The sequence below is a fragment of the Medicago sativa genome, chromosome 8 (assembly GCF_051527215.1).
Source record: "Medicago sativa cultivar Bolivia chromosome 8, Bolivia_mono, whole genome shotgun sequence".
NCBI classification, from domain to species: domain Eukaryota; kingdom Viridiplantae; phylum Streptophyta; class Magnoliopsida; order Fabales; family Fabaceae; genus Medicago; species Medicago sativa.
In genome coordinates this window covers 6,325,208-6,397,296 of record NC_140756.1, presented here as the reverse complement: position 1 = coordinate 6,397,296, position 72,089 = coordinate 6,325,208, and the positions used below count along the sequence as shown (strand labels likewise).

Genomic DNA, 72,089 nt, shown 5'->3' with positions numbered 1-72,089 from the left:
TATGTATCTCATGAACATTTATACACATTATTATTATAGCGATGCTCAAGTGATTACGGTAGAACAATCAACTAATTCCTCTAATCCAAATAACCAAACAAGGTACTCAATCCTTTTCCATTACCTTCTGAAAATTATTATTTTTCTTTATGGTTTTTAATTACTTTTTTGTAGTTCAAAACAAAACAAAAAAAAAACTCATAAATTAATGTATGTATGTATCTACTCTCATGAACACAATGATAAATATATAGGTATCTTACTGATGGAGAGAGGCTTTGGCGTGTATTCTGTTACTCATTAATATTATGCTTGATATTGATTATCTTCCCTGCCCTAAAGATGTCATCTTATGGTGCTAAATTCAATATGATTGTGGTGGTAGCCTTTATCATCCCACTTGTTATAGTTTATCAAATACATATAGTTTGTATTACGACAAATCACCCTCCTAACAACAGCATATTTGGGGTCTTATTCATACTTCTGCTATCAACTGCAATATCAATTACAGAAGTGATTCTTGTTTCGAAGATCGCTACTATCGTTATTTCGATCACTTGGTTCTTCGTGTTTTTTCTTATTTTCTCGGCGAACATGCAAGTGATCTTTACTGAAGATATAGTATTCCCGCATGGAATCCAGAAATTGATAGCAGTTATTTGCATCTTATTGCTAGTTTGCGCAGTTATAAGCATAGTGCATGATTTCAAGTCATGATTTTTCCTTCTCCTATGTGGGATAGTTTAGAATTTCATCTAGGTCACTAGAGTATCTAGCTGAATTTTGAAATTTAGGATCTAGTTAGTATGCTTATGATGCTAATTCATTGAACCATTGGTATTTGAGCATATTCTTGCACACCTTGTGCATGAATGTGTCTATTTCAATAAATTGTTTGTTTTATCCATGCAACAAAAAATTTAGTGTTTTGGAATTATGAGGTCACATTACTTTAGAGCTGCCTTTATAATTGCTTTCAAAAGCAAACAAAGGTAGAAATTTAATAATTGAGCTTATTTTGTACTCCCTCTGTCCCTATATGTAACCACCATTTCCCTCTAATAAAAGGGTGTTTATATATAGGGACGGAGGGAGTATATATCAATCTTTAAATTGTTTATGATTGTTCATAGAATGTTTGACTTTATGTAATTATGTTAGTAATTATGCTTGTTATTGTTTTGTAATTATTCTCCTAGGTTTGACGTACCTATTGCAATTATATATATAATATAAAAAAAAATTAGGGAAATGATGTCCCCCCGGAGTTACGAAAAAGGAAATTATATATTAGTTAATGCATTTAAATTGTGTAATTAATTTATAAAAAGTCAAAAGCAGCTTGTTTTTATGGTAATAATTTCCTTGTTTGTTATGCTTAACCAGTGCCCGGGACACCGGTTAACATGACCCAAAAAATTATAGATGAAATTTTTAAACGAAATCAATTCCGTGCCTTTTATTTTTGTTTTTATTTATTACAATCAATAGGTAGAGTCAAACCTAGGAGAATAATTACAAAATAATAACCAACATAATTACATAAAGTCAAACATTCTATCAATTGGGTTAACAATGAACATTTTGATCAAGAGTCCATTTCAATCGGGTTTCTCCATTTCAATCTGCCTTACAAATATTTCAATGGAGTCAACCTTGAAAATTGAATTAATATAAAGTTTTATAATATAATCGCATAGCGTTGTGACTATAAATCAGTTTCCTTAGATGATTATTGAAGATCAAACACTTCACTCAAATTGAAATATGAAGAGCAATGATTACTCATCTTCATTGAGAATATAAAACAAACGTCAAAATATATACCACAAAACACAATCCTATAGAGACAAAATATAAATATAACCTCACTCGATAGTTTGGTTTGGTTGATACTATGCATAAAAATGCAAGGAAGTAGGCTTTCCATAGCTGTGTTGATGAATGGATATGTTTCAGCTTAGATGTTTATATAGAAAAGAATTGCAGAAAAAACCAATATTCTGAAAACGATGCATGAGAACATGCATGCATGATACATAAGTCAATAAGGTTGTTAAAATCGGGATTTTGCTCTAGGTTAAAAGGAAAGTGTACAATAAAAAATCGCAATCAAAATCGAAAGATTTTACTCAACTACTTTTGTAGAATCGATATAAGAAATCGTAAAATTGCAATCAAAATTGATGGATTTTACCAAAACAAAAATAATGTTATCATAAATGACTTAGTTTAAAGTCCACAAAATATTTATACATAAATGACTAAAAAATGGACAAAATCCTTCAAAACCCTTTTAAAATCGTGCCATTTTGATTCGATTTAACTAGGATTTTGCCTATTTTGAGATTCGGCTATGGATTTGAGTCGTTGATCGTGAATAAGAAGCAAAATCTTGGATTTCAAGATTTAAGTTGGGATTTTGACAACAATACTTCAATATGTTTTGCAAAAGTCTCAGTCGAATCAACATTGAAGATTCAATAAATTTGAAGTTTTAAAATATAACCTCATATCAAGCTTCTATATACACAAGGTCCAGGAAAGGTCATACCATATGATGTATTGAATGCAGTATTACCTTGTTTCTTAAACAAGAGGTTGTTTCCAAGACTTGTACCCGGACGTTTCAGTCACATGACAACAAACTCGAACTTGCACTAAAGTTCTCCTTTTTGCGTGTTTACCTCAAAAAAAGAAGGGAACCACTCTACCATGCCATATTAATCTCTAAAATCCATTAAAGTTCAGCATGTAAGTGTAATTTTCCACTGTTCAAACTTGCATTTACATATGAAACAATAACACTAAAGACATCCTTCAAAAAATAACACTAAAGACATGCATGACCTTATCTTTTAGGATGATAATTTAAAAAAAAAAAAAAGAATAATATCAAGAAAATTGATGACATCGATGCACACATAATTCTCAAATATTCAACGAGACGGTAAATGTCTCTTCCGGCTTAATCAGAGATCATGTGTTCAAATCATACCCTAGGAATTCAACAATGTTAAATTTATGGAGGAATAGCTTTGTCACCTATTATAGTCCTACTTGAGGAATTTATCTTTGCTTTTACACATATAAATTACCCAAGTAATATATCAAGTTATATTAAGGATAAAAAATATCGACTAAATTATATTAAAGATAACTTGAAGAAACATCAAATAGCCAAATAATATACCTCATATTCATTTGACTCTTCTGATTTCCTTACTATTTTGCAGCCCGTCCTTCTTTCATTTGATTCTAATTAACAATGAATGATTAAAGAGGGGATGAAATTCCACAAAGAATAGGAACATGTTTTGTGTACACCCCATGATAGAAAAAGAGAGGAAAGATGGTGATGTGATTGTTTAATGATATGATAGAAAGAAAGAGATAGAGAGAAAATGAGGAGTTGAATATGTGTGTGAAATTTATAGGTGTCAATCACAGTTGCAAAGAATATACTCTCTTTATTGAACACTTTGTCTCATGCATTTACAACTGTCAAAGCTCAATCATTAGACAAGAATTATGGCTTAATTTCATCTATTTTGATTATATCCTTGTGCCTTGTATAATAGTTCAATGACAACTACAAAGCTTATTATTTTTCTAACCCATGCAACAAGTAGTTGGAACATAGTAAACTAACTATATAACCAACTATTAACTATGAGTATCAAGATGATCTCATCCATCAGAGAATGAGACAATCTCATCACTGATTCTGACTTTGAAAGCCATGTGATCGATCAATCACCACTGCACTATTTAGAAACAACAATGATGTTACTAATAATGGCCTCGTCAAAGAAGTTCTGCAAAAGGTGGTCAATGACAATGTAAACAACATGCTGACAATGACTCATACCAATGAAGAAATTCACAATGCCGTGTTTTCAATTAACCATAATATTTTGAGATATTATAGTTTCGAAGACGCAACTCTTTTTAAGGGGTAATAATATACCATTCATGAATTTCACAAATTATAGTTTCATTCCTTTAAAAAAAAAAAAAAATTATAGTTTCATGTACACACAAACCACTAGCTATTATTTTATGTAATATTAGGTGTATATCCATGCCAGTAAATATCAATTTATCATGACATTTTCGTATACATTAATGTAATGATAAATGTGTATATTTATATTTTTTTAAACTGGATATCGTTATATATTTTGATTTAGTATTTAATTAGTAATTATCTTTATATATTACTAATATTATCATAATTTTTCTTTACGTGTGCACCTGTTAAGGTGTAATTTTTTTATGCATATTTATTATCATTTAGTAGTTAATAAAAGTGTTTTTTTTATTGAGTAGTTAAATAAAAGTGTTAATATTATAATTGTTTCTTATTATTTAATTATTATCTAGCATGATAGTATTTTAATGTGAATATTTTAAAGAAAAATAGTTGGGGTGTGACATTTTTGAAGAAGATTCCTTTTTTACCCAAATTAAGAAGAAAGGGATGAGATAGTAAAAGTTACTATATATTATAAATAAATATATAGGTGGTAAAATAAAATAAAACTAAAATAAGATAGAACCCAACTCTTTGACTCAAGCTCAAGCAATGACTTGTACCCATTTCACCCTTTGAAAACCCTAACTTCCTTGTTCTTACATGGAAAATACTTAGGTGACACATATTCTAGAAATACACGTACAGTAAAGGGCCTCCGTCCAAGTCTTTCACTTTCTTATCATTCTCAAGGAGTCATCAAGCTTCATCCTAAAGTCATTATCTTTCTCCCAAACTTGTGTAAGTCTCCTACTATGTGCTCCTTGTTATTACTTTGATGTTTGTTTTATCAAGTTCTAATCTTACGACCACTTTTCTTGAAGTTGTCTTGTTGTGAACTCGCATTGTGTGGAACCAGAAACCTTATTATTTTTTGTGGCTCTATATGATAAATTTTGTGTTAATTAATTCAATTAGATCTTTCGTTTTTACGGTGGTTATCGTAAATTTGTTATCACAATATTAAGGCTGTGTTTGGTAACGCCGAGAAGCTAGCTTATAGCTTGTTGAATTAGCTTATAAGCTTGTTGGATCAAAATGTGACGTGTTTGGTAACAAGCTTTTCTCGTGAGCTTATAGCTTTTTTTGAGAAGCTATTTCAAGTAGCTTTTTAGCTTATAGCTTATAGCTTCGTATAATTTCTTCCAATTTTAACTTTGTTAATTTAATTTTATTATTTTTATATAAAACCACCCACGTTCTGTAATGGATCAAATTGTAACAGAGATAATTGTTGCTATTGTATTAAATATGAACAATCAATTCAACTCCCAGTGTATAAACTAAGGAGGAATAACAACCAATTTGCAAGTAAAATAACAATAGAAAGAAGAACTTGAAGAAAGAGTACAAGGAATAAGAGAGAACTAGAGAATCAGAGAGAGAAGAAGAGTTTCATCACATATTTTTCCATGCCTTATTTCCTTGGATTTCTCTTATTTATAAGGGTCCATATTCCTTTTTCCCATATTACCCCTTCCAGCTTTATGACTCATTACATTACCATCCCCTTTAAAATCAACCTTGTCCTCAAGGTTGCCAAAATAATAATGTTGAATAGTAGTTGTACTAGTGACTTTCAAGTAACTGCTAAAGTTACATAAACCTTACCCACAAACAAGAGAACATCCACCCGGATCCCATTGGTAGAATTGTAAAGACCACATACAAAGAAGTGACCGTAATAAGCAAAATCCAAACATTATGGTCCTGCCATCCCCCTTAATAGCAAGCATGATGGACGAGTTGGCACACTATAGCTGCCATATTGCAGCAAAAATAGTATCAAAAGTGAGCTCTCTATAAGTCGGAATCAATGAAGTTGTTGTGCACAATTCTTTTGCAGTAACAATCAGAGGTACAATCATCACTAACACAAGGACCGGTGGGAAAGTTAATCCAAATTCCATCATGAATCATAATTTCTAAGTCAAGAGAAGTACCAAGTGTTGCTCTAAAAAGTTGACATGCTATCAAGCCAGTGGATATATGAACATTGTTGTGGCATCCTATTACAATTATTTGAGTAAAAACTATCATGGACAAGCCTATATTGTCCATATCATAATGAAGTTTCAACTGAAGAGCTTCCCAATAGAGTTTATCTCCCATCCATTCAACTCTAGCCAATCGTGAGTCACTAGTGCTGAAATATTGGCTAACACTTTGACTTGTGTTCTCAATATGATGACCAAATTATCTAATAGCAATGACATACTTTGAACTCAATATTGCTGCCAATACAGTTACACCAAACTTATCATGAAAACTAATACATGATTTGAGACCAGAGCACATAACATGTAAAGTTTGACTCATCATCTTGACCTCCTTTGATGTTTCACATAATTTGAATGTCATTATTATAGCCAGCAAGTGATTCACAAAATCAAAACCTGTCAAAATATTTGAAGTACATGATGAGCTATAAAACAGGTTCAGCATCTGCCAAATCAATTCATCTGCAGAGTCTATATTCTGCAAGTACTTGGAGGAAAACACTTGAGATGTTTCTTCCTTTGGTTTCATAAGCATAATAAACATAGACATAAGACCGTCATTAACCATAAATTCCTGTATTGTCTTAACACCAGAAAGATTTCTCAACACCCCAAAATTAATCAGCAAGGTGAAGATACCATTATGACTTGGAATAGCCCAAACATTGGCCAAATGCTTCTGAAACTCCATCAAATTCCATGGGACAATTACAACATTACCTACTAAAAACTCTTTATAAGTGTCAAAATCTGCAACTCTAGAAATAACAAAACAATATAGAAATACCAGTCTTGCCATCTTTGTGGTCCAAACCACATCATTTTCACCTCCCGGATATGTGTACCCATTATTTTCACACTCTAGTTTATCATGATCATCACTGTGACCCCCTTGGATATTGAATTCAGATAACCAACTAGAAGGATGATCCTTCAATGGGAATTTCAAAATCACACCAGATAGAGTAAGAATAAATCTTGAAGGCTTGATGTCTCCTTGCTTAAACATCAAAGTGCCAGAAACAAAGCCACAACCACTAATCCATTTCATGAGATCAAAACCCTCATATATAATGTCCATGACCTTAACAACATAACATTTAGAAATAAATGCATATGATAGCAATTCCATGAAAACAATCTTAGCTATATGAGAACCTTCTTCCGCATCCTCAACCATTAAATCTTTGATGATTGGTACATGTACCTTGAACTGATTTTGATGACAACTTTCTGTCTTAAATTGCAAACACATGAAAGCCAGAATACACTCTTTTAACTTTAGAGGCAACAAATTTCGGCACAAAAAGTGTGTTGGTACGATCTTAGGGATGAAGATATGAGTTGAGTCTGTCATCCTTGTTTCATCCTCAGTGTGATAGTCATGATAAGGAGGTTTCTTTGGTGGTCGATTTAGGTTCAACTCAGAGATTGCACTGCGATTTTGTACCAAAGATGCAATATCTTTGGTACCCAATACCAAGCTTTCAAAAGTGTTACAAACAAATAGAACACTGCCCAAAGGAAGATTAATAACAGGTAAAGAAGAATTTTGAAGCCTTGCAACAACAGTTTTCATATCTTGAAACAGAACAATGTTACAAAACAAGGTGGCTCGCAGAGGCATTTCAACAAACATATGGTAGGTGTGTGTTGATGGTGTATGGTCATCAGATGCTTTTGTTCCAAGACCAGCAAATTGAGTAATTGGACAAGAGAATTGAGATGAGGTTCCAGTTAATACCTCGTTATCATGTATCCATGGTGGTGCTAGAGGCGGCGGCGGAACGAGAACTAAGTCCGGTGGATCCGATAGATGAATAGAAGGAATGAAAATCCCTTGGTTGATTACAACTGGAGAGTTGTTTTGCTTTCTATCCATATCGAGCAGTGTCACCTTTGGGCTATAACAATCTCGTTCCACAACAGAATCGACGACCAAATGCTCAGAAAGGAATGAGTCTGCAAGATCAGTTTTTACATCGGGTTTGCTACCAACACATGATTCCGGCATGTCGAATAGCTTCTGTGTTGTTTCCTCTGGTAGAACTATCATTCCACCATTGAAATCAGTTGTTGAATTTTTCATCGATGTTGTTAAATTCAGCTCATGCACTGGACTCGCCGCTTGCAACAGCTCGAGAATTCTCGCACACGACTCTCGGATTTCTCGTGTGTATTCAGCCATACGCGAATTGTGTTGTCGGTTCAATTCAGCTTTACCATGATCAAGTTCTCGCAATGATTCAACCCTTGGAGATGTGAAGTGTGACTCAACTGATTGTGTTAAGGTCTCTACCGGTGAGTTCACAACACCATGGGAAGAGCTCCGTGAGAAGTATCTTCGTTGCAGATCTGATTTAGCTTCCATTCGGTCCCATACTGTGTATCCTGGACCGTCTAGATACGCCAATTTCGCCCATTCAGCGTTATACTCAGCTTCTATTTTTTCCCAATGAACTCCAACTGATTCAGCCCATGCCATGGTGACAATGAAAGCACCAATGTAATGGACCAATGTATGAACAATCAATTCAACTCCCAGTGTATAAACTAAGGAGGAATAACAACCAATTTGCAAGTAAAATAACAATAGAAAGAAGAACTTGAAGAAAGAGTACAAGGAATAAGAGAGAACTAGAGAATCAGAGAGAGAAGAAGAGTTTCATCACATATTTTTCCATGCCTTATTTCCTTGGATTTCTCTTATTTATAAGGGTCCATATTCCTTTTTCCCATATTACCCCTTCCAGCTTTATGACTCATTACATTACCATCCCCTTTAAAATCAACCTTGTCCTCAAGGTTGCCAAAATAATAATGTTGAATAGTAGTTGTACTAGTGACTTTCAAGTAACTGCTAAAGTTACATAAACCTTACCCACAAACAAGAGAACATCCACCCGGATCCCATTGGTAGAATTGTAAAGACCACATACAAAGAAGTGACCGTAATAAGCAAAATCCAAACATTATGGTCCTGCCATCCCCCTTAATAGCAAGCATGATGGACGAGTTGGCACACTATAGCTGCCATATTGCAGCAAAAATAGTATCAAAAGTGAGCTCTCTATAAGTCGGAATCAATGAAGTTGTTGTGCACAATTCTTTTGCAGTAACAATCAGAGGTACAATCATCACTAACACAAGGACCGGTGGGAAAGTTAATCCAAATTCCATCATGAATCATAATTTCTAAGTCAAGAGAAGTACCAAGTGTTGCTCTAAAAAGTTGACATGCTATCAAGCCAGTGGATATATGAACATTGTTGTGGCATCCTATTACAATTATTTGAGTAAAAACTATCATGGACAAGCCTATATTGTCCATATCATAATGAAGTTTCAACTGAAGAGCTTCCCAATAGAGTTTATCTCCCATCCATTCAACTCTAGCCAATCGTGAGTCACTAGTGCTGAAATATTGGCTAACACTTTGACTTGTGTTCTCAATATGATGACCAAATTATCTAATAGCAATGACATACTTTGAACTCAATATTGCTGCCAATACAGTTACACCAAACTTATCATGAAAACTAATACATGATTTGAGACCAGAGCACATAACATGTAAAGTTTGACTCATCATTTTGACCTCCTTTGATGTTTCACATAATTTGAATGTCATTATTATAGCCAGCAAGTGATTCACAAAATCAAAACCTGTCAAAATATTTGAAGTACATGATGAGCTATAAAACAGGTTCAGCATCTGCCAAATCAATTCATCTGCAGAGTCTATATTCTGCAAGTACTTGGAGGAAAACACTTGAGATGTTTCTTCCTTTGGTTTCATAAGCATAATAAACATAGACATAAGACCGTCATTAACCATAAATTCCTGTATTGTCTTAACACCAGAAAGATTTCTCAACACCCCAAAATTAATCAGCAAGGTGAAGATACCATTATGACTTGGAATAGCCCAAACATTGGCCAAATGCTTCTGAAACTCCATCAAATTCCATGGGACAATTACAACATTACCTACTAAAAACTCTTTATAAGTGTCAAAATCTGCAACTCTAGAAATAACAAAACAATATAGAAATACCAGTCTTGCCATCTTTGTGGTCCAAACCACATCATTTTCACCTCCCGGATATGTGTACCCATTATTTTCACACTCTAGTTTATCATGATCATCACTGTGACCCCCTTGGATATTGAATTCAGATAACCAACTAGAAGGATGATCCTTCAATGGGAATTTCAAAATCACACCAGATAGAGTAAGAATAAATCTTGAAGGCTTGATGTCTCCTTGCTTAAACATCAAAGTGCCAGAAACAAAGCCACAACCACTAATCCATTTCATGAGATCAAAACCCTCATATATAATGTCCATGACCTTAACAACATAACATTTAGAAATAAATGCATATGATAGCAATTCCATGAAAACAATCTTAGCTATATGAGAACCTTCTTCCGCATCCTCAACCATTAAATCTTTGATGATTGGTACATGTACCTTGAACTGATTTTGATGACAACTTTCTGTCTTAAATTGCAAACACATGAAAGCCAGAATACACTCTTTTAACTTTAGAGGCAACAAATTTCGGCACAAAAAGTGTGTTGGTACGATCTTAGGGATGAAGATATGAGTTGAGTCTGTCATCCTTGTTTCATCCTCAGTGTGATAGTCATGATAAGGAGGTTTCTTTGGTGGTCGATTTAGGTTCAACTCAGAGATTGCACTGCGATTTTGTACCAAAGATGCAATATCTTTGGTACCCAATACCAAGCTTTCAAAAGTGTTACAAACAAATAGAACACTGCCCAAAGGAAGATTAATAACAGGTAAAGAAGAATTTTGAAGCCTTGCAACAACAGTTTTCATATCTTGAAACAGAACAATGTTACAAAACAAGGTGGCTCGCAGAGGCATTTCAACAAACATATGGTAGGTGTGTGTTGATGGTGTATGGTCATCAGATGCTTTTGTTCCAAGACCAGCAAATTGAGTAATTGGACAAGAGAATTGAGATGAGGTTCCAGTTAATACCTCGTTATCATGTATCCATGGTGGTGCTAGAGGCGGCGGCGGAACGAGAACTAAGTCCGGTGGATCCGATAGATGAATAGAAGGAATGAAAATCCCTTGGTTGATTACAACTGGAGAGTTGTTTTGCTTTCTATCCATATCGAGCAGTGTCACCTTTGGGCTATAACAATCTCGTTCCACAACAGAATCGACGACCAAATGCTCAGAAAGGAATGAGTCTGCAAGATCAGTTTTTACATCGGGTTTGCTACCAACACATGATTCCGGCATGTCGAATAGCTTCTGTGTTGTTTCCTCTGGTAGAACTATCATTCCACCATTGAAATCAGTTGTTGAATTTTTCATCGATGTTGTTAAATTCAGCTCATGCACTGGACTCGCCGCTTGCAACAGCTCGAGAATTCTCGCACACGACTCTCGGATTTCTCGTGTGTATTCAGCCATACGCGAATTGTGTTGTCGGTTCAATTCAGCTTTACCATGATCAAGTTCTCGCAATGATTCAACCCTTGGAGATGTGAAGTGTGACTCAACTGATTGTGTTAAGGTCTCTACCGGTGAGTTCACAACACCATGGGAAGAGCTCCGTGAGAAGTATCTTCGTTGCAGATCTGATTTAGCTTCCATTCGGTCCCATACTGTGTATCCTGGACCGTCTAGATACGCCAATTTCGCCCATTCAGCGTTATACTCAGCTTCTATTTTTTCCCAATGAACTCCAACTGATTCAGCCCATGCCATGGTGACAATGAAAGCACCAATGTAATGGACCAATGTATGAACAATCAATTCAACTCCCAGTGTATAAACTAAGGAGGAATAACAACCAATTTGCAAGTAAAATAACAATAGAAAGAAGAACTTGAAGAAAGAGTACAAGGAATAAGAGAGAACTAGAGAATCAGAGAGAGAAGAAGAGTTTCATCACATATTTTTCCATGCCTTATTTCCTTGGATTTCTCTTATTTATAAGGGTCCATATTCCTTTTTCCCATATTACCCCTTCCAGCTTTATGACTCATTACACGTTCCCCACGTATTGCTTACAACAACCAACCTCACTCACAGCTTATATACATATAGTTTTCTATATTATGATGTTGTCTTTTTTTTATGACCTTCCCTTTAATTCATATAATATTTAGTTTTATTTTAAATAAAATATATGATAAACAAAAATTGAAGCAAGTATAGTTAATTAAAACTCGTCAAAAAATGAAAATTTTTGTCGAATAAAAAATGTCAATTGAATTCATAAAGCACATTTATTATTATGAAGATGAAAATATTTTGAAATAAATTTAAACATTTAAAAAGAAATACATCAATAATTAAAATTGTATATAAGATTTATAAAAAAAATAAACAAACATGCCCTTTTACGTCAATTTATATTTATCAGCTCTTCAACAACTAATATTACCAAACACTTTTTAATTTAATAAGCTAGCTTTTCAGCTATAAACTACTAGCTATCACTCATCAGCTATAAGTTAGCTTTTCAGCTATCAGCTAACTTATAGCTTATTTTTACCAAACACACCCTAAGTCGGATGGTCAAAATCATGTTTGTTAAATTTTTTGAAACGGGAACTAAAATTATGGAGTTAAAATTAGGAGACAAAATTGTTATTTTACCAAAATAGAGGGGTAAAAAATGTATTTAACCAAAAAAAAATCGGAATCTCTAGAAGAATATATGTTGTTTATTGAAAAAAAAGTGTAACTTAATAAAAAACGTGGGCCAAAAAAAAAAAAAAGTGCAGATATTCCAAGTAAGATTTTCTAAATTTTCGTCAAAAAGATTTTCCAAATTAAAAGGAAATTTTTTCCGATCTTTTCGGCCGGTTCAGCGAAAGAAAAACCACATTAAAAAGATGGGAATAAAGATACTCATTCTAGAATAAAAACATAACAAAAAATATCTGAAAAAATGGGCGCATACAAACAATTAGAGATGAAAAGTAACAAACTTATGTATTTATTTTTTGGTCAAGGTAACAAACTTTTCTTTTTGAGCAAAAGGTAACAAAATTATGTATAAGTATGGTTCTATAATAATTATCAATATTAATCCTTAAATTGTGTAACTGATCCTATTCTCAAATTTGCTATATATTTGAGAATATACTTAAGTTTCTCTCTACTCTAGAATTGCAAGCAAAAGAATGGCACTGCAACAAGTGATTCCCTCTGCTCCAATTATGCCAAGGTATACTTTATCTCTTTAATTTACCCTCTCATGCTGTTATTTTCTCCCTTTTGATTTCTCATAATTCAAATATGACAAATATGTATATGTATCTCATGAATATTTATACACATCATTATAGCGACGCTCAAGTGATTGATGTAGAACAACCAACTAATTCCTCTAATCCAAATAACCAAACAAGGTACTCGGTCCTTTTAATTACCTTCCGAAAATGCCTCTTCAAAAAAAATTACCTTCTGAAAATTATTATTTTTCTTTATGGTTTTTAACTACTTTCTTGTAGTTTAAAACAAAAAAAAAACAAAAAACTCATAAATTAATATATGTATGTATGTATCTAATCTCATGAACACAATGATAAATATTTAGGAATCGTACTGATGGAGAGAGGGTTGCGCGTGTATTCTGGTACTCATTAATATTATGCTTGATATTGTTTATCTTCCCTGCCCTAAAGATGTCATCTTATGGTGCTAAATTCAATATGATTGTCGTGAATGCCTTGATCATCCCAGTTGTTATAGTTTATCAAATACTTATACTTTGTAGTATATACGATCACCATAGAAACAACAGCATCTTTGGAGTCTTATTCATACTTCTGCTATCAACTGCAATATCAATTACAGAAGTGATTCTTGTTTCAAAGACAGCTACCATCGTTATTTCAATCACTTGGTCCTACTTGAATCTTGTTATTTTCTGCAACCATATGCAAGTGATATTTACTGAAGATATAGTATTCACGCATGGAATCCAGAAATTGATGATAGGAGTTATTTACATCTTGTTGCTAGTTTACGCTGTTATAAACATAGTGCATGTTTTCAAGTCATGATTTTGCCTTCTCCTATGTGGGATAGTTTAGAATTTCATCTAGGTCAGTAGAGTATTAGCTGAATTTTGAAATTTAGGATCTAGTTAGTATGCTTATGATGCTAATTATAATTTTTTTTTCATTGAACCATTGGTATTTGAACATATTCTTGCACACCTTGTCCATGAATGTGTCTATTTCAATAATTTGTTTGTTTTATCCATGCAACAAAAAAATTTAGTGTTTTGGAATTATATTAGGTCACATTACGTTAGAGCTGCCTTTATAATTGCTTTCAACAGCAAATACAGCTAGAAATTTAATAATTGTGCATATTTTGTATATATCAATCTTTAAATAGTTTATGATTGTGTTAACAACGAACATTTTGATCGAGTTGGGTTTCTCCATTTCAATTTATACCATACAAATATTTCAATCGAGCCAAACTCGCAGATTGTACTAATATAATGTTTTAAAATATAATCGCATAGGGTCGTGACTATGAATCAGTTTCCTTAGATGATTATTGAAGATCAAACACTTCACTTAAATTGAAATATGAAGAGCAAAGATTACTCATCTTCATTGAGAATATAAAACAAACATATATACCACCAAATGCAGAATCCTGTAGAGAAAAAATATGAATATAACCTCACTCAATAGTTTGGTTTGGGAGATACTATGCATAAAAATGCAAGGAAGTAGGCTTTCCATAGTTTCAGCTTTGATGCTTATATAGAAAAGAATTGCAAAACAAACCAATATTCAGAAAACGATGCATGAGAAAATGCATGCATGATACAAGTTCAATAAGATTGTCAAAATCGGGATTTTGTTTCATGTTAAAAGGGAAGAGCCAAATCGAAATCGTAATCAAAATCGAAGGATTTTACTCAACTACTTTTGTATAATATCTATATAAAAAATCATGAAATTGCAATCAAAATTGATGGATCTATATAAGAAATCATGAAATTGCAATCAAAATTGATGGATTTTGCCTAAACAAAAATAATGTTAATTATATGTTGTAAATTGTATATAGTCATAAATGACTCACTTTATAGTCATAAATGACTAAAAAATGGAAAAAAATCCTTCAAAACCCTATAAAATCCTGCGATTTTACTAGGATTTTGCCTATTTTGGGATTCTGCTATGGATTTGAGTCGTTGAACGTAAATAAAGTCGCAAAATCTTGAATTTTAGGATTTAAGTTAGAATTTTGACAACAATACTTCAATTTGTTTTGCAAATACCTCAGTCGAATCAACATTGAAGATTCAATAAATTTGAAGTTTTAAAATATAACCTCATATCAAGTTTCCGCATACACAAGGTCCGGAAAAGATCATATCATTTGGTGTATTGAATGCAACCTTACCTTGTTTATTACACAAGAGGTTGTTTCATGACTTGAACCCAGACTTTTCAGTCACATGACAACAACTTTACCATTGAACTAAAGTTTCCCTTTGCGTGTGTTTACCTAAATAAGAAGGGAACCACTCTACCATGCAATATTAATCTCTAAAATCCATTAAAGTTCAGCATGTAAGTGTAATTTTCAATTAATTGTTCAAACTTGCACTTCCATATGAAACAATAATACTGAAGACATGCATGACCTTATCTTTTAGGATGATTTCAAAAAATGAATAATATCAAGAAAATTGATGACATCGATCGGTGCACACATAATTCTTAAACATTCAAGTGTAATTGGATGAGATTGTAAATGCATCTTTTGACTTAATCAAAGATTATGTGTTCGAATCATACCCTAAGAATGCAACAATGTTAAATTTACGAAGAAAGAGCTTTGTCACTTATTGTAGTCCTACTTGAGGAATTTGTCTATGCTTTTACGCATAGAGAATACCCAAGTAATATATCAAGTTATATTAAGGATAAAAAAATCCGACTAAATTATATTAAAGATAACTTGAAGAACTAATATACCTCATCTTCATTTGACTCTTATGATTTCCTTACGAGAAAATGAGGTGTTGAATATGTGTGTGAATTTTATAGGTGTCTATCAGAGTTGCAAAGAATACACTCTCTTTATTGATCACTTTGTCTCATGCATTACAACTGTCAAAGCTCAATCATTAGACAAGAATTATGGCTTAATTTCATTTGTGCCTTGTATAATAGTTCAATGACAACTAAAAAGCTTGTTATTTTTCTAACCCATGCAACAAGTAGTTGGAACATAGTAATTAAACTAACTACAACTAACTTACCAACTACTAACTATGAGTATCAAGATGATCTCATCCATAGGAGAATGAGACAATCTCATCACTGATTTAGCGGACTTTGAAAGCCATCTGATCAATCACTTCACTGCACTATTTAGAAAACAACAATGATGTTACTAATAATGGCCTCATAAAAGAAGTTATGCCAAAGGTGGTCAATGGCAATGTAAACAATATGCTCACAATGACTTCTACCAATGAAGAAATTCACAAGGCAGTGTTTTCAATTAACAAAGAAGGAGTCCCTAGTCCAAATGGCTTTGGTTCTTTCTTCTTTCAAACATACTAGGATATCATCAAGAATGAAGTCAATATATAATGCAGTCTGGTAATTCTTCACTACTGGTTGGATCATGCCAAATATGAATGCAAATACAATTGTTCTAATTTCAGAAGCTCCTAAATGCAAACAATGTGAATCAATTTACGCAAATAGCTATTGGCTCAAATCATTTCAATTAAGTATATGTGTGCTAGTAATTATCATGACATTTTCCTATATATTAGAGTGATGATAATTGTATATATTTATGTTTTTAATTACTTTTGAGTATCGTTTTTCGTATATATTAGAGTAATGATAATTATATATATTTATATTTCTAATTAATTCTGAATATATCGTTATATATTTCAATTATGTATTTTTTTTTGTACATTTCAATTAAGTATTTTATATGTAATTATATTTATATATTAGTAATATTGTAATTAATTCTTGTGATTTTTTTATACATATGTATTTTTTTTACGGATACATATGTATTTAGTAGTTAAATATAAGTGTTTTCATCTCTCAAAAAAAAACATATAAGTGTTTTCTTAATGAGTACTTAAATAAAAGTGTTAATATTATAATTGTTTATTTTATAATTTAATTATTTTCTAACATAATAGTATTTTAATGTGAATATTTTAAAGAAAAATAGTTGGGTGTTGCATTTTTTAAGGAGGAGGTGAGATAGTAAAAGTTACGATATATTATAAATAATTATATAAGTGGTAAAATAAAAATCAAACTAAAATAAAATAGAACCCAACTCTTGACTCAAGCCCAATGACTTGTACTCATTTCACTCTTTCAAAACCCTAGCTTATTTATTCTTACATATTCTAGAAACACCATACCGTAAACAACCTCCGCCCAAATCTTTCATTTTATGATCATTCACAAGGAGTCATCAAGCTTCATCCTAAACCATTAGCTTTCTCTAAAGCTTGTGTAAGTCTCCTAGGTATTCCTTGTTCTTACTTTCATGTTTGTTTCATCATGTTCTAATCTTGAGAGCACTTTTCTTAAAGTTTTTGTTTTGTCCCTTTTGAGAACTCTCTTTTGTGTGGAACAAGAACCCTTACTATTTTTTATTAGCTTTGTATGATAAAACTGTGTTAATTAACCGTTAATCTTCATCACCTTGCATCAATTCAATTGATCTTTCTTTGCCTCGGCGCGGTATGATTGCCACAACCCAATTTAACATTTTTTTTAACCCTTAAAAATTAAGTTATTAGTTTTTATGACACTCACCATAAATTTCACGTCATTAAATTGTATAGTCAAAATCATAGATTTGTCAATTTTTTTGAAATGGGGACTACATTTATGGAATTAGAAATAGTGAACAAAAATTGATATTTTAGACAAATTGAGGGATAAAAATGTATTTAACCAAAAATATTTGTGGAATTTCAGGAAGAGAATATGTTTATTTAAAAAAAAGTGTAAGTAAATAAAAAACGTGGGCCAAAAAAATCAAAAAGTGCAGATATTCCAAACTAAAATTTTCTAAATTTTCATCAAAAAGATTTTCCAAATTAAAAGAGATTTTTTTCCGATCTCTTCGGCTGGTTTATCGAAAGGAAAACCACGTAAAAAAATGTGAATAATGGTAATAATTATAAAATCAAAAAAAAATAAAAAAAAAAATGGAAATGAAGGTGAGTCTAGTCTAGGTTTATCAATATTAATCCTTAAATTGTGTAGCTGATTCTAACACCTATTCTCAAAATTATGTACAACAAATGGTTCTATAATAATCCTTATACATTAAAACAGAATACCCTAATTTTCATGCAAACTCGGCTACCCTAATTTCCATGGAAACTTGGCTATATATAGCAAACCCTAAACCGTGTTTCTCTAAAATAAACCTAAACCGTGGTAAATTACACAGACAACAGAAGAATCATATATTTTGATCCCTAATATTTCTCCTCAAATTAGCTTTTCATTCCTATCATGTTGTGTCATCGTTTGTATATATCTATTGTTTCTATAGATTTTTTTTTTTTACAAGTTGTTGAACTCTTATTTAATACCTTTACAATTTGTACTATGCTAAAGATGTTATCAAATGCAAAATCTATTTTATAGATATGTAAAGCAACTATAAACCTCACGAATGTTGGTACCGCACATATTAGCTCGATTTGAAATAAAATCTACGAAGAGATGGCAATTTGCGGCAATTGACTGTTTGCTCATGCCATGACATATCATTTATATGATTAAAATTGCGGCACTTAATTGATATAATAATCATTATATAGCATTGAAAGAGTACTATAAGACTAAATTTTGGATTCAACACATATGTTTCGTTTTTAAATGGTCGTATATCAGAGATGGCAAATTGATCGAGTTGATTAGAATAATTATATACTGATCAATGTTTTACAATACTCGCGCGGGTAGAAAAGTCTAGTAATTATTAATATTAATCCTTAAATTGTGGAACAACTGATTTGAACACCTATTCTCAAACTATATATTCATGAGAATTTACATTTACTTAAATCTCTCTCTACTCTAGAATTGCAAGCAAAAGAATGGCGGTGGAACAAGTGATTCCCTCAGCTCCAATTAAGCCAAGGTATACTTTATCTCTTTAATTTACCCTCTCATGCTATTCTTTTTTTTTTTTTTTTTCTTTTTCTCTTTTGGTTTTTCATTATTTAAGAAAGCTATATACAAATGTATGTATCTCATGAACATTTTTATACACATTATTATTATTATAGCGATGCTCAAGTGATTACGGTAGAACAACCAACTAATTCCTCTAATCCAAATAACCAAACAAGGTACTCAATCCTTTTCATTACCTTCTTCAAGTTATTAATTTTCTTTATGGTTTTTAATTACTTTCTTGTAGTTCAAAACAAAACAAAAAAAAACTCATAAATTAATGTATGTATGTATGTATCTAATCTCATGAACACAATGATTAATATATAGGTATCTTACTGATGGAGAGAGGCTTGGGCGTGTGTTCTGGTACTCATTAATATTATGCTTGATATTGTTTATCTTCCCTGCCCTAAAGATGTCATCTCATGGTGGTAAATTGAATGTGATTGTCGTGAATGTCTTGATCATCCCACTTGTTATAGTTTATCAAATAATTATACTTTGTATTACGTTAGATCATCCTAGTAACAACAACATCTTTGGGGTCTTATTCATACTTCTGCTATCAATTGCAATATCAATTACAGAAGTGATGCTTGTTTCGAAGATCGCTACTATCGTTATTTCGTTCACTTGGCTCTACGTGTTTCTTCCTATTTTCATACAGAATATGCAAGTGATCTTTCATGAAGATATAGTATTCACGCATGGAATCCAGAAATTGATGATAGGAGTTATTTACATCTTATTGCTAGTTTACGCTGTTATAAGCATAGTGCATAGTTTCAAGTCATAGTTTTGCCTTCTCCTATGTGGGATAGTTAAGAATTTAATCTATCTCAGTAGAGTATCAAGCTGAATTTTGAAATTTAGGATCTAGTTAGTATGCTTATGATGCTAATTGTAATATTTTTTTCATTGAACCATTGGTATTTGAACATATTCTTGCACACCTTGTGCATGAATGTGTCTATTTCAATAAATTGTTTCGTTTTATCCATGCAAAAAAAAATAAAAAAATTAGTGTAACTATTTAAATAATTGTTTGAATTATGAGGTCACATTAAAGCCGCCTTTATATTTGCTTTCAAAAGCAAACAAAGGTAGAAATTTAATAATTGTGCATACTTTTTATATATCACTCTTTAAATAGTTTATGATTGTGTTAACAACGAACATTTTGATCGAGTTGGGTTTCTCCATTTCAATCTGCCATACAAATATTTCAATGGAGTCAACCTTGCAGATTGAATTAATATAAAGTTTTAAAATATAATCGCATAGGGTTGTGACTATGAATCAGTTTCTGATGATTATTGAAGATCAAACACTTCGAGTTCGGGTATGCTCCATTTAGGGAGCTATCCATTTACTCCATTTAGGTGTTTTGATGTTTGACACGTGGCAAACTAATATTGAAGGGTTTAGATTAAAAAATTATATTAAGAGATTTTGAATTAAAAAAATTAGCAAACACATATGTTTCTCTCTCTTAGCAAAAGTCAAGATCCCTCATCTAGTTGTCACCGCCGTCCCGCTCTCTCCAGCGCCGCCCTACACCACCACTCTCACAGGACGGAAATCGCGTTCTCCATTTTATGCCGAAATAAATCTTGCAGGTTGTGACCCCTCTGTTTGCCTGTATTTTTTTTAATAACAATTTATGAGAAATAAAAGTATATAAAAATCAATTGTGCCCTTTTCATCCTTTTTCCTGCGAAGACGAGTGGAACCCATGAATCAATGGAATTGATTGGCAGATGCAGCCTGCAGAGGTAGAAGAAGAGGGATAACAGTGTTCCTTTTTCTTATTATTATAAAAACTTTAATTTTGATTTTTTCATCTCAGCCATTAGTTCATTTTTTTACACGTGTCAAAACATCAAAACACCTAAATGGAGTAAATGGATAGCTCCCTAAATGGAGCATACCCGGACTCAAACACTTCACTCAAATTGAAATATGAAGAGCAAAGATTACTTATCTTCATTGAGAGTATATAACAAACATCAAATATATACCACCAAACACAGAATCCTGTAGAGACAAAATAAAAATATAACCTCACTCCTAAGAATGCAACAGTGTTAAATTTATGGAGGAAGAGCTTTGCCACCTATTATAGTCATACTTAAGGAATCTATCTCTGCTTTTACGCATAGAGAATACCCAAGTAATATATCGAGTTCTATTAAGGATAAAAAGTATCGACTAAATTATATTAAAGATAACTTGAAGAAACATCGAATAGCCAAGTAATCTACCTCATCTTCATTTGACTCTTCTGATTTCCTTACTATTTTGTAGCCCTTCCTTCTTTCATTTGATTCTAATTAACAATGAATGATTAAAAAGAGAAAGATGTTTTGTATACACCCCATGTCACATGTGGGTGTGTATACCTTGACATAATGAGAGAAGAAAGATGGTGATGTGATAGTTTAGTGATATGATTTTTTTTTGAAGAGACTAAAATGAAATATATTACCACCGCATAGGCCTTCCCAGCACAAGATGAGCCAAGGAAGAAAACCTAAAAGTTAATACAAAGTATATACAATAATTACAAAACAAAAGCCTTCACCACAAGGCACCTCAAGAACAACTAACACCAATCAGCCTATGCCTAATAAAGTAAACGGGCTAAGCCACCAGCCATGATAGTGAAAAGGAAGAGATGGAAACTTCACCTTCAACCACATGAAAGTTAGTAACTTAATCCTGTCTACCACCTGCATAATTGGGCTATCTATTGAGTTAAAAATAATGTTGTTCCTTTCCTTCCAAATTTCCCAAACAGTCGCATACCATATAACCTGTAAAATAGATTGCCTCGACTTATTGGCACCGCAAAGGTGTTGAAATTGAGTAAAATGCCCTGTAACATCAATAGGCATCGCCGAGACAACCCCAATCCACCGTAAAATATGGTTCCAAACCGAACTAAAATGAAAGCAATGTAAGAATAAATGGGTGGATGATTCAATCAAACCACAACCACCAACACAATATTGATCCTCAATGTCCAAAACCTGTCGCCTATGTAAGTTGTTTTTTGTAGGAAGACGATCACGGAACAACCGCCACACAAACAGCAAAACCTTTAACGGAACATCCTTATGCCAAATAGAAGGAATTGCCTCCGCATAATCAACTATATCCTGAGCAATAATAGAGTTATAAGCACTCCGAACTGTATAAACTGAAGAAAGATCCTCATTCCATTTCCATTTATCCTCCAAATGAACCTGTAAAGAAACATTCTGAAGTAAAAGAGTGAGTTCTTCCACCGACTCTTCCTCCCACACAAACAACCGACGCCTCCACCTCCACGCATCACCCTCAACTCCCCATCCTAGATCTCTCATTGACGCCACAGACTCCCCTTTTCGTAGCGACAGATCATACAACCTACTAAATCTATCTCGTAACGTCACCTCGCCTATCCAAACATCAGTCCAAAACAGCATATTTCTACCATCGCCCAACACCCAACTAACATTGCCAAGGAACCACCCCTCCCATCTCAATGACGAGACATTCCGCCACCACACAGAACTATCACGACCCCCCGCACACAACCGACCATCCCTCATCCCATATCGCGCTACCAACACCCTATACCACAAACTCTCCTTCTCCACCAACAACCTCCAACACCACTTCCCTAATAAAGCTAAATTAAATTCCTTAATTCTCCTAACCCCCAAACCTCCAACCTCCTGACTCCGGCAAATAGATTTCCAGTCAACCCAAATAATTTTCCTGTGGTCTACACTCCCCCCCCAAAAAAAAATTATTTAAAATAGATTCAATAGAGGAAACAATACCTGACGGAGCCTTGAAGAAAGAAAGAGCATAAACAGGCAGTGATGACAGGACAGGTGATGTGATTGTTTAGTGATATGACATAAAGAAAGAGATGGAGAGAAAATGAAGTGTTGAATATGTGTGTGAAATTTATAGGTGTCTATCACAGTTGCAAAGAATATACTCTCATTATTGATCATTTCGTCTCATACATTGACAAACTGACAAAGCTCAATCATTAGACAAGAATTATGGCTTAATTTCATCTATTTTGATTATATTCTTGTGCCTTGTATAATAGTTCCATGACAACTACAAAGCTTGTTATTTTTCTAACCCATGCACAAAGTCGTTGGAACATAAACTAACTATAACTAACTTACCAACTACTAACTATGAGTATCAATATGATCTCATCCATCAGAAAATGAGACAATCTCATCACTGATTTAGCGGACTTTGAAAGCCATCTGATCAAATAAGTTATGCCAAAGGTGGTCAATGACAATGTAAACAACATGCTCACAAATCACAATGACTCCTACCAATGAAGAAATTTACAATGCAGTATAGTTTCGAAGACGCGACTATTTTTAAAGGGTAATATAATTTACCATCCATGATTTTCATAAATTATAGTTTCATGTACACACAAACCACTAGCTATTATCCTATGTAATTTTAGGTGTACATGTATATCCATGCCAGTAATATTACTTCTGGACATCGTTATATATTTCGATTAAGTATTTAATATTAATAAGTAATTTTCTTTATATATTACTAATATTATGATAAATTCTCTTTATGTGTGCACTAAGGTGTGATTTTTTTATGCATATTTATTATCATTTAGTAGTTAATAAAAGTATTTTTTTTATTGAGTATATAAATAAAAGTGTTAATATTATAATTGTTTATCTTGCTATTTAATTATTATCTGGTAGTATTTTAATGTGAATATAAAGAAAAATAGTTGAGTGTGGCATTTTAGAAGAAGATTTTTTTTACACAGATTTAGAAGGAGGAGATGAGATAGTAAAAGTTACTGTATATTATAAATAAATATATAGGTGGTAAAATAAAATAAAACTAAAATAAGATAGAACCCAACTCTTGATTCAAGCTCAAGCAATGACTTGTACCCATTTCACTCTTTGAAAATCCTAACTTCCTTGTTCTTACATATTCTAGAAACACAACACGTACAGTAAACGGCCTCCGCCCTGATCATTGTGAAGGAATCATCAAGCTTCATCCTAAGCCATTATCTTTCTCCCAAACTCGTGTAAGTCTCCTACTATGCACTCCTTGTTATTACTTTCATGTTTGTTTCATCAAGTTCTAATCTTGAGACCACTTTTCTTGAAGTTTTTGTCTTGATGTGAACTCTCATTGTGTGGAACCAGAAGCCTTATTATTTTTGTGGCTCTATATGATACATTTTGTGTTAATTGTTCATTTTTATCCTCTTGCATCAATTCAATTTATCTTTATTTGGCGTATGATTGCCACGACTCAGTTTAACATCATTTTTTTAACTCTTAACAATTAGATCTTTCGTTTTTACGGGGTCATCGTAAATTTGTTATCACGACATTAAATTGTATGGTTAAAATCATATGTTTGTTAAATTTTTTGAAACGGGAACTAAAATTATGGAGTTAGAAATAGGGGACAAAAATTGTTATTTTACCAAAATAGAGGGATAAAAAATGTATTTAACCCAACAACAAAAAAATGGAATATCTAGAAGAGTACATGTTTATTAAAAAAAAAAGTTTAAGTTAATAAAAAACGTAGGCTAAAAAAAATCAAAAAGTGCAGATATTCCAAGCTAAGATTTTCTAATTTTCGTCAAAAAGATTTTCCAAATTAAAAGGGAATTTTTTCCGATCTCTTGGGCCGGTTTATCGAAATAAAAACCTCATAAAAAATGTGAATAATGGTAATAATTCTAAAATCAAAACAAAACAAAAAATATCTAAAAAAATGGAAATGAAGGTGAGTCTAGTCTAGGTTTATCAACATTAATCCTTAAATTGTGTAACTGATTTGAACACCTATTCTCAAAATTGCTATATATTCATGAGAATTTATATAATTAAATCTCTCTCTAGTATAGAATTGCAAGCAAAAGAATGGCAGTGGAACAAGTGATTCCCTCAGCTCCAATTATGCCAAGGTATACTTTATATCTTTAATTTACCCTCGTACTATTCTTTTTTCTCTTTTGATTTCTCATAATTTAAGAAGCTATATACAAATGTATGTATCTCATGAACCTTTATATACACATTAATATTATAGCGATGCACAAGTGATTGATGTAGAAAAACAACTAATTCCTCTAATCCAAATAATCAAACAAGGTACTCAATACTTTTCATTGCCTTCCTTCAAACTATTATTTTTTCTTTATAGTTTTTTCCTTTCTTAAAATCTCATAAATGTATGTATGTTAAGAATTGCTAGCAACACATTTTAACACTTTTTTCAACACACTATCTCAAATTGGTTGAGATTCTAATGGACCCCACTAAATCATATAGTCCCCACATAAATTTAGAGGGACCCATTTAAAATTCAATCAATTAGAGAGAGTGCGTTGAGAGAAAAGTGTGTTAGGACGTGTGTCGCTGGCATTTCTTATGTATCTGATCTTATGAACATATTGTAATTATAAATATATAGGTACGAGTATACCGATGATGAAAGGCTTTGGCGTGTATTCGTGACCTCAATAATATTATGCTTGCTGTTGATTATCTTCCCTGCACTAAAGATGTCATCAGCTGATGGTGAATTGAAAGAGAATGTCGTGACTGCCTTGATCATCACTTTTGTTATATCTATTCAGCTATGTATAGTCTATTTTACGAGTTTTCGCCCTAGTAACAGCAGCATCTTTGGGATCCTATTCATACTTCTCCTATCAAGTGCAATATCATTTATAGAAGTGATTCTTGTTTCGAAGACTGCTACTATTGTTATTTCGATCACTTGGTTTTACGTATTCTTTTGGGTTTTCATTGTGCATTGGAAAGTGATCTATTCGGAAGAGATTAGATTCTCGCATGGAATCCAGAAATTGATAGCAGTTATTTGCATCTTATTGCTAGGTTACGCAGCTAGAAGCATAGTGCATAGTTTCAAGTCATAATTTTGCCTTCTCCTATGTGGGATAGTTTAGAATTTCATTTAGCTCACTCAATAGAGTATCTAGCTGAATTTTTTAAATTTAGAATCTAGTTAGCATGCTTATGATGCTAATTGTAGTTTTTTCATGGAACCGTTGGTATTTGTACTCATATTCTTGCACACCTTGTGCATGAATGTGTCTATTTCAATAAAATTGTTTGTTTTATCCATGCAACAAAAAATTTTAGTGTTTTGGAATTATGTGGTCACGTTACTTTAGAATTTCTTTCATTAGCAAACAAATGTAGAAATTTAATAATTGTGCATATACAAGAAATCATCCATTTAGCTAGGAATTATACCTAGGAATCCAGCTTCCTAGCTATGGACAGTGTATACCGAGGAAAGTTTCCTAGGTAAGCATATTTGACTGTTTGACCATGCCTAGCGAGGAAATGGAGGTGGTTACCGAGGAAATATTTCCTAGGTAAGCATATTTGACCGTTTGACCACCTAGATGATGCTTAGCGAGGAAATTTAGGTGGTTACCGAGGAAATATTTCCTAGGTAAACACATGGTACAGAATGCAGCAGCCTTTGCAGGAAAAGGTAACATGACAACTCTATATATATTAACGTTGAGACAGTGAAAAAAGGCTGGCATATTCAATTGCTTAGCAGGTGGACGTTGAACAACCCATATTGGGTTATTTAATTGGGTTTTTGTGTGTATATATATACATGTCTTTCAACACTTCTCTATTATATTTTTCATTCCATATTTTTAACACTTCTCACTTCAATTTTATTTTCTATCTATACCATTCAACAATTGCTCTTGCATATTTATTTTCATATAAGGTAACTATTTTTTTAACATTTCAATTTTTATATTTATAAATAAAATGTTAATGAAATATATGTTACATTATTTTTTGCAGTTAATATTTGGTTTCATTTCCTATTACAAGTTGTTGTTCTTGCTGTTGGCTGCTACTTTTCCGATCTGCATTAGCATCAAATTATATTATTTGAGGTTAGTTTTTCTTATTTATTTAAAATTATTAGTATTAGTAAAAAATGTTGTGATTGGCATTAAAACTGTTTGTTAATAACTATTAAAAGATGTTAGTAAAATTGTTTTTTTTTAAGGAAGTAAAATTGTTGTCTTAGTTATTGATAAAAATATTCTTTTTTTTTAGCAGAGATAAAAATATTAGTTAGTTAAAATAATGTTAGGTTAGTAATTATTTTAGTTATTTTTGCCGGTGCTTTTTTTCTTCTAGTATTTTTTATTTATTGTTAGAACAATTAGTGCCTATAAAAATAATTAATATTTTAAGTTTAGTCCCTCTAAAATTTTAATGATAATTTTAGTCCTCCAAAAATTTATAATTTCTAAGAATAATCCTTATTTTAAAAACTTTTTACAAAAATAGGGACTATTCTTGAAAACTACAATATTTTGGAGGACTAAAATTATCATTAAAATTTTATAGGGACTAAACTTGAAAACTCATTTATAACCTTGTTGTTGTTGTTGTTATTGTTGTTGTTATTATTATTATTATTATTATTATTATTATTATTATTATTATTATTATTATTATTATTATTATTATTATTATTAAAAGGTAGGTCAGTAACAATGTTAATTAGAAAGAAAAAAAAAAGAGATATGTTAATTAGATTGTGACAACGAAAAAATAGAATAGTATAAAAAATAATAGTCTAAATATGTTATTTTAACGATATTGTTATTAGAATAGAAATAATAGTCTAAGGAATTAGAATAATAGTCTAAGGAATTAGATTGTTAATTAAAAAGAAATATGTTCTTATAGAAAATATTAATTAATTTGAATTAATGTCAATGATGCAGAAGATGGATCAATATATTCTTCATCGAAGTTGGATGTATGATAGTAAAATTGTTGTCTTAGTTATTGATAAAAATATTCTTTTTTTTTAGCAGAGATAAAAATATTAGTTAGTTAAAATAATGTTAGGTTAGTAATTATTTTAGTTATTTTTGCCGGTGCTTTTTTTCTTCTAGTATTTTATATTTATTGTTAGAACAATCAGTCCCTATAAAAATAATTAATATTTTAAGTTTAGTCCCTGTAAAATTTTAATGATAATTTTAGTCCTCCAAAAATTTATAATTTCTAAGAATAATCCTTATTTTAAAAACTTTTTACAAAAATAAGGACTATTCTTGAAAACTACAATATTTTGGAGGAGTAAAATTATCATTAAAATTTTATAGGGACTAAACTTGAAAACTCATTTATAACCTTGTTGTTGTTGTTGTTGTTGTTGTTATTGTTGTTGTTATTATTATTATTATTATTATTATTATTAAAAGGTAGGTCAGTAACAATGTTAATTAGAAAAAAAAAAAAAAGAGATATGTTAATTAGATTGTGACAACGAAAAAATAGAATAGTATAAAAAATAATAGTCTAAATATGTTATTTTAACGATATTGTTATTAGAATAGAAATAATAGTCTAAGGAATTAGATTGTTAATTAAAAAGAAATATGTTCTTATAGAAAATATAAATTAATTTGAATTAATGTCAATGATGCAGAAGATGGATCAATATATTCTTCATCGAAGTTGGATGTATGATAGAAAAAGACCGGGGAAAAGGACACTTAAAGCTCAATTTAAGGAAGGAATTCGTGAATTTGTTGCTTTCGCCATGTCACAAGATATTTTTAGAAGCGAGGGAGGAATTAGATGTCCGTGTCTTAAATGTACGTGTAGGTTGATTCAGAGCCCAGAAGATGTCATAAAACATTTAGAGGATGTTGGTTTTATGGAGGATTATTATGTGTGGAGACATCATGGTGAACAAGAGCCGGATGAGTTTGATGTTAATATGCAGGCTTCAAGCAGTGGAGCGCATACAGGGTGTGAAAACTTTGGTCTGATGGAAGATATGGTCGGTGACGCTCTCGGGGTGAATCTGTCTTACAATGAGGGCATTGAAGAGGAAATAATCCCGAACGAGAAGGCGTTGAAGTTTTACTCAATGATGAAAAAAGTAAACGAACCGTTGTTTGAAGGGTCATCTGAGTCGAAGTTATCCATGTGTGTGAGGCTATTAACTGGGAAGTCAAATTGGAATGTACCCGAAGATTGTGCAGAGTACTTCACGAAAATGATGAGAGATTCGACTCCTCTACCAGAAAATTTACCATTAAGTTATTATGAAGCAAAGAGATTAGTGATGAAGTTGGGATTGGAAGAAAAAAAGATTGATTGTTGTGTTAATGGGTGCATGTTGTTTTACGACAATGAATTTGGTAAGAATGATGGCGCGTTGGAGGAGTGTAAATTTTGCAATTCACCAAGGTATGAAGTGAGCGGGGATGATGTTGATCGTAAGAAGAAACGAGTCGTAGTCAAGTCAATGTTTTACCTGCCAATAATACCAAGACTGAAGAGATTGTTTGCATCAATGCGCACGGCTGGTCATATGACGTGGCATTATTACAATAAAACTAATTCAGAGGTGATGCGGCATCCTTGTGATGGAGTGGCATGGCAGCACTTTGATGCTGTACATCCCGATTTTGCAAAAGATCCACGTAATGTGAGACTTGGATTATGCTCTGATGGATTTACTGCGTATAACACAGCGTGGGCTAAGCCTTATTCTTGCTGGCCAATAATTGTTACCCCATATAATCTTCCTCCTGAGATGTGCATGACAAAACCTTACATGTTCTTGAGTTGTATTGTACCAGGACCATCGAACCCAACTGACGGTATTGATGTGTTTTTACAACCCTTAGTTGATGATCTGAGAAGGTTGTGGGTTGGTGAATTGACGTACGATATTGCAAAGAAGGAGAATTTCACATTGAGGGCAGCTTTAATGTGGACTATTAACGACTTTCCTGCATATGGCATGTTGTCTGGATGGTCAACTCATGGTAGATTAGCTTGTCCTCATTGTATGAAAGATACAAAGGCATTTTACTTGAAAAACGGAGGAAAGAATTCGTGGTTTGACTGTCATCGTTGCTTTACACCAGAGGATCATGAATTCCGGAGGAAGAGGAATCAGTTCAGGAAAGACACAGTAGAAAAAGATGGTCCACCTCCTAAGATAACATCAGATGAAATATTTCGTAGAGTCAGCACTCTATGGAGATTTCCAGATGTTGGCCAAAGAGTCAGATACGAAGGATATGGTGAAGACCACAATTGGACCAAAAGAAGTATTTTTTGGGATCTCCCTTACTGGAAAGACAATTTACTAAGACATAATCTTGATGTTATGCACATTGAAAAGAATTTTTGTGACAATATAGTTCACACAGTGATGAATGTCTCTGGTAAAACAAAAGATAATGAGAAGGCTAGAATGGATTTGCCAGAGTATTGTAAGAGACCAGATATGGAGTTAAAACTTCTTCCAAATGGAAAATATCTGAAACCCAAGGCTGTTTATAGCTTAACCAGTGCTGAAGCGAAATCTGTTTGTCAGTGGTTAAAAGAATTAAGGATGCCAGATGGATATTCTTCTAACTTGTCAAGGTGTGCCGACGTAAACACTGGAAGATTGCGCAGGATGAAAAGTCATGATTCTCATGTTCTCATGGAACGCTTACTTCCAATTGCGTTTTCTTCATTGCCTAACCATGTTATAAATCCGTTGACTGAAATTAGTCAGTTTTTCAGAGACTTGTGTGCTTCAACATTGAGGAAGGATGAACTTATTAAAATGGATCATAATATTCCTATCATTCTCTGTAAATTGGAGAAAGTTTTTCCCCCAGGTTTCTTTGATTCTATGGAACATCTTGTGGTACATCTCGCGTACGAAGCTTGGCTCGGCGGACCTGTTCAATACAGGTGGATGTATCCATTTGAAAGGTTTATGGGTGATTCGAAGCGAACGGTGAACAACAAAACAAGGGTTGAAGGATCAATAATTGCAGCTTACTGTGCTCGGGAAGCCTTGAATTTTTGTTCTCATTACTTCAATCACTTGATGTTGAGACCAATAAGTGTTAGAAATGAAGCCATTGCCGAAAGTGAATGGAGTCCGTCAACCTTATCAGTCTTTCGTCTTCTCGGTCGTCCGTCTGGGTCTGGGAAAGAGTACTGGATGAACGATGCAGAGTTGCGGTCGGCCGAAGTTCATGTGTTGATTAACTGTCATGAAGTTGGACCATACCTTCACATCTTTCAAGTATTAAATGTTGGGGAGATATACACTAGTTTTCCAAGATGGTTTAAAGATCAAGTGTTAAATGTTGAGCCCAATATGCATATATTACATTTGAGAGGATTAGCTGATGGTCCGCATAGACGTGTAAAAAAATGGCACACTTACTTTGTCAATGGATTTAAATTTCATACCGAATCATGGACGGTAGGCAAAAAAACAATTAACAGTGGTGTTTACGTTAAAGGAGTCAGTGAGGGAGGTGAAGATGACTTCTATGGTGTGATTAAACACATTTTTGAATTGACTTACGCATATGTTGAACAAGACAACAAAGTTGTGTTATTTTATTGTGAGTGGTTTGACCCGAGGAATGGGACTAAAATTGATCCAAAGTACAAAACTGTTGACATAAGAATGGATAGAAGATATAACGCATTTGACCCGTTCATCTTGGCAAGCAAAGTTACTCAAGTGTATTATGTACCATATCCTTCTCATCACCGGCGCAAACAGGGATGGTGTGCTGCTATCAAGACAAAACCAAGGGGTCAAATTGAAACAGATGACATAATTCCAAATATTGAAGTAGCTTACCAAGACAATGAAATGTCACATGTTCCAGAGGTGATTGAAGTCGACCCGGTTACAAATTTGGTCGACAGAGAAGTTGATGGTCAGGAAATTGACTATGACATGTTGTTTAATGACACTGAAGAGTCAAGCAACTCTGAAGACAATTTGGAAGAAGCAAATAACCCTGAAGACTATTTAATGTAATGTCTATTTTATCATTTTAAGTGTTTAATGTTTAATGAAACTATTTTATCATTTTAAGTATTTAATGTTTAATGAAACTATTTTATCATTTTAAGTGTTTTAATGATACATATTATAACTATTTTATTATTTAATTGAACTTTTTATAATCAGTAATAAAAAACAAAAAAGAAAATAAGAAAACTATTTGCAATTTTTTATTATAATAAAAAAGAAAAAAGAAAAATAGAAGATAGTTTTAGCCGGGAACACTGTACTGAAAATTTCATTCACGCTCTACACTGAAAATTTCATCCGCCCGCTTTCTCATTTTCCCCCAAAACCCCCAAATTAAACTCAAACTTCACCACTCAGCACCAACCCTAACAACCCTAACCCGTTCCTCATTCTTCTCACTCTCTCAAACGGTGCTCAAGCTTCACACACAGTCTCGATTCTTCTCACTCCCAAACCCTAACCTAGCTGTGAATCGGTGCTACAATCGGTCAACTCACTCCTCAAGTCTCACAATCGGAGCTCAATCTCGGAATCTTCTCACTCACTCACTCAATCGGAACTCAAACGGTGCTCAAAAGGTGGTCACTCAATCTTCTCACTCAATCTGCTAATTTGTGATTTAAAATTTTAGGGTTTCTGGTTTGGGTTTTTTGATTAATGTAATCCTTCACCTTTGCTTTAAATTCTATTTGATGCTATGTTTTTATTCAGAAAATTTGATTTGGGTTCTTTTAATTTGTAGAATATATTTATATTTATTGATTTTGAAGTCATACATGCACTCCGTTAAAGAATAGTTGTTTAGAATAATAAGTATACTTTCTTAATTAAGTCTGATAATATATAACTCCTTGTAAGTAGAGTAATGTTGAATATCTTCATGACTTCATGTACTTGGCTTGAGTCTACAGATTCTGGTTTAGAGACCAAAACCTGCAATTTCAATTCTTTGCTGCACTGGATAACTTTATTATTTTAGGAGCCATATTTGAAAATTTGAAAATAACCTTAAAATCTTATCCTAAAAACTGTAGTGTGCCAACATCAAGCAATGGTCGGAGGTAGATATCCTTTGCTCTAACTTAAACTTGTTTGGTCTGGAAACACTAACTTACTTCCTTAAAAGTAAAGGTCTATAGCCACCCCTCACTAGAAATTACATAAGCTAAATACTTCAATGTACTTCTTGACCTTTCTTTCAATAAGCATATGACATGTCTCTCATTAGACAATTCAACACGTGATCTAGCTGTAAAATAGTTACTTCTGATCATTATTATTATATACCAAAATATCATGAAAGAAAACTAAGAAATACTAGCTCAAGGAATTCTTAAACATTTCATTCACTTAAGTATGAAAAGTGGTTAGGGGTTTCATTCATCTGAAAGGTATGACAAAGTACAAGTACAATACTTAATACTCATAATGTTCTTCTGTGTACGAGTACTTATTGTTTCTGTTTAGGTGTTTTGCATTTTTTGTTTTGCTGCTATGCACACTAGCAACCTTCTCATCTATTTGTGCTGCTATTGGTGCTCGGTTTTGCCTCGGTTTTGAGCTGTTCTGGTTGCGTTTTATTATTAATTTTGCTGTTTACAAACAGAAAAAAAAAAACAAGTGCATGCATTGTTCCTTAATTTCTGATGGTGGTGTTTCGATGTTCCGTATATATACGGCTCCTATTGTATTTTCCCTGTTTTGCCATTTCAAAAAAAAGTATAAAGATGCCATCTGATTACATTTATGCAATTATTGTATAGACTAGAATGTTGTACCATATATTTTGGGTTCCTTTATAAATATTATAGTCCATAATTGATACTGTAAACTCCTTCATTGTATTATGACAGCTATGTCTAGGAAAGAAGATAGGGGCAAGAAGGTTGCAGAGCCTAGTAAAAAAAAATCAAAGTATACGATTACAGAGGAAGTGGAGCCAATTTGGGCAAGAAGGTCACAGAGCCTTGTTATTCGTGAGCCTAGTAGTGATGGTCGACCTCCACACAGATCTCCTTCACCGACATATCCACCTCCACACACGGATCATTCCACGGCATGTCCACCTACCCATCGTGATACTACTCCATCTCCTAGTATACCTGGAGTTTCTCCTAGTATACCTGGAGTTTCATTCACTCGAGTTACTATGTCTGGTGTTAATCCTCCACTCTATACACACTCACCAAGACATGCTACCAATCCAATCTCTGCAAGGTCTCCTGCTCCATCTCCTAGTATACATGGAGTTACCATGTCAAGTGTTAATCCTCCACTATACACGCACTCACTAAGACATACTACCAACCCCATCTCTGCAAGGCCTCCTACTCCATCTCCTAGTATAAATGGAGTTTCATTCCCTGGAGGCACTATGTCTAGTGTTACTCCTCCACTACATACACACTCACCAGGATATAGTAACACTCATTTCTCTGCAAGACCTCCTACATTATCATTAGAAGATATACCAGATGTCCGTTTTTTAGACTTGCTTGGTATTAATGGAGGATTTATGCCAGTACCCGAGGTGCAGCAACAACAGCAACAACAACAAGAACAAGAACAAGAGCAACAGCAACAATGTGAACAAGAACATCAAAGCCAACAAGAAAGAGAAGCAGCACGACAAAGCCGGGTGAGACGTCGCTATTATGAAGTGGTACCAATGTACAAGAAGAAATATTTACTTAAAATTGAGGGTGACTCGTAAGTATTAACAAATTAATCTGCTACTTACTTTCATTTCATACTTTTTTTTTAAAGTAATATATTAATTATCCATTTAAATGTTCAGGTTGGAGCCATCGAAAATCTCTGCAAAATACATAAGGGAGGCAATCCAAGCAGTGTATAAAAAGCCGTGGCCCGTGTATAAGGATCTTAAGAAAGAAATTGGGGATAAAGTTTTTAAAGAATTTAAGGTAAAAAGAAATTATTAAATCTTTTATTTTCTATGGGGTTGATTTAAAAAAAGTAATTTTTAATAAATAAATCTTTAATCATTATATTTATTTTATATATGGTTCATTTATTTTTTTGCAGAGACACTGTGTGTGGGATCCTCAATACGAATCTGATGTCGAGCGCCTTTTTCATCGTTTAGCAAGTACGCGTCTGTCAGATATGCTATATGATGAACGAAAGAATCTTGCTGAAGACCGTTCTTATCGCCCTCATTGGATGGGCGAAGAAGATTGGCGTGCCTTGTTGTCCTATTGGGCTACAAATGAGAGATATAGAAAGCGCTCCACGGCTAATAAAAGGAATAGAGCGAGTTCTAGACAAGCTCGCCACACACAAGGGTCTGTTACTGGTGCAACCCACCGGAGACATATGGTAAAAGTATATGAACTTTGTACATGTTTTTATATATACGTATATATTTAATTAGTCAGGTTATGTAATTAATTAACTTTTTGTGATAAATTAGGCAAAAGATCTTGGAAGAGATCCCTATGTAGACGAGCTTCATCGAGAAAACCATATTATACATGGTACGGATGTCTACGTTGATGATCGCTCCTATAATACACAGGTGAATTTCTACTCTGACAGTATGCTGGGTGTTGTGTGATGTTTTTGAACTTTCATTACATTCTGCCAGGAATATTCATGTTACTATTTTTAGTTTTCTGTTTTATTTTATTTTGCATCCGAAACCATAATAATAACCTGGCCCTGTTCAAGCTTTGTGGCTTAGTTCAAATCAATTATTTTTCTTCATGTCTGTTATTTTATTAAGAATCTTATCAGTTTCAGTAAATTAGCCAAAGACGAATAGGTTATTTTGTGGGGATAGGATTATCATGGTTTCTTGATTCATAGACTGAATTTTTACTTGTCCTTCATCTTGCAGCATTTTGTGCATGTGATGTTGATGACACTGTTCCTGGTTGATATTTTGGCATTTCTTATTATGTTTTTAATGTTATTTTTAACTTGTTTTGGAATTGATAGGTAGCTTTTAAGTGTCTCTTTGAGCATTGATAACTGTATAGGGTGGATATTTAATACAGTAATCCAAAATCTTATGACATTGTGAAGTTTGTGGAATGTAATTTGCAACCAAGACTTTGGTTCCTTAATTTTCCCATCTTTCATTTTTGTTTGGTCCGACTCCTCTAACGCAGGGTGCTAGACTTCCACAATGTGGTGAACCAAGATTTGAATCCCGGTTGGGAGAGCTACCCACATTTATTACGCCGACACGCCTCAAATGAATTAGTAACTTTAAATTTAAATGTTATCTTTGCAGGGTGTTTGGTCATTTACAAATGAAGTTATAAAACCATAGAGAAATATGGCTAGTGAAAATTCAAAATAGTTTTCACCTCTTTAAGAAATGTGCATATACTGTTGTGTAGTGTGGCTGTTCTGGTTTGGACTGTTTGTGCTGTTTGGTTTTGCAATTAAGAGTTATTAAGCAATTTCCATTTATTATTTATGTATACAGGTAGCTTTTCGGGAGGAGGTACGACTATTCTTGGAAGAGTCACGAGAATATTCGACCTATGAAGAATTGCCTGATGCGATCAAGCTAGAACTTTGGAGGAAGGTATCAGGACCCGGAACAACGCATAAGTGGTATGGTCTTGGTCGGTACGCTCCCCTCATGGAGCATGGATCTGTAATCAATGAGCCTTCATTTGGAGAAGGTTCTTCAAGTAACCAGGAAACGTTGCCTCATTTGATTTCCCGGATAGAACAATTGACACAAGAGTTACAGGCTCGTAAGCTAATGGAGCAAGAGTTGCAGGACAAGATGGAACGGGACGCTGAGCAATATAGAGCATTTCAAGAAAGCGTTGATCGACGGTTTAAGGAATTCATTGCAAGCACATCAAGGAGACCGGGTGTTGAAGAAGATGGTTCAGATGAGTCGGACAATCCCAACATTGAGGAGGATGAAAGTGATGACACCAATTAAATATGATGCTTCAGATGAGAAGAATATTTTGACTTCTTTATTTAAATATGATGCTTTAGATAGTTTTAGCCTAGTTTTGTGGACAATGTGAATGTTGCAGTTTGAAATTGCAGCATTTATGCTCTTCTGTTTTGGCAAATATGATGCTTTAGATACTTTTAGGCTAGTTTTGTGGACCATGTGAATGCTGCAGTTTGATATTGCAGCATTTATGCTCTTCTGTTTTGGCTGTTGTTGATGCTGCAGTGGCAGTTTTTTGGTTCTATTTTGGCTGGTGGCCCTTTGTGTTCGATTTTGATGCAGGGATATGCTATTGCCGGCATCGTTTTTGCTTGTTGTGGCATGTTGTATATTCTTGCATCATGATTGGGTCTTGTTTTTGGGTTTTAGGTGTGCCGCATATATACGGTCCCTTTTGTACTTTCTTCCGCGAGTTGCAGATGTGTCTTACACTCTCTCTCGTCGATGAATATATTTTCCGTTTATTTGGATATTGGAAATGTAAAATAATATTTAAAATTATTATTTAATTAACATAATTTTAGGGGAAAATTTGTATTTTTTCTATTTTTTTTTATTTTTTAGTAGTTTTCCGAGGAATATTTCCTAGGAAACAAATAATTAAATATCCAAAAATTTTCAAATTTCTTTGGTTCAAAAAATGTTTTGGCGCAATTTTAAAAATTTTAAATTTTTGGCGCAATAATATTTTAAATTGAATTTCGAAATTTATTTTTAAATATATTTTAAATTGAATTTTAAATTTTGTTTTTTATTTTTAATTGTCACATCGACTGAACTGTGACAGTGGTGGCAGGAATTGGCAGTTTTGGCAGGAACGTTTCCTAGGAAATTTTCCTAGGTGTGTCCTCGCTAACAACTTCCTCGGTGATTCCTCGGAAATTTCCTAGGCACAACTATAAATATACCTAGGAAGTAGTTCCTCGGAAACTTCCTAGGAAAGCCTCCTTACCTAGGAATTTTGCTTCTATTCCTAGGAAATGTTTCCTAGCTAACTTGAATGTTTCTTGTAGTATCAATCCTTAAATTGTTTATGATTATGTTAACAACGCACATTTCGATCAAATCTAGTTTCCTCTATTTCGATATGTTTTACAAATATTTTCAATGGAATCAACCATGCAAATTTAATTATATAAGGTTTTAAAATAGAATTGCATAGCCTTGTGCCTATTTGTTGCGTGCATTTTAAAGGGGGAAAATTGAATATTTATCCACCATTTTATTTATGTCACGGTAAACATAATTAATAAGTGTCAACATGAAAAGAATAACAAACAAGTTAGATCAGCCTTGTCTGAGGTATTTCCTGATACATTATGGGACCACACGAGCACATTATGAAGTGCAAATTTGCGAAGGAGATTCCAAGATTCCCTCATCTGTGCACCATCAGGGAAACAATAGAAACATGTAAAGCATCATCCCAGCTCAACCTTTCTGAGTCATTTCTAGGTCAATAAAATTTGATGAGTGCATTGTAGTGAGCATTCAAATGGATGTCTCCAAAATAAGACTAACCCACCACTTCTTCTCGTTCTGTCAAGTGTCAACTGCAAAAGCTGCATTGAATTCCAAACTCATCCTTATCTCCTTAATTTTGTTGGTAAGTCCGAATGTGGTCTCGGGCGTTACCCAAACCCAGAAGCTCCAGCTGAAAAAACTCAAGACTCCCGGACGGCCTAGTTGTCGGGGTCCTGCTCCTGAAAAATGGTTAACATTATGGTTTTGTTATGCGCTCGTTGAATTGCTTATGTTGTTATCTCGGTTGGGTGGATTTGATCTCTCATTATTGTGCCTCTCGTATCCACTCTTGTTCTTTTACGATCACTCTCTCTAAACTTTGCTTTGCCCTCAATTTGCTTTGCTCAAGAAAAATCGACTTGAAAAATCGTACAAGTTTATCTAAAATTAAAATTATATTAAATTTTTTACATAGTGACATATAATGTTAATGTTATAAATAGGTCAATAATTCAAAAAATTAACTTAATTATAAAGTCAAAATATACCTAATCATCCGAATAAATTGGCATGCTAAATAATGTATGAGAATACACAATTATCCCACAAATACATAAAAACATCCAACAAATAATTCAAAAAAAAAACATGTTAAATGGACTTAAGGGCCAGAAAGAAAGAAAAAAATTGGCTAAAAAAAAAAAGTTATTTTAAAATTTAAATCGCAAATTCACTAAAAATTGGATAAGTTTATTGCATTTCGCCGATTTTGTTGCGAGTGAAATCGCTCAAACTCGATGCAAACTCCGATTTTACAAAAAATTAGTTTACCACCGAGCTAACACTAAATTCACATTTAAAAACGTAAACTTGGGTGAGTTACGAGTTAACAGTAGAGTTTGAGAACATGGTCTTCAATCAATATTTACTTAAAGCACTCTCTAATCTAACATTGCAAGCATAAGAATCGAAGAAGAACAAGTAATTCTAATGGTTGAATCTAAGTCCTCTTATGATCCAATTAACCAAAGGTACTTTATCTCTTTAATTTACCCTCATCCTATTGTTTTTTGCTTTTTTTTTTTTTTTTTTGACAAATTGTTTTTTGCTTTTTATTTCTCATAATAATTGATGAATATATACACATTATTATAGTGACTGTGACCAAAACATTAAAGATCAAGTGATTGCGATAGAAGAACCAACTAATTTCTCTGATACAAATAACCCAACAAGGTACACAATCCTTTTGATTTACCTTCCTTCCCACTATTATACTTTTCTTTATAGCTTTTACATTCTTACAGTTCAAAAATAAATTTTTTAAAAAAAAAAAAAAAAAAAACTCATAAATGAAAGTATGTATCTAATGCCATGAATACATATAAATATATAGGCACATTACTAGCGACGAACGGAGGTTTAAGCAAGTAGTCGTGACCTCTGTGATATTATGCTTACCCTAAATTAAAGATGTCATCAAATGAGACTGTCATGCTGTTCGGTCTCGTCCGTCGCTCTTGTTTTAATTACTCATGTTTGTCTACTTTGCATTACGATAAACCACCTTAAAATCTAAACACAGCAGCATCTTTGGAATCTTATTCATACTTCTGAAAACAAGTGCAATATCGTTTTTGGAAATGACTATCATTTGGTGGACAGCTGCTATCATCATTTTGATAGTTTGAGGCATCATTATTGCATCACTTATCATTGCTAATTGGCAAGTGATTTCCAGTGAAGATATAATATTCAAAAGGAATCAAGAAATCATAGCAGTTATTTGGGTCATATATTCCTAGTTTACACTATTAAATGGATGGGAGTGGATCCTCTCCGGTGGCAGTGGAGATCCCTCCAGTTTTCTGCGGTGCCCCACTATTCACCTTTAATTACACTCTCTCCATTTTTAATATTATAAACATACTATATCTCGCTTATTTAATGGAGGGCCATATTACACATGAGAGAAAAACCACTGGAGACAATCTCCTCCCTTTTGTTTTCTTCTCCTATATAGACCAGCTAGGAATTTTGTTTATCTAAGTAGAAACATCATTTATGAATAAAGTACACTGAATGTGGTGCAAGCAAATGTAGAAATTTCATTATTGTGCATGATTTTGATAAATCAATAGCATACACCCTCCGGTCACAAATATAAGCAAAAATTCATTTTTTAGGTTCATTCAATAAATGATGTATGTGGACTATTAAATAGTCCACATACATCATTTATTGAATGAACCTAAAAAATAAATTTTTGACCGGAGGGTGTACAACATATGCTTCCATGTCGGCAATAACCCATATTCTAACTTGACTTTCTGCAAATTTGAGTATCTCAAACAAAATGCAAAGATAATAATAAAAAAGTAATTGTTCCTGATAGAATTCCATTATGAATCATTATGCAGTTGATTCTCATCTAACATCAAATTTAAATATTTACCAAATTAATTGAGGGGACCGCGATTTTGGTCCCTTGTGAAGGGGTGATGCAAGGCAGCGCGCGAGGGAGAAGGTCGGAGAGCGAGCTGCGGTGCAGTGGAAGAGGGAAAAAGGGGCGATCGTGAAAATTTGCAGAGAAAGAGGGAAGAGGGAACAAAATGTTTCCTGTTTCTTTTATTTATTTATTTATTTTATTTCATACTTCCCAGTTAACTGGCATAACAGTATCTCAGATGGATTATTACACGTGTTTCGTCCAATACACTATTCTTGTACTACCCAGCCTTTCAAGACCATTAATTGTAGAGACAGAGGATAAATCGTTTGAATTGAATGTAATGTTTTCTAAAATTGTTTGACAATTATGTTCTTAACTTTATCTGATATAGTAAATTATACATTTGCAAAAGATATTTGAATCAGTTTAGAGAGGAATGGATTATGAACCTAATACATACTCCATGGATTGAAACGCCTTAATATATACCTGATCCATTTGCTCCAGTTATGTTCCTTAGATGATTATTGGAGATCAAACACCTTCACCAAATTGAAATATGAAGAGCAAAGGTTACTCATTTTCATTGAGAATATAAAACAAACATCAAAATATATACCACAGAACACAGGAGACAAAATATAAATATAACCTCACTCAATAGTTTGGTTGATACTATGCATAAAAATGCAAGGAAGTAGGCTTTCCATAGTTGAATTGATACATGCATATGTTTCAGATTTGATGTTTATATAGAAAAGAATTGCAGAAAAAATCAATATTCAGAAAATGATGCAGGAGAAAATGCATGATACACAGTTCAATCTGTTTTGCAAATACCTAACTGGAATCAAACATTGAAGATTCAATTAATTTGAAGTTTTAAAATATAACCTCGTATAAAAGCTTATTATTTCGTGTGCATGTGCGTGTGCGCATGTGTGTGTTAAAAATAAAATATAAAGTTTTGTTGCTTATATTTGAAACTAGAGAGAGCATATATTGAAAAATAGAGAGAAAGCAATTCCCACACCACACATCCTCACTCAGTAACCTTAATTGGTTGTCTTTTGTAGGTTTATGGTACAATATATGTCGTTGGTTTAGGATCTCTACGGCCTTTCAAAAAGGAAGGAATGTTGCATCTAGAGCAGTTTGAAGGTTTGCTAGGTAGGGCAAAGCATTCTCAAAGTGTGTCAGTGTAGTTTGATCAGCTCAGGTATTATTTGAGCTATAATGGAGGCCTGGTAGCTGCTTATTTCGATATGAAAGGTCCGGGTGAGGTTTTCTTATGTGGTAAAGGGGAGATAGCACTTTCACGCTAGATTAATCTTTCCAACTAGGTTTTTCTTGTTTTTATTCTTGTTGAGGTTGATCTTGGGAGGATCAACTCTCAAACTTTGATTTTGTACTGTTTTTTCCAGCATCCGATCATCATAACTTGTGCTTTGGGATGCAATTTACTTTAATAAAATTGTATCTTTTGCTTCTTAAAAAGAATAAAAAGAACCTTAATCTTTTGTCAATGAGTAAAATATTAAATGGACGAATTTGGATTCCTTGCGATCATCAACCGCATTCACTCACACGATCAAGAGATTTATGATCATCCAAATCAAGATCAAAAGGTCCAAATCTTAAACTCTAAAAATTAAACAGGAGTTTGAGATTTGAACAATTTGGTCTTGATTGAACGGTCACAGATCTTTTAACTACATACATCCGGTCAATGACAAAATAGAATCTGGTTCCTAATCTCACATATCATCCATCCATAAATAGACTTGGAATCAAAGTCTTTACTTGAATGGTCACCAAAAAGTCTTTATTTAATAAAAGTTATTTAAAATCTTTAAAAAAATCATTAGAAGATAAGAACAACAACAAATTGTCACTAGTATAATCAATAAATAAACCCGTGACATCTTCTCTTTAGAAAATAAAACTAATGATCATGGTCTGATAAAGCAAGACACTACTAACATTTTGTCAAAAGAGATGTTAACTTGGTCAAAAAACATTAACATCAATTAATCATTTCTCTATACTTATGATAATTATCGTATCTCATACTACAAATCATTACTTTTCAATATAGTACTTTTCAGTATAGTGAAAAGTCAACATCCCCACAAATCATTACTTTTTCAATATTTTAATTTTTATTTAAATCATTATATCTTTTTCTTCTCTTGTTAATTAAAATAATTTACCCATTCTCTCAAAAAAAAAAATAATAATCTACCCATGGTATCAAAAAATAATAATAATTTATTCATGGGGTAAACAAGAGGTTGTACAATTTTTTTTTTACTCTTGCTGTTTTCATTAATTAACAGATGATATTGTCGAAAAAGCAAAAGGAAAATAACATATGATTATTTTTTGTTCAAAGGAAATAAAAAATGATTTTAAATTAACACAATGAACATATTATTTCTTCGGTTATTCCATCCGTAACAAAATATATAAAAACAATATTTGTCAAAAAAAAATATAAAAACAATATGTATTTGGTCCAAATTTATGCTCCATAATTATATATTTTTTAAGGAATTAATTATACTTTTTGTTTGTGCCTGCAAAAAGAATTATCTTTTGATTTGTATTAGTTTGAAAGAAGTATTTTTAAATTGAATAATTATGAAAACACACTCTTTAATATACTATTCTTTTTACAACTCTAATATACATTTTCTATAACATTCTCATCTATCGATTGAAATTCATTTGAGTCCCGTAAATTATATATTGATTGAAATTCATTTGAGTCTTGACAAATTAGATAGATCTTATATAAATTTGGTGGCACTTATATTAATTTTACCCGATGAAAAAATGTATTAAAATGAGTGTTAAAAAACGCGTTCCTTTAGTGTAAATTTCGACGTGTAATTCAAAGACTTGTTTAATACTCAAATTAAATGAGACCGCACTGACAAGATAAGACCGCAATGGGTAACAAAGTTCCCTTTAAAAGATCTTTTAAATTTAATGATGAACCTGATTTCATTCTTTTTTTTACATTAACTAACTGATTATGGTTTTTAATGGTAAAAAAAAACCATTAATATTATTTTTAGGTAGATTCATTAATTTTGCCTAAAAAAGGTATATTAATTAACCAATTATACAAAACTATTGGACCACAATAAAACACACCTCAAGGGACGTTGTAATCCAGCACATAATCTTCTCTAACCAACTTGGTAACATTAACAAACCTGGTTCTCCATCTTTATCCCTAACCCCAACAATTAACTAACATTGACCTTTTCTTAATCTCTTCCTCAAAATCTAAATCCTTATAATCTTCTTATTATTCATTTATTGAAATTATCAACTTAATAATCCAACAAAAGGACAAAACCTTTTCTTAGAATTCTCCAACGACGCAACCACAATATAAAAACCAAAACGGTGTCGTATAGAGAAACCCACACCAAAAGAAGAAGAAAGAAATGAGGTGTAAGAAACACTTACCGGATCTTACAAGCACCGTCGGTGTTTGCGCCTCTTGCCTCCGTGAACGTCTCCAGCTAATCCTCGAAGCCCAGGCCCAGGCCCAACGTTTATCTTCCTCAGAGAACGAGAAGAATCTTCCATCGTTGCAGGCTGATTTTCCATGCTCTGTTTCGCCGTACGTTTCTCACCGGAAATCTGATGCTCGCCGGAAGGAGATTTTGTTTCAAACTACGCCGGAGGTTGAATTAAAATCATCCGCCGTAAACGACGGAGGAAATGGATCTGAGAAACGGAGGATAAAGAGATTCTGGATTTTATCGAATTTGTTCCGAACGAAAACTAATTCAGATCCTCAAGAATCGTGCGAGCTTTCATCGTCAACATCAGCATCTCCTCCGTCAACGAAGACGGTTCCCACTCGCCGGAAAAACAACAACCGCGTTAGCGATCAACGGAGATGCCGTCAAATAGATCGGGGAGCATCACCGGTGGATAATTTCGAAACACTAGATCATTTGGAATTTGTAGCCTCGTCGGAATCTTCGCCGCGGAGTCGGAACAAGACGACGGTGATGACGACGGCTCGGCGGTCGAAGCTAGGTTACGCCGGAAAAAGCTTAGCGGGTATGGCGTTGTGTTTGAGTCCGTTGGTTCGGGCGAGTCCAAAACGGAACTGGAATAAGGGATTGGGGCAGGAATTGAATGTGGGTGGGGTGCACCATATTTCCAGTGCAGCTTCATTCTGCGCCAGTCGATCAAGGAAGCTTGTTGATCTTGGAAGACCCGTGAATAAACGTTGATGTTGTTTTTACTGTGGTAATCCTTTTTTTACTTGTTTGTCATGATTCTTCTCCATGTATTGTATAATGTATATAGTACTCTGTATACAATGTTAAATGTTAATAGTTTTTTCTTTTTTTTTATAGAAGAAATTGAACCTGTGTAATGAATATTGACACTGAGGTGCAATTTAATTCATATCTTTTCAATTGTATTATGATTAATCTGATTTTTTTTAGATTTTGATGTCATTTTGCACTCCTAGTATATAGCTTAGACCACTATAAAAGATAGTGAAACCAACGTTGGTTCAGTTGATAAGAAGTTAAAAGTTTATTGCAGCATTCCTTATTGCTTTCATCAGATGAACCATTTCGTTCCATCGTAATACAACAACAATGACAATCCATATAGTAATGATCCAAAAGATAAACACAAATACATCAATGAGAATTGATTTCGAAAGTGTTAGTAAGACAGAAATAGCACATGCATGATCAAGACTGCAACAGTTTGAACTAGATGAACAGGTGGGTGTTCTAAGACGGTAGTGAGTACTCCACAAAAATGTCACCAAAGCAATGAGTTCCCAAAAAAGTTGGAGCTGTCATGTTAATGCTTTGCCAAAACCTTTTAGTCATGTCACTCACGTAAGTAAGTTTTGCTGAATAGTCATTGCAGAGAGAGCAAAGAGTTTGAGAATTGTAAGGTGATTTGTGACAATTTGTTAGAAGCAAGAGAAAGTTGTACATTTATAAAAGGCTAGTAATGGATATAATTGTGTGTGATTCCCTCAACAAGGAGAAGGCTCAGTACCCGCGACTATCTCTTGGAGTGTTGGGTTTGTTTGGCCAATAGTGATTGATACAGAGGTGGCATACCTCTTTTTGTTTCAGCAGGACATTGTTCAACAAAAATGTAATTTGATGTACACACAAATAATTTGGCTTGTAAACACAAATAAGATTGGATTAGGTATTAAAGTTTTATACTTAATCCAATCTTATTTTTCACAATTAAGATTAGTCTCTAAGCTCAGGGAACTTATACAAATTTGGCTTGTAAACTAGATCATAATTACCTAATTCATTTGGCATGTTATGAACCACGAATCCGTATGTGTGTACCGATTCGCGCCACCTTTGTGAATTGGTTCACACAAATTTCTCTCTAATTCATGGAAACCAAAGAATCAATGAGCGGATGAAGATCGAAGAAAGAGGAAGATGAGGAAAAACGTCTAGAAAGCTTGACTAAAGAGAATCGTCACTTGCAAATTACACCGATAAAAAGAAGAATAAAGTGAAAATAAAAAAAAATAAAAAAAGGGAAGTGGACATTTGTTGGATTTGGTGCAATTGCTACTTGAAAATTGCTTTTTTGACAAAGAATACTTCCAATTGACTCAAGTAAATGACCATTTTGCCCCTGACGGTAGTTAACTACCGCTGAAATCCGTCAGCAGTTAACTGCCGCTGGGACCCAGCGGTTGTTAACTGTCGCTGCTTTCTTTCCCCCCAAAACCAGCAAACCCCTACCTCCTATTCACTTATCAGCTTCTTTCTCACCATTACCAACCTCAAAAAAATCCCATTTCAAAAATGTTGTGTTAAAATCATGCCTCCAAATCATTGCTGATCGATTGCTAAGACGTTTCTACACACAAAATGCATCAAAGAACAGGTATTACAACGTTAAAATCCATTGCATTTGATTGATTTTTCTGGTATTACATGCCAAAATTCATGAGACCATACATTGAGAGAGTTGTGGATGTTATTGGTGACGGGCATTGTGGGTTTAGGGCTATAGCGGAAGCTTTGGGTTTGAAGCAAGAAAGTCATGTTATGGTGCGGAGAGCACTTATTCAAGAGTTGAAAGAGCATAGGAGCAAATACATTGAAGTATATGCAAGCGAGGACCGTTATAACTACATCTTGGATGGATTATATCCTCCCAAAAATCCAAGTAGCTTTGCACCTCCCGACAAATGGTTGACATTGCCGGATATGGGACACATCGTTGCATCATGTTACAATAGGCTGGTGTTAGAGATGACTACATGGAAAGACTACATCTCCGAGACTTTTTTCCCACTTAGAGGACGGCCTCCGGTTAACCCGAAAAGCAACATGATTTGCCTTGGTCTAATCCCAAATCATTTTGTCCTTCTTTCATTAAAAGATGGTTGCCCACTACCTCCAACATCCCCGGAGTGGAGAAATCACAGGAGCGAAGAGGCGGTAACATGGGAGGATGAATTTTTGGATCAACACGATCGTTTCCAAACACTCATGGACATTGAGCTCAAAGAGAGACAGGTTCCACCAAAAAAGCCAACAAATGAAGACAATCCAATTATGTTTGATGACACTCCGGTTAAACAAAACACCGAATTTGAAGATGTTCTGGAACATTTAGATGATTTGCTTTTATTAGATGAAATGTGACACTTTTTGGTCGGTGTTAATCCGTTTTTTGGTTGATACGCGCCGACGTATTTTTTTGGATATATAATGTAATGACCAATTTTTTGGGTGATATGTAACTAACATTTAACTATTTATATGTATATCAATATATTTGAGGTTCGCATTTATCAGTAATTAATGTACTTTACGTGTATTGTGTCGCATAATGTGGAAAATTTGACGAATTTCAAACAATTGTGAAACGTTAACGCATTATCCGTTTTGTGTAATGTTACCGAATAATTGATAAATTATGAAATGTTGATGTTTGTGATTGCTGGATGTTGTTGTTTCGGTTTGATTTCCTCCGGAATTGCCGTTTGAAATTACAGGTAAAACAGGACACATTTCCTGGGAAAAACCAATGCAGACTGCACTGGTTCTGTAAATGGTGTGAGCGGTAGTTAACTACCGCCAAGGGCAATATGGTCATTTATTTGTGTCAATTGGAAGTATTCTATGTCAGAAAAGCAATTTTCTTGCTACTTTAATCGCTCCACGTTCTTGCACTATTAATAAATACTCCCTCCGGTCTCAAATATAAGAAAAGATTCCTTTTTTAGGTTTATTGAATAATTAATGTATCTGCTTTACAATGTAGACCACATACATTAACTACTCAATGAATTTAAAAAAGGAATATTTTCTTATATTTGAGACCGGAGGGAGTACTATATAATTGCAATAGGTACGTCAAACCTAGGAGAATAATTACAAAACAATAACCAACATAATTACTAACATAATTACATAAAGTCAAACATTCTATGAACAATCATAAACAATTTAAAGATTGATATACTCCCTCTGTCCCATAATACTTGACACAGTTGACCTTATTACGCATGTCAATGCATAACTTTGAGTTTAAATGTCTTGAATAATATATTAGAAAAAATTATGACAATTTGGTGTTATTGAGAGATTTGGTGCAATTGTTGTACAAACTTTTTCCGGGTGATACGACCGAGTCATCCGATTCAATCCGATTTTTTTATGCGGTTCGACCAGTGACCCAATGGTTCGACCAATGACCCAGTGACCCACCACCCTTACCGAGTCGATTACCGGTCCGGTTTTTAAAACTATGCTTCTCATTGACCAATATTTAAGGTGAATAATTATTAGTCATAGACAAATGTCCAGGTTGGCCTTCATTTGCAGTCAAAGAATTTATTCTATCTCTAGGTAAATATATGTGTCGCGTCATTTTTCGGACGGTCAAAAGGCCATTTGATTGGTGTTTGACTCGCTTTTGATTTCACGACTGAACATTTAATTATTTTCAAAAGAAAGTGGAAAAAGATTCAAATACCACATTTTTAGGGATTAAGGGTTCGGGGGTTGGTTATATTTAGGGAAGGTGTTAAGCACCCTAAATATTCGTAGTACTCTACGAGAACCTCTTGATTTTATTTAACTTTTGTGCTATAAACTTGCTTGCTTAAAGAATGGAATTTGAAATGATAAAAGAAAAGAGAGACCTAATTTATCTACATTTTTTATTGATTTGGAAGGACGCATGTCCTTTGCCTACGTACCCGTGAGGGATCAAAACCTCGTAGTTCGGGGTAGAAATTGACGTTTGATTTGTTTTGTGTTTTTAATGTTTTTTTTTAAAAGGTTTTGAAATGAAAGGCCAAATGGAAAATTGGAATTTGTTTGTGTTTTTTTTATTTAAATGAAAGATGACTCAAAATATAATTAAATTGATTGAGGATTTGATTAAGAAAATAAAATAAAAAGACGATCGCTTGATTTATGATCAAGGTTTGTTTATAAAAATATTTTAGTGATTTTTGATATATTTGAATGTTTTTGTTATTTTGGAATGATGAATGAAAATTATATAAGCAGAATGAGAAAAATAATGTTAAGCTGAAATATAAGGTTATTTTAACCCGGACCAGAATACTCTGGAGAATGATTATATAAGCAGAAATATAATATTAAGAGTTGATTTAGGACCAGAGCACTCTGGATTAATTTAATTAACAAGGACCAGATTGTTCTGGAGAATAATATAATATTAACAGTTGATTTAGGACCAGAACACTCTGGATTGAGGGGTGCATTTAATGACAAAATTTAAATAGGCATATGATGAGAATAGACAATAGAAGGTAATGCAAAAAAATAAAAATAAAAATGCATGCGAAGAAAAATAAAAGAGATTAAACAAATTAAAAATGCATTAGAAGAAAATAAAAGAGGTTAAACAAATTAAAAATGCATGAGAAGAAAATAAAAGAGGTTAAACAAATTAAAAAATGCATGAAAGATATTAAAATGAAAAGCAGGGGGTGCAAGGAGTTATAAAGGGGGTGCAAGGAGTTATAAAGGGGGTGCAGAAATTAAAAGATGGGAATTGGGCCACAGAGAGAGAGCGCGCTAGTGGGCTTAAGGAGAACCGATTTTGGACCGGTTCGGTTCAAGGAATAAACTGGTTCGAACTAGTTATATATATAGGCTATAACGGTTTTTTTTATTCATTTTTCAAAGAAGTTTCTCTCTCTTCTCTCTTTTGAGAGCAAAATGCTCTCTTCTCTATCTATTCTTGTTCTTCACAAACTCAAGAACACTTGAGTTTTCTGGCGAGGTAGGTGGTGGTGGGAGTTTCCGGCGCGGTGGCCGGCCACCCTAGGTGGCGGCACCGCCGCTGGAAACCCCTTTTTTTTCCTATTTTTTTTCTTCTTCCCTATTTCTTCTTTCTCGTTTCCTTCTCCTTCTTTTTCTGTTTCTTTTTCTTTTTTCACAAAAAACAAGACTAACTTAAACCTAAGATCTAAAAGACAAAATATACTACCTTTTGTACAATTAGTTTCGGTTCTGTCGATTTGGATCTGTTGATTTATGGAGTTGTGATGTTTATTTGTTTCGATGGTGATGTTTGGTTCCTGGCTGAGATCGGTTTGGTTATGGGTGTTTGTGATTTGGATCGAAAATTGCAAGCCTCTTGGTTGTGTTGTGCATGAGACTATATATTTGTGAAACTGTGAATGGTTCGTGCTGTGATTTTTTTTGCAGGTTTGGATTCGTAGAAAATTGATGGAATTGTGTCTGTGATTATGTGTTGGCTGGAAAAATTGTTATGATGAATTTGTTTTGTTGTTCTTGCTCGAAAATTTCTTGTGTGTCAAAAAATTCCTCTCTTTTGTGGCTATGATTGCAGGTTTACTTATAGAGAAAGTTTGAGACATTGTGTCTGTGATGGCAGCAACACAAACTGCCTTGCTTGGTTTAGAGGGGACATGAAAGGCTGTCTTGAGCTGCCTTGGATATTTTTGGACTGAAAATTTGGATATTTTTTAACGGACCAGAAATTGGATATTTAAAATAAACAACAAAAATAATAATAATAATAATAATAATAATAATAATAATAATAATAATAATAATAATAATAATAATAATAATAATAATAATAATAATAATAACAACAACACTAAATAAAAACTAAAAGTAATTAACTTAAAATTTAAAAGTAATGGATATAAAATTTAAAATTAACTAAAAAAAACTAAAAGTAATAATAAATAAAAAAAATTGAGAGAAGAGGGCCCGACTCGGAACCAAATATGAGGTATTTTAAAATACCTCTCTGCCGAATTTTTCCCTGAAAAGTCAAAGACTGATCAGGATTAGAGGACACGTGTCTGTGATATAATTGGTCAAAAATTGGGGTATGACAGATGCCCCTATTTAATTTTTCTTCGTCCGGAGATTTGAAGATGGAATCTTTGATTTAACGGGCCGAAGAGACTTAAATATCAAAAGTGCACCAATTTTGACCTAAGATGTTATGAATGCAATGCTCATGAATATAATGGTATGCATGTAGGCGATGCAATTATGAATGCAACAACGAGAAACATATGCCGACTGGGGGGACAAACAGATAATGATTGCTGAGAAGGAAAGAATGCCAATTACCTTTCAAGTGATAATGGAGGACATTACGAGGAAAGAAACTGTCAATTACTTTTGAAGTAGTAAAGACGAACGCCACACTCTCTATTACTTTTGAATTAGTAAAGACGAGCGTAACAAGCAAGAAGTAGTAAAAGACGAACATAACATTGAAATAAATTTGTCTATTACTTTTTTTGAAGTAGTAAAGGACAATGTCTGTTACCTTTGAAATGGTAAAGACGAACAAGAAATAAATTTGTCAATTACTTTTGAATGAGTAAAGGACAATGTATGTTACCTTTCAACTGGTAAAGACGAACAAGAAATAAATTTGTCAACTACTTTTGAATTAGTAAAGGACAATGTCTGTTACCTTTGAACTGGTAAAGACGAACAAGAAATAAATTTGTCAACTACTTTTGAATTAGTAAAGGACAATGTCTGTTACCTTTGAACTGGTAAAGACAAACAAGAAATAAATTTGTCAATTACTTTTGAATTAGTAAAGGACAATGTTTGTTACCTTTGAACTGGTAAAGACGAACATGACAAGAAATGAAACTGTCTATTACTTTTGAAATAGTAAAGACGTGTATGTTACCTTTGAAATGGTAAAGACGAACATTTAAGAAATAAAACTGTCTATTACCTTTGAAGTAGTAAAGATGTGTCTGTGACCGTGAATTAGGTGAAGACAAACAATGCAAGGGAGGAAACACATGTCTATTACCGTGAATTAGGTAAAGACAACATGATAGAATTTAACAAAGGACATTCGAGATAAGGTTTGAACAATTACTGGGGAAATTTGGATAGACATTGGTAAAGATGAATATTTGGTGGGACCTGCCACTTGAAACAAATTATTGGTGACAAACTATGAAACAGCCATATTGAGGATGTCATTGTTATGTATTGGAGTAAGACATTTGAAGTATAAAACAACCATGCATGAATGATATTTGTATGCATGTTATGTATGCATGAGTGAATGAGTGTACGCATGTATGAGAGTATGAATGAATAAGTGTATGCATGTATAAGTGTATGAATGTATGGATGTATGAATTGTAACCTGTATGACTGTATAAACTGTATGTGACAGGTGGACTCGGTGAGACGAGATAAGACATGTAAGATGGGAGGGGGACTGACATCGCAGTACAAACACTCGGCAAACTTCCTTGGAGATGATATTATTGTGAATAAATTGAGCCGTTGATGGGGTGAAGCCCGACATAAGGTAGCAATTGATGCTCCTGGGGATAAAGCCCATTGTTGACCAAAAGTTTGGAAGAAGTCGCCATTCGTCAACTGGCGCAAAGTGTACTTCCATCGGCATGCTTCAGCAGTCATGTTTTTTTTTTTTTTTGAAAATCCCTAACTTTTGCCTGGACCGCCCATTCGGGTTTTCAGTCCACCGGGAGTATATTCCTTTTTTATGCCCCTAATTTTTGTCTGGACCGCCCTTTCGGGTTTTCAGTCCACCGGGACGCTCTCTATTGCCTAAGCCGTCTTTTCAGGTTTTCAACTTAGCGAGCTTTGATTGATTTTTTTTTTTTTTTTGCATTTTTGGACTGTGACAACATTTTGCTCAATGTAGAAGTTCTCTCCACAATGCTTAGCCCTGTTTCTCTTTCGGAATGTAACCGTTCTCGAGGTGGATGCTGATGTACGCTTCCCTTACTCACGAGTTCAAAGAGAGTGTGTTTGTTGTTCACACTTTTCAAAAGATGTAAAAAAAAAAAGTTTTATTTTTGAAAAAAAAATTCTTCAAGTATTGCCATAAAAAATAGAAGAAATTTTTGCAAATAGAATAAATGAGAGTTCCAAATAAATGGGCACATGCTCAAATTTGATGAATTGAGTGGTGGCCTACCAATGGCGTGGCTCCACGGATCTTTGAAAATTTTGGAAAATGGTAAATATAGGGGAAGGTACATTGAACACAATAACCGTTATACTCCCTAACAACTTTGAATTGCCCCTGTTCCGAGTCTTTGATCTGCAGATGTTTTATCTTGGTTTTTTGGGTGTCAAACATTGATTACGTTTGAACCTTTTTAACCGGTGATATCTTATTTTTTCTTGGGAAGGGAAAAAGTAAGCAAAACCCTTGAGAATCGAGGTCCGGGAGTTGTTTTCGCTACGGGAAGGTGTTAGGCACCCATAACGACTATAGTATCCTATAGGAACCGTCTTTAATTTCTACGTGCGCGCTTTATTTTTAAATGCTATTTGAAAAGTGATATTTACACCTAAGAGTTTCCTAAGTGAAGAATTGGAGGGAAAAGAATGTGTTTGAATTTTTATTTTATTTGAATTGAAGGAATTTTGTTCCTTGCCTACGTACCCGTTTAAGGGATCAAATCCACCGTAGTTCTCTTCCAAAAATGTTTTTGTTTTTGTTGGTTGATTTTAAGTTTGAAAATTGGAATTTTGAAGAATGATGGAGAGAGGCCTCAAGGGCATAAGATTGTGAAATTGTGAGGTTGGAATTAGTTTCATTGATGCTTTTATTAAGAAAATAAAGAGAAAAATTCACTTGGAATGTGTTCCAAGAGTTTATTTGGAAAAAATTTGAGTGAGATGGTTCAAGTTTTTTTGTTTGGAAAATTGGAATTTTCTCTAAGTGTAAAACCTAGGCATACATCTAAACATGCAATTACCTAACCATACATCTAAACATGCATATCCTAGCCATACATCTAAAGTGAGGTGTGTGCATGTGTCGGTGCTTGTGTCGGTGTACATCATTAGAGTCCATTGTCCTTATTACATCATGCCCTAATTTACATTCTATGGTCTTGCAAGATTTTAAAAGCATAAAAGAAAATTACAAAATCCCTAAATCTTTACATACTAAGTTTTCGTAAGAAATATAAATTGCAAGAAAATTAAGCTAGAATATGAGATGAGGTGAGCTTATGGAATGCATGAAACATGAAACAAGAAAGGTTAGTAGCACAAGTGAAATAGGAACAACATACTAAAGGCATAGTAAAGTAAATGGAACTTGAAAGTGAAGTAACAAGCAAAATTAACCAAAAGTGATAAAAGAAACTTGACATTTTAACACAATTCTAAAGCAAGGTTAAAGGCCTAAATCCTCATGATATTAGAGAAGTTTTGAGTGACTTAGTTCAAAAAACCAACATGAGAACCTAGGGATTTAACTATGCTAAAGTTTACAAAATTTTCAAGTTCTTTATGCACTTTTATTTCACATTATTTACCAAACACAAGGTCCACAAAAATTTAACTCAAAACAGCAAGCATACACTACATTAGGAGGCAAATTTATTCCACAAAATTATATGTCTAAAACCACAATTATGTACCAACATCCAAGCTTAAAATCACATAACAATTTCACAAGAATGTTAACAAAAAGTAAGCAAAAAACAAGAATATATCCTACATATTTTTGGAAATGAATTTTTACATGTAATTGCCTTCCAAAAGATAGGTCTCAAATGCTAAAATTACTCACACAAAAACTCACACAAACTTCTAGAAGTTTTTAACAAAAATTTTAACAAGAATTGAAACCTTGAATTAACAAGAGCACAAAATATTTCTCATACATTTTTAATCAAAGTTCAACATGCAAACAGCATCAAGATTCATCAAAAGACACAAGGAAATTAATAGAAATTTATTTGGAATTTTTTGCAAAATTTTTGAACGCATAGGGGTGCAAACAGCAAGAAATTATCACAAACACACAGACAGGGGGGGTGCAGGGAGCAAATCTGTAGAGAAATGAAACAGAAATGAATGAGGAGTACTGGGCCCTGGTTTGCTGCGAAAATGGGCCTATATAAATGCATTTTTGCTGCAGAAACCTCATTCCTTCTTGTTCTCCCTCTCTCTAAAAATTTTGCTCTCACCTCTCTCTAAAATGTTCATCTTCAACCTCATGAATGTCACCGGAAAGTTCAACAAGCTCGCCGGAAACTTCATAGAGTTCGCCGGAATCTTCAAAAGTTCGCCGGAAAATTCATAACTCCGGTGACACTTCCGGATTCCGGCGAGCTCCGATTCGAATTTTTTTTACACTTTTAAAACCGGATCGTTATTCTCTTTTCGAATATGAACTCGGAAACATTCAAAACACAATCAATCCACCTAAATCATAAAGCTACAGCCGCGCAAATTGGAAGAAAAGAGAATGGAATAAAAAGTTTGGATCAAGAACAATACCGTGATGCTTGACGAAGCTTTGAATGGCTCCGGATTCTTCTTATGTATTCGGATTTGGTGCTGTTTTTCTTCTCCCTTTGCTTCGATTGTATTCTTTTCCTTCGTCCGATTCCGGTTCGTCGTTGTTGAATTCGGTCACAATGGAATTAATTGAAGATTGTTGTTCATGGATGTGATTTTTGTGGAATTAAAGGTTTGTGTTGATGAATATTTTGGATGAATCCTTGAATTTGGTAATGGATTTGTGGAGGTTTGAGGTTAATTGTGGTGGTTGTAGTTTGTTAGAGATGAAGGTTGTGGTGGTTATGGAGTTAGTGGTGAATTTTAATGGTGGATATTGTTGATGATGATGGTGGAGGAAGAAGATTGTGGTGGTTAGAGAGAGATTGAAGATGAAGTTGTGGTGGTAGAAGTTAGTTAGGGTGGTTAGAGGTGGTGGAAAAAGTTTGTTATGGTGGTGGAAAGTTAGTTAGAAGAGAAGGAAAATTGAGAGAAAATAATTATGAATTTTGTGATTTTTTTGTGGAGTTTTTGTGAAAATGATTAGTGTGTTGACTCTTTGACCATGGGACCCATTATATAGGTGATATGTGAATTTTTGGACCAATGGAATAATGACACGTGGCACTGGACTTGTAACAAACTCTTGTGGATCAATCTGCAATTAACTGAAATAAAAGGACTAAAGTGCAAAAATGACAAAAAAGGACTAAAAATGTAATTAAAATAAAATTGGTAAAAAATGTAATTTGAAAATAACGTAAAGTGAAACGATTAAAAAATGACAAAACGGACTAAAACGAACCAATTACTGAAATGAGGAACTTCAAAGTAACCTCTCTCCGTCAAAATTTCGTGTGAAATGACCAAAATGCCCCTAGGGACTAAAATGACTCGAAACGACTCAAATGCAATTTTAAAATGATTTTTAACAAGGAATTAAAGCAAGAGTTTATACAAGCAAATTAAAAGACTCAGAGACAATTTTTTTTTAGGGATTAAAAGGAATCTTAACACAGGAAATGACTAAAATGCCCCTAGGGGCTAAACTGACTCAAAACGACTCAGATGCAAATTCTTGAAATGGATTTTAACATGGAATTAAACAAAAAAATCATTCAAACCAATTGAAAGGACCTAGGGACAATTTTTCGAAGATTGAAAGAAATTTTAACATAGGAAATGACTAAAATGCCCCTAGGGGCTAAACTGACCCAAAATGACTTTAAACGTAATTTTTGAAATGGATTTTGACATGAGATTGAAACAAGGACTTATACAAATCAAATGAAAAGACACAAACAATTTTCAAGGACTAAAATGAATTTGAATGCAGGAAAAGACTAAAATACCCTTCTTCATGAATTTTGCAACTAACATTGAAATAATATGCAGAGAAAAATGCAATTGATCAGAAACATATCAAATGACTTAAAATGCAAGAAAGATGTTTTTGGATGACTTGAAATGCAAGAAAAAATGGACAAATACACAATTGAAAAGATTTTTTAAAGCTAAATTGAGAGATAAAGCAGTGTAAAATGTCAGTGTAAACAATAGTAAATTGGCAATTCTTCAAGAATAATAGACATATATCAAAGATGAAAGAAAATTTGAACAAGTATTTTTAGGTCCAAAATTAGGGTTTACTTAAGACAATAACACTGTTCAATGTCGTGCCCCGGGGCCCCTTGATGGAAATCACAGGTTTACTTATGCGGCGGTTAACTGCCGAAGGGGTATTTTAGTCATTTACATGTGTGTTTCAGCTTTTGCATATGTGTCAACAACAATTTTCTAAATTTGAATTGATTTTTATGTATTTCAAAAGGTAATAATAATGCCGTAAAAAATGTAAAATATTATCGACATTCCAGGTATAGTACTTACCGAATAGAGCAATGATATTTGAACAACCATTTGGTACAACTTTCATGACAACCTTCTTTTTCTCTCTTCTTATTGGTCAAAAACAATGGAGAGAGAAAAAGGATGAGAGAGAGTAAGAATATAATGTGAGTATGAGAGAGAAAGTTGTCTAAAAGTTGTCACAAAATGGTTGTTCATATATCATTTCTCTACCGAATATGGGAAAGAAACAAATGCAAACGGACAATATAAATTGAAATTGTTATGCTAGAGTAATGAATGCAAAAAAGTCATAACAATGCTAAGAAAGTGACATAAAATATTAAATACGGAAGCGTGAGACCCGCAAACAAAATGATGCAAAGGCATTGCAACTTTGCAAGTTGCAACCGGATCACTCAAATTATATGTTTGATATCATGATAAATATGCAAGTTGCAATATGTTTGATATCATGATATAATGAAATTGATATTGGAAAAAGAAAAAAAAAACTATAATGATATACTCCCTCCGTCCCATATTAATTGACCTATTTAGAATATTTGCACTATTCATGTACCATATGCTTTGACTCTATTTTTCTACTAATATATAAAAACAAAATATAGCATATAAGATGTTGTTAGATTCGTCTCGATTAATATTTTCAAAATATCAAATTTTCGTAATTTTTTCTACTAGATTATTAAAGAAATTTAAGTTTAAAATTATGCATTGGCATACGTGACAGAGTCAACTAGGTCAAGTAATATGAGACGGAGGGAGTATATGGTTATTTAAGTAAATGATCTTTATAAATATTTAGAATTTTATTTTTAGTCTCTAAAAAAAACCAATTAAAGATATATATTAGAGATTAAACAATGTTTATTATGTTAGTAAAGAACAAATGGTCGTTGTTGTCTATTATGTTGATAATGAATGTTTGGTACAGGAAAGATTTCTTGGCACATGCTAAGTCACTTAAAGATACACTTGAGCAGTTGTTGTCTATTAATGGCTTGAGTTTCTCTAGCATTAGGCGGGCAAGGGTATGGCGGAGCTAGCAATATGTGAAGTTGGTTTAGTGATTTGTAAACTTTAATCCAAAATGAGAATCCATATGCTTATTATGTACATTGTTTCGCACATCGACTTCAATTGGCACTTGTTGCTTGTGCTAAGAATCACAAACATGTCAGTGGTTTTTTTTGTAAGGTCAATATGCTTGTTAATTTGAAATGTTTAAGGACAAACAACTAACTCACTTTGCTATAGTGGAATGAATCAAAAATCATATGTTGCTCGAGCGGATGACAATTGTTGGAGTTCCCACTTCATGACTCTCACTAGTTTGATGACATTGTAGGGGCTAAAATATGCCTGGCATGTGGCTTGTCACTGACACAGGCATATTTTTTAGGCTTGAATCTGGCCTTCGGAAAGCCTGATATGACATGTTAGCATGTTTAAAAGCCTATTTCATATGAACATCTTTAAATAAGCAATGTGATCTAAGTTTAAATAGACTAACGAACTAATAGATCAATTAGAATAAACTCTCTTTCGATAATCAACATGGGTAGATTTTGACTATATATTGTATCATATTTCAATTATAGTTTATAACAATACATTTAAATATGTAAAAAAATTAATGTATACTAATAAGCTTAAATTACTAAATTAGTTAACAAATTTTTATTTTAACCCAATACAAAATATAATATAATAATAAATATTCATATTTACTCAAATAGGTCGGCCTAATAGGCCTAAGAGCCTTTTTTGATGACTTTTAACCTGACCTTTTAAACTAAATAGATTTCTGACAAAGCCTAAACCTACTCTATTTAAAAAAAATGTTTCGCCTAACTTGACCTGTCATATGCTAGGTCGTAACCGACCTAACCTATTATATCCCTAGATATTATGAGAAGTTTACTTTTAGCATTTTTGGAAGGTAGCAGTACTTGGCTATTTTGGTTGAATCGAATGCAAAAACTATTCGGTCCCACTAGTCATTCATATACGATGTCCTCGGTCACTTCTGTTAAAAATTAACTGACTTTTTCATTATCTTTTGGAGATAGTCAACATGAATTCGAATACGAATGATATATGTACATTAATCCACTTATAAATGAATTGTTTCACCCAAAAGAATAAAATTAATAAAATGTGGAGTAGGTTGATGGATTCTAAGCTCTACAGGTTTTTTTTGTGTGTGTGATTGTGATAAGTTTGTTTGTTTCATTCGACTATTGTCATTTTAATGAACTCTTTTTTAAGGAATTTTAACTCTTAGGATATTAATATGTTTTGATAATTATGTTTTCATAATTAATAAGTACTACTGCACAAGTAAAAAAGAGACAAAAAAATTAAACCCACTTAAAATTATGTTTTCATAATTAATAAGTACTACTGCACAAGTAAAAAAGAGACAAAAAAATTAAACCCACTTAAATTCACAAAGTAGAACAAAATTAACCACATAAACAAATTTGTAAGTGGTATCCACGAATTAACTTTCACTTCACTTGCAAATTTTCTTAGGTTGCTAATTTTGATGGAGTGATGCGTAAATTACCCACAATTTTTCAAAGAAAATCTAGAAAAAAGACATTTTTTAATGATAAATATTGATTATTAGTTTTTTTTTTTTTACAAATATTGCTTATTAGTTGTTATTTATTAATAATTTGATAAAAAATAATTATTAGTAAAAAGAGTTGAACTTGTGGCACACCTTCATTGACCAATATTGTATAACATTGGTATGTCAATGGTACATAAGTGGTATCCGTATGTTTACACGGGTACGTATATCAACTATAATTTGAACCATAAAGTTGATGAATTGAAAGATTTGAGTTCAAACTCTATTTCATGTAAGTTTATTTCAATACTAATTAGAAATTGCTATAATGTGTTTTATTTGCATGGTACACATAATTAAAACTCTAAAAAAATCCTTATAATAGATACAAAATTGGATCTTGTTCGGTTTAATCAAAGGTCATCGGTTTAAATCTAACTATAAGACTGTAGCAATGTCCAAATTCTTGAGGGTGCTTTTTCCGCCCATTGTAGTCCTAACTGCCTTGAGTGATCAATCTATACAGTTCTTAGTGAGTCATACGACAAAATCACAGTATCCAAATCATCCATGTTTCATTGATCAACAAAGTTGACGCTAAAGTAATTGATTGAACTTGTAAATAGTTGATGTCAATCTCACAACCTGAAACAAATAAACACCACGACAAACGAAAAGAATCAAACAACACTATATCAAAACGATGAACACCGAAGCTATGAAATCAATGAAAAGAAAAAACCAAATCTACATAGAAACCACTTAGAAAAATACACAAATTTTCCCAAGTGTAGTTATAATAATTCAACTTTTTTTTACTTTTACCATATGTCAAGTGTGTGTGATATGTACAGTAACCAACTCTTATTCCACTGACAAAACGTGACCAAATTTAACATCAATATGTTTCATGTATTTCATGTCGTTCATGATATGTGAGTAAGTTAGTTGTCAACAAAAATTAGCAATATTTTTGCGTATATGAATATGGTATGCTAGACAGTTAGATGCAGCCTTTTTCCTTTCTTAAACTTAACGTTACATGAAATACTACAGTTTTTACCCCCAAAAATATACAGTATCCAAAATAGGTTTCCAAATGTACCTGCATTTTTCCATCAAAAAATAAATAAATCTACCTGCATTTTGTACAAGATCGATTGTCACCACACACGAGTGACCACTTTTTCCAAGCTTCCATAATTGCATTGTACTTATTTGTAAAGCTGAATTATATTCTGTGGTCTAAAACTGATTTGTTCACCTTCTAAGAAAAGGACACAATTATTTTTTACGTGACCCACAACGGTGATCCGTGCTAGTGTATCAAAAATATCCCAGCTCTCAAATATTTCCAGTTTAATTAAAGGACATAAAAATTTCACATAGAGGCCATTAAACTACGGTTAATATTCTTCATATATGTATATACTTGTTTTCTAATTATATGTCTCAACAAAAAATGGAAGAAAAAAAAATGGGAAGGATTTGATATAACTACCAAAAAAGAAGGAAAAAGAACGTAAGAATTTGATATTTTGTATGGATGATATTTAATTACTGTATTGCATAGATCTATATAGCTTTTTTTTTTTTTTTTGAGGGATCTATATAGCTAACATGTTAATTATATAAGTGATATAGAAAGCAAAGATGAAGATATCATATGATATTTTCTGATATATATTCAAACAAGAAAAATAATGACCTAGGCCTCTATCAAAACATCTATATTCCAAATTAATCAATATTCAGCTGTGAATTGTATGATACGCTAGAACGGATCACAATTGCACATCACATATGAACCAAAGAGAAGAAGCTGCAAAAGGAAGAAGCAATGGTAAATGAAGAAGAATGGTGTGAGAAGTGTGTGGATTTAAGTGCTTAATTTATAATAGCAATATTTGAAAGCCACACCGACAAAGTAACTATATAAAATTGATAATTGAACCCATGCTTGAGTTCTTTAATTTGTACTCGTTATACATGCAAATTTAATTTCAACCGTTGGATTGAAATTGGTGCACGTGTACGGACGAAGATGGTTTACATAAAAATAATAATTTGATAATCGCTAGAATCGTTGGCTGCGGGGTTCCCGTGCGCAAACTTGCTTAAATAATTTATAACGGAAATTTCATTTTTCGTCATTTTTTTTCCTTAGACATGACGTGCGGGAATAATTTCATGGTAGATTCCATGCTCTAAATGTTAAAAATGAACAATATGTACGTAAAATTTAACTCAATTGATTTTTTTTGAACAAATCAAAATGATATTAATATAAACAAAGACGTTGCCTTTCCCCGCACAAGGTGTGCTTAAGAAAAACAACGAACAAAAGTATACAAATGGGAGGTGCCTAAAGGTGGAGCACCACAAAGAACAAAACAATTACAAGCTAACACCCATACATTGCAACGGATGTTGCCACCAATCATGAAAACATAAATAAAAGGAAGGCCATTTAGCTTTCAGCCACGAGTAAGAATGCAATTTGATTTTCTCTACAAGGGTGAAGGAGTTTGAATCCGTATTTTTGAAAACTCGGTCATTACGGTCCTTCCAAATCACCCAAACGCAAACAAACCAAATAACCTTGAGAACACACTGAAAGCTTCTAGGTATACCTGCCAACATAGTGAATTGAGTATGATGTTCCTTCACCTGACAAGGAAACACCGTCGGAATGCCTAACCATTTTCGAACAAGTTGCCATACCATATTGGGTACGCCACACCGTAAAAAGAGATGATTAGCTGATTCAGTTTCACCGCAGCCATATGCACTGACAATATCATTAACATGTATAACTCTTCGCTGCAATAAATTATCCTTCGTAGGAAGACGATTGCGAAGCAAGCGCCACACCAACAAAGAAACTTTAGCCGGAATGAACCTATGTCAAACGTCATCTACCAAGCCTCTATCAATTTACTCGTTTGAAGTAATAAAACGATATGCCTCACGAACTGAATAACCGTGAATGGGATCTAAACTCCATTTCCATGTATCTGGAACATTATCCTGCAAAACAATATTAAGTAATAATAAAGTGCACTCCCTCACGTTATCCTCGTCCCAAGCTAACAAACGATGTCTCCACACCCAAGCACCCCCTCTTTCCTCCCACCCTCTTCGCGCCATCTCCTCCACCGAACACTCCTTATTCACTGCTAGATCAAAGAGCCGAGGAAACTGAAGGCTTAAAGGCCTTTCCCCAACCCAATTATCTAACCAGAATAAAGTATTGTGGTCGTCACCAACTACCCGGCGAGTGTTCTCCTCGAACCAACTGCCCACTCCCACACCAATCCCACTACGAATAAGGCAAAGGTCCCTCCACCACAATGACCCACGTCTCCCACCCTCTTGGAGCCGCCCCCCTACCCCACCATATCGGGCCTTTAACACTTTATACCAAAGGCCCTCTTTATCTATCAACAACCTCCAACACCATTTCCCCAACAAAGATAAGTTAAAAGCACCCAACCCTCCTTCCTCCTTTGGGACACAAATGGAATCCCATTTTATCCAAGCAATTTTTCTATTATCCTCACTACCCCCCCAAAAAAATCTTTTAAAAATAGATTCTACAGAAGAGATTATACCTGTGGGGGCCCTGAAGAAGGAAAGAAAGTAAACCGGGAGCGAAGACAGGACAGATTTCAGTAATTTCAGGCGACCTCCAAGAGACAAAAATTTATTGTTCCACAAAGACAGGCGAGCAGAAATATTATCAACCACCGGTTTCCAGAAACTCAGCTTTCGCGAATCCCCACCAATAGGTAACCCCAGATAAAGAAAAGGAGTGGATCCCCTTCTACAATGCAACACTGATGCCGCCTCTGCCAACCAATTATCGGATATATTAACACCCGTCAGCATACTCTTGTTAAAATTTACCTTTAACCCTGAAATCTCCTCAAATAATAACAACACCGCCCGCATAGCTCTAACATTCAACCAACTCTTCTCACCAATGATGAGAGTATCATCTGCGAACTGTAGGTGAGTTATCTTAACCTCACCCGCACCTCCCACACCGTAACCATTGAACAAGTTCGCCTCTACTAGAGAGTTCATCAAGACATTAAAACCCTCTGCTGCAAACAAAAAAAGGAACGGAGATAGGGGATCCCCTTGACGAAGGCCCCTCTCCAAGTGGAACTCATCAGTTGGACTACCGTTTACCAGGACCGACGCCATCGCAGTACCCACACACTCTGATATCCATTTACGCCAAAGAGTTGGAAAATTCATTGTGTCCATCACCGTATCAAGATAACGTAAGTCGACCGAATCATATGCTTTTTCGAAATCAACTTTAAACATTAAAACTTCCTTCTTCAACCTTTTTGCTTCGTCAACCACCTCATTAGCTATCAAAATACCATCTAAAATTTGCTTTCCTTTGACAAAAGCTGATTGAGTATTAGAAATGACGCTGCCCATAACACCTCGAAGTCTATTGGCTAAGACTTTTGCAAGCACCTTATACATACAGCCCACCAGAGATATCGGTCGAAAGTCATTAAGCCTTTGCGGACTGATTACCTTTGGAATCAAAACTATAAAAGTCGAGTTGATACCTTTCGTCATTCTTCCATTGCGATGAAACTCCATCATAAATCTCATGAAATCTTTTATCAAATCCCAAAACTCTTTCAAGAAACCAAAATTTATACCATCCGGACCCGGACTTTAAAAACTATCACAGTCCCACACTGCTTGTTTCACTTCATCGATCAAAAACGGTTTAGTCAAGCTACCCCCCTCAACAAAAGATAATTTACGGAATGGGAGGCCACTCACACTTGGCCGAACAGCACCATTAGATTTAAAATGGCTGGAAAAATGATTAAAGACTGCCGTTCGGATATTATGAACACCCTCCACGCTCACTCCATCAACTGTTATCAAACTAATGTTGTTACGACGCCGACGACCAGACATAACACCATGGAAAAATTTAGAATTCGCGTCACCTTCTTTTAACCACTTCAATCTAGCCTTCTGCCAATTAATACTATTTGATATTCGAGCCATGGAATGCAAATTAGCCGACAAATTATGGAGCTCCTCCACCTCAGCCTCATTTAGAGCCGCCTCCTCTCCTTTACACTGTGTTTGGTTGAAGAGAAATAAGGAAGAGAGAAAGAGAGAAGAGAGAAAGAGGGAAGAGATTGTACTTTTCTCTTGTTTGGAATGCAGAGAAATAGAGAAGAGAGATTTAAAAACTGTAGGGCGGCCCACCACTTTTTATCTTCTCTCCAAAATAGGGAAGAAAGGGGAGAGAAACGTTTATGGTCTTTGTTATTCCTACTATGCCCTTGCCTTCAAATGTTACAAAGTTCTCATGACTTTCAATGCCAATGGTAATTGAACAAGTAGTGGAAAACGCGGCAACACTATTGGAGGTTGCAGGCATGCATTGGTAGTGAAGCAACGTTGAAGTAACAAAAGTAGTAGTAAAAACTTTCTCTAAAAAAAAAGTAGTAGTAAAAACAATTTGTAGTTAAAATACAAGTACATATAATATTTATTTCTGTTTAAAAAAGGTTTTTAATTTTTTAATTAAGTTAAATTAAAATAAACTACATTAACTTCATTACAAAATTAAATTGAAATATGATAAAATTGTCAAAAAAGACTTTCTTAGTATAAGGATATTTTCGTCTTTTTAAAAATTAAACACACTTCTTTCTTCTATATCTCTCTTCTTTCTCTCTTGTACCAAACAACCCATCAAATCTACTCTATTTCTCACCTCTTTCTCTCTTCTCATACTCTCTCTCACTTATTTCTCTCTTCACAACTTCTCTTCTAAACCAAACATACCATTAGAGTCAAAGTAAGAAATGCGATCTTTTACATGCGTCATTTTACCTTCCAAGTTCTGAGAATGTTGTCTGTGCCATTCTTTCAAACTATTCTTTATTAATTTTAACATTTGGCGCAACACATAACCACCCCACCCTTCGACTTGAAAAGAATTCCATTGATCGCGATAAAAATTGGCATAACCCGGAAAATCTGACCAACACTTAAGCATTCTCAACGGAAGGGGTCCCCAATTTTCTTCATCCACATAAAGCATCAAAGGAACATGGTCGGAGAGACCCCGTTGATGTGCAACCTGAATACAGTTAGGCCACACCGAACTCCACTTCTCTGACAACAATAATCCATCCAATCTGCTCATTGATACACCGTCACCGCGATACCAAGTAAACAATCGACCACAAATTGGCAAATCAATCAAACAACTATCATCAATGAATTTATTAAAACAGTCCGCATCCACCTGTCTGAAAACCAAACTCCTCCCTTTCCTTTCATCACTGGTACGAATAGAGTTAAAATCCCCACACACACATACGCAAAAATCAGTCCTACTAGTAATAAAAGGAACCAGACGTTCCCACAAATCTTTTCTAGCCGCCGAATCACAAGGAGCATACACATTAAGAATCACAAAGTCCTCCCCTGTCGCAATGACCCTACCAGTAATAACAAATACATGACCAAAACTCGAAGAATACCAAACATCAACAAGAGAGCTGTCCCATACCGTTATCAAATCACCAGACGCTCCAGCAGACTGTTGATAAGAATAACCACAAAGAGTATGACCCCAAATAGATTTGATGAACAAGTCATCAACATAACTCTGCTTAGATTCCTGAATGCATAAGACAAAAGGATTCTTCTCTTGAACTAACCGTCTGACCTCCGCCCTCTTCTCACCACCACCTAACCCCCTCACATTATAAGAGATAACCTTCATTGAGCCCACACTCCTCCCCCATCTCCCACCGCACCTGCACCCTCAACATTCCCCGAGAGTCCTCCTACTCCCTCACCTGAACCCTCACCACCCCCTGCTGCCCTCCACTCTCTTCTTCCCTCCCGCGTCAGTAAGTTGAAACTGTTGTTTGGATCACCCTTAAAATTCACACCAATCGCCTTACCTATAAGTTTAACATCCTTCGCCACCCCCTCTTCTTTGCCATGAGCCAATACCCAATTTTCCCAGTCATTATTAACTGAGGAAGAAGAATTTTTCGATGAATCTGTATTGGAAACAATGATTACCTTACCTTTTGAATCAACAGATGCCTTGCTTGTCTTCCGTTTTCGGTCTCGTTTTTTCAAAACTTTCAAAATTTCTTTTCTATCATTTGACGGCATCCTTGCAATTCTCTTCAAGAAACCCATCGAATGCTTGAAGTTACCAACTGACCTCTTCTTTGACAAAAATTTCGGTGACAAAGGTTGTTCTAGAGCTTTCTTCGGATTAGAATGTTGAACACTCCCATCATTAGTTCTAGCCGTGAACACTTTTCCACCTGCCTGCACAGGCACTTTCGATAACCAATCAAGACTCCAGGGACCGTTGTGGCTTGTTTGTTGAATAAAAGTTGTCGACTTATCCTTCGAACCTTGCTGTACATTTGCATCAATCGGACACAACACAGGTTCCAAGACTGAAGTGAATAAAGGCTGTTGGTTATCTTCCTTCTTACTCACCATCGGGCTGTCTTCTACTACCTGTAACTTACCCTCCTTCTTTTTCTCATGTTGGCTCCATTCTTTTTGCAAGTCATCCACTAAATCATCTAACTCCCATTCCCCTTGAACCTCCTCCATGCCGTTAATGTTATTAAATTGTGGTTCCATTTCCGACACAATATCTGGTTCCACCTCTGTCAAAAATGCGTCCTCCCCTAGGTGACACCCCCACTCCTCCACCAACTTAACAACATACACACAGCCATCTACAGAAATTTCTGCATTTGTATTCACAATTTCTATGTTAGGCGTAGCAATAAGAATACGTGCAAAATCCAACCGAGCCTTGTCCATCGTACATTCACCCACACAAATAAATCTGCCACTATTCAATACACAAAGCTTGAAAAAATCTTCGTTCCAAGCGTGAGCAGGAATGCCATACACACGTAACCAAGCCCCACGTTCATACTTAACGTCTGTTGCCGACCACTTATGGATATTTTCAAACAGCATACCAAAAAAATCTAGTGCATCATTAAAAACTTGCCATATGTTCTCCCTACCGGTGTTATGTAAAAATACTCGATCCCCGCCGAATGGAGTAACAGTTACAGATAAAAACCCCGCATCCTCGATTCTCTGTTGTAAGGCCAAAGTGGAATCCCCTGTGACTACCGAGGCTACCATTCCAGCTTTAGCCCATTCTAAATCCTCTGATTTTGATTTGTAAATAGGAATAAAATGAGATTTTACCTCCGTTGCTGCATTACTTACAATTGTTGTTACCGCCGGTTTCTCCTTCACAAGAGTTCGTGAAAGAGTCTTGGTTGTATCCTTTCCTACCTCCACTCCCTCCCTCGCCTTACTTCCTTCAGCCTCGACACCCCCCACCTTAATAACATCCTCCACCTTTCTGGATTTCTGCTTCCTCCCTAACCCGTCTAACTGCACATCCACTTTTCCCACAATGATTGTTTTATCACCTTCATGTGTAACCGCTTCAGCCTTATTCCCCACTCTAACATTTTTGATTCCATCACTCTTCACCCTCACCGCAGCCATCCCTTTTCCTACTTCCCCTATCCTTCTCTCCTCCTTGATAGCAGCTTCATTATTTAAGGAAAACCGATAAACCGCACTTCACGCGCCCAAACTCTATTTTGCCCTATCCAAACATTGTTCAGAGCCAAAAGCCAGCTTATCTACATTCTAACATTCTCAAACCGAAGAAATCCATACAATTGTCCTCTAATGTTTCTTTTCCGAGCAATGTATACGTCATTTAAAATACCACATACCTCAAAATATTGACGCAATTGAATAACTGACAAGCCGTCTGGGAAGTTTGTAAAATAGAATGCTACCTTGCTACCTGTCACAGAAAAGTTTTGAACGTCTGTGCCTTTCTGATCAGTTACACTATCACGTCTGAACTCTGGTGATGGATGTCGACCTGTACCCTTGAGAAACCTGCTGTCAGCTTGCCTATCTAACCTTCGATCCCTTGAAAACCGTTGATAATTTCCGTCGTCCTCTTGCTCTCGCCTGTCCCTAACCTTAACCTGTACCATTCCTCCATGTCGCTCCGATACCCTTGACCTGTCCCGTCTTCCAGCTTCCGGTTGCGTCGCTTTCAATTGATAATGTCGATGTCGAGAAAAGATAATGCTAAGGTTGATATATTGTTAAGTTGATCATTTTCATTGAAATTCAAATACAAATGTTTGAATTTCTAATGAAATTTATCACTTCGTCTACCACCAATAAAATGAAAAATAATTTCAGTCAGGGGCGTAGCCCTTCATATGGGAGGGGTAGCCTTGGCTACCCCAAAAAAAATACTATTCCTGAATTAGTCGGTATGTATTTATATCCGGCTACCCTAAATAATAAACATTGAGCTAACCCGAACAAGTTTAGTTGCAAAAATTAACATAAACAATAAAGTAAAAAAAACTACTACAAAATTAATAGCTTTATTTGTATTGGTTTGATACTTTCGGTCTCAATAACAACAATAGAGAAACTTTTTCAACAATAAAAATTAGCAAGACAATAGTCATAAACAAGTTAAATGGACAATGAGTTTCTTGCAAATAACCTATTTATTTACATTTGAAAAGACATTAATCTATTATTAAACAGGCAGTTATTGATGAAAATAGCGATTTTTACATTTCTTGCAAATAGCGATTTTTATGTTAAGTTTCTAAGATTTGTTAATTTTAGTCCTTAATTTTAGTCCCTAAACCCTTAAATTTAATACGTCTGTTTTCAAAAAAAAAAAATCTTCTTTATAATTGGCTCCTGCATAAATTTTTTGCGAGCTTCGCCGCTGATTTCAGTAAAACATTTGGTGGACCACCTCCTATTTTCCTTAAATAAAAATCACATGGACAACTTTCCTTCAAAAGTTTTACATTTAGGTAGATTTTTTTTTACAAAAATAGAATGATATTTATTCATGCAAATTGATAGAATACATCATTTAGTATCGCTAAAAACGTAAAAAAATAAATTTTAGAAATAAACTCACAACATCCAAGTTACTAACATATAAAAACCAATTACCTATAAATAATATGATAAAATTAAAGTGACCGAAATAATAATATATGTGAATCTACGTAAATGTTATTTAAAGAAATTGAAGCTGTACCGAGGTGACGTCATTCATGTCATCTGGTTACAACTCTCTCTCATGTCATCTGGTTAAATCGACAATTAAGATTGTTCTGCTACATTGAAATTAAATGTGTGATATGGATCTTCTGTTCACAAACCAACAATTAAAATTATGTGTGATATTTATACCAAAAAAAAATTATGTGTGATATTTGGACCACCGAACATCGTGATCTCATCATCCATAATCATTGCACAAGACAAACAATTGTATTATTTACTCAGATTATATATTTTTTAAAAGTTAACTCAAATTATGGAAACAGTAAGAAAAAATAAAGATAAACCATCAATTTAGTTTCTAAATTATAACTTATTAGTTTAATTTTTAAAGTATATAAATGTAATAAATAGTCTTTGAAGTATATGAAATTCATCACTTTAGTCCTTACTAATAAGATGATATGCATTGTCTGCAATGTCTAGATCAACTGCAAATATCAATATTATTAAGTTGGACATCTTCACTTGAGTTCGAATGTAAAACCTCAAAATTGTGTGTGAGTTTTATGTGATGTTTGACACTTTTTACTTTCTACTTTTTTTAAATTTTAGTGCTAAATCACGTGAATTTCCGATGTAGATCTAATGACGGTGGTGCGACGAGGTCCTTCCTCCGCACCACCTTCACACTCCATTTCTGTTCGGCAATCTTCTATGTTTGCCTCTCCGGTGGCCGATGGTGGTGGTTGTTTCCGGCGGATTTGGTTCATGGTGGTTTCTTGTGGTTTCTGATGGTTTTCGTGATGGTTTGTACAGGTGCTGGGGTTGATTTCGCGGTGGTTTTAGTGGTGTTGGTTGGTAGGTGGTGGTTTTTGTGATGATTTTTCATGGTGGTTTGTGGCGGTGCCGGTACTGTTTTCGTGGTGGTACCGTTCTCACCCCCTCATGGTGTTGCTCTGTTTTGGGTCGGTGGTGGTGCTCCATTCCGATCCGATGAAGGAATTGACTGCGGTTGCATTAGCTAGGGAGTAGCAGTTCTTGACATATTTGTGCAACAGTTCTTTCTAACCATCGAGATTTTCCATTAAACTCGTGGCATTACAGTTTTGAAGATGGTTCGTGTTTAACTTATCTACACCTCCATCTAGAGATGGAATGAACTTTATCTCTATCTACCTAGCAGCTCAAGGTTAAAGTTGTTGACCGAACATCCGTAGTTACAACAAATGCAGAAAGTGTGGTTGTGAGGGTGTTAGTAACATAAGGTGAAGGTTGTTGGTTTTTTTAGTTAACTATGATGTGGGTGGTTATTGGTGTTGGTTACATAAGGTTTTTGTTGTTGGGTTGGGAGTTGAAATGTAAATGGTGCCTTTTTTACGTGGTGGTGATATTTTGGTGATGATGATGAGAATTTGTGAGTTGGTTTTGTTTTTGGGGATTTTTTTGTTTTTCCGTTTGTGGTGCTTCGTGGTGGTTTCCATAGTTGTGTTGATATTGGGTGTTTTGTAGTGTTGCTCGTGGTGGCTGGTATTGGTTTTCGTGGTGATGCTCGTGGTGGCAGGTGTTGATTTTTGGTGAGGATTAATGGTGGTTTTTGTG

At 34.0% G+C, this 72,089-nt stretch overlaps 4 protein-coding genes and 3 long non-coding RNA genes across 11 annotated transcripts in view; 5 read left to right on the top strand and 2 right to left on the bottom strand.

Moving 5' to 3' along the window:
* Positions 1–136, top strand: part of LOC146896473 (uncharacterized) — a 1,393-nt gene extending 1,257 nt beyond the window's left edge. The window contains exon 3 of the long non-coding RNA XR_015021062.1: positions 40–136. This is a non-coding gene — a long non-coding RNA (uncharacterized LOC146896473). The remainder of the gene's footprint in view (positions 1–39) is intronic.
* Positions 137–13,150: 13,014 nt separating this feature from the next.
* On the top strand, positions 13,151–13,846 carry LOC146896472 (uncharacterized). The gene is made up of 3 exons (XR_015021258.1): positions 13,151–13,265; positions 13,387–13,449; positions 13,638–13,846. It is a non-coding gene; the product is annotated as an uncharacterized LOC146896472 (long non-coding RNA).
* Positions 13,847–26,853: 13,007 nt separating this feature from the next.
* On the top strand, positions 26,854–37,608 carry LOC146896471 (uncharacterized). Of its 5 annotated transcripts, none has more exons than XM_085732937.1 (6): positions 32,073–32,186; positions 34,041–34,896; positions 34,985–35,111; positions 35,233–35,526; positions 35,621–35,725; positions 36,644–37,608. In XM_085732937.1, exons 2-6 carry the CDS (start codon positions 34,043–34,045, stop codon positions 37,115–37,117), a joined length of 1,854 nt encoding a protein of 617 aa, XP_085589063.1. In that variant the 5' UTR covers positions 32,073–32,186; positions 34,041–34,042; the 3' UTR covers positions 37,118–37,608. The 5 variants fall into 5 exon arrangements, with proteins under 5 accessions (XP_085589060.1, XP_085589059.1, XP_085589063.1 ...); XM_085732936.1 differs by lacking the exon at positions 32,073–32,186 and adding an exon at positions 32,458–32,765; XM_085732935.1 differs by lacking the exon at positions 32,073–32,186 and having other exon boundaries at positions 34,034–34,896.
* A 6,643-nt stretch (positions 37,609–44,251) lies between these two features.
* Positions 44,252–45,523, top strand: LOC146896470 (uncharacterized). The gene has a single exon (XM_085732792.1). The coding sequence runs from the start codon at positions 44,516–44,518 to the stop codon at positions 45,317–45,319; it is 804 nt and encodes a 267-aa protein (XP_085588918.1). The 5' UTR covers positions 44,252–44,515; the 3' UTR covers positions 45,320–45,523.
* Positions 45,524–47,032: 1,509 nt separating this feature from the next.
* On the top strand, positions 47,033–47,749 carry LOC146896469 (uncharacterized). The gene has a single exon (XM_085733331.1). It carries the CDS (start codon positions 47,033–47,035, stop codon positions 47,747–47,749), a length of 717 nt encoding a protein of 238 aa, XP_085589457.1.
* A 12,851-nt stretch (positions 47,750–60,600) lies between these two features.
* On the bottom strand, positions 60,601–62,205 carry LOC146896468 (uncharacterized). Its single transcript, XR_015022513.1, has 2 exons — positions 61,481–62,205; positions 60,601–60,986 (listed from the first exon to the last, which is right to left on the bottom strand). It is a non-coding gene; the product is annotated as an uncharacterized LOC146896468 (long non-coding RNA).
* Positions 62,206–66,156: 3,951 nt separating this feature from the next.
* Positions 66,157–67,134, bottom strand: LOC146896467 (uncharacterized). The gene has a single exon (XM_085733307.1). The coding sequence runs from the start codon at positions 67,132–67,134 to the stop codon at positions 66,157–66,159; it is 978 nt and encodes a 325-aa protein (XP_085589433.1).
* Between the last annotated feature and the right edge of the window lie 4,955 nt (positions 67,135–72,089).

What these genes read in the sequence shown, in the direction of transcription:
- LOC146896469 (XM_085733331.1), top strand. Translation starts at nt 47,033, where the DNA reads ATGCCAAAATTCATGAGACCATACATTGAGAGAGTTGTGGATGTTATT.
- LOC146896471 (XM_085732934.1), top strand. Translation starts at nt 28,819, where the DNA reads ATGGATCAATATATTCTTCATCGAAGTTGGATGTATGATAGAAAAAGA.
- LOC146896467 (XM_085733307.1), bottom strand. Translation starts at nt 67,134, where the DNA reads ATGAAGGTTATCTCTTATAATGTGAGGGGGTTAGGTGGTGGTGAGAAG.
- LOC146896470 (XM_085732792.1), top strand. Translation starts at nt 44,516, where the DNA reads ATGAGGTGTAAGAAACACTTACCGGATCTTACAAGCACCGTCGGTGTT.